This window comes from Triticum aestivum, chromosome 3A (genome assembly GCF_018294505.1).
Source record: "Triticum aestivum cultivar Chinese Spring chromosome 3A, IWGSC CS RefSeq v2.1, whole genome shotgun sequence".
NCBI lineage: Eukaryota > Viridiplantae > Streptophyta > Magnoliopsida > Poales > Poaceae > Triticum > Triticum aestivum.
In genome coordinates, this window is record NC_057800.1 from 621492197 (window position 1) to 621562770 (window position 70574).

The 70574-nt window shown below is 47.6% G+C and overlaps 5 protein-coding genes across 6 annotated transcripts; 3 read left to right on the top strand and 2 right to left on the bottom strand.

The window, feature by feature from the left end:
• Positions 1-19795: 19795 nt before the first annotated feature.
• On the top strand, positions 19796-26296 carry LOC123062655 (nucleobase-ascorbate transporter 12). Of its 2 annotated transcripts, XM_044486268.1 has the most exons (11): positions 19796-20321; positions 20414-20511; positions 20615-20785; positions 20914-21014; positions 21711-21846; positions 21937-21987; positions 22097-22169; positions 22254-22384; positions 22780-23014; positions 23150-23436; positions 25732-26296. In XM_044486268.1, the coding sequence occupies exons 1-11, from the start codon at positions 19832-19834 to the stop codon at positions 25951-25953; spliced, it is 1995 nt and encodes a 664-aa protein (XP_044342203.1). In that variant the 5' UTR covers positions 19796-19831; the 3' UTR covers positions 25954-26296. The 2 variants fall into 2 exon arrangements, with proteins under 2 accessions (XP_044342203.1, XP_044342202.1); XM_044486267.1 differs by having other exon boundaries at positions 19797-20321; positions 22097-22384.
• Positions 26297-29081: 2785 nt separating this feature from the next.
• Positions 29082-32398, bottom strand: LOC123062656 (uncharacterized). The gene is made up of 4 exons (XM_044486269.1): positions 31571-32398; positions 31018-31493; positions 30609-30894; positions 29082-30381 (listed from the first exon to the last, which is right to left on the bottom strand). Exons 1-4 carry the CDS (start codon positions 31688-31690, stop codon positions 29308-29310), a joined length of 1956 nt encoding a protein of 651 aa, XP_044342204.1. The 5' UTR covers positions 31691-32398; the 3' UTR covers positions 29082-29307.
• A 138-nt stretch (positions 32399-32536) lies between these two features.
• On the bottom strand, positions 32537-36215 carry LOC123062661 (protein BUD31 homolog 1). Its single transcript, XM_044486276.1, has 4 exons — positions 35935-36215; positions 35497-35634; positions 35207-35394; positions 32537-32997 (listed from the first exon to the last, which is right to left on the bottom strand). The coding sequence occupies exons 2-4, from the start codon at positions 35588-35590 to the stop codon at positions 32842-32844; spliced, it is 438 nt and encodes a 145-aa protein (XP_044342211.1). The 5' UTR covers positions 35591-35634; positions 35935-36215; the 3' UTR covers positions 32537-32841.
• Positions 36216-37872: 1657 nt separating this feature from the next.
• Positions 37873-39803, top strand: LOC123062659 (putative pentatricopeptide repeat-containing protein At1g64310). Its single transcript, XM_044486271.1, has one exon. It carries the CDS (start codon positions 37919-37921, stop codon positions 39587-39589), a length of 1671 nt encoding a protein of 556 aa, XP_044342206.1. The 5' UTR covers positions 37873-37918; the 3' UTR covers positions 39590-39803.
• Positions 39804-39995: 192 nt separating this feature from the next.
• Positions 39996-44662, top strand: LOC123062657 (lysM domain receptor-like kinase 3). Its single transcript, XM_044486270.1, has 10 exons — positions 39996-42072; positions 42438-42641; positions 42719-42858; positions 42940-43029; positions 43112-43217; positions 43335-43486; positions 43568-43665; positions 43752-43890; positions 43987-44085; positions 44165-44662. Exons 1-10 carry the CDS (start codon positions 41427-41429, stop codon positions 44327-44329), a joined length of 1839 nt encoding a protein of 612 aa, XP_044342205.1. The 5' UTR covers positions 39996-41426; the 3' UTR covers positions 44330-44662.
• Positions 44663-70574: the final 25912 nt, after the last annotated feature.

Sequence of the window (70574 nt, forward strand, 5' to 3'; positions counted from 1 at the left end):
ATGGAGGAGAACAGTTCTGTCAGTGAGCATATACTCAAAATGTCTGGGTATAATAATCACTTGATTCAATTGGGAGTTAATCTTCCAGATGATTGCGTCATTGACAGAATTCTCCAATCACTGCCACCAAGCTACAAGAGCTTCGTGATGAACTATAATATGCAAGGGATGAATAAGACTATTCCCGAGCTCTTCGCAATGCTGAAAGCTACGGAGGTAGAAATCAAGAAGGAGCATCAAGTGTTGATGGTCAACAAGACCACTAGTTTCAAGAAAAAGGGCAAAGGTAAGAAGAAGGGGAACTTCAAAAAGAACAGCAAGCAAGTTGCTACTCAAGAGAAGAAACCCAAACCTGGACCTAAGCCTGAAACTGAGTGCTTCTACTGCAAGCAGACTGGTCACTAGAAGCGGAACTGCCCCAAGTATTTGGCGGATAAGAAGGATGGCAAGGTGAACAAAGGTATATGTGATATACATGTTATTGATGTGTACCTTACTAATGCTCGCAGTAGCACCTGGGTATTTGATATTGGTTCTGTTGCTAATATTTGCAACTCGTAACAGGGACTACGGATTAAGCGAAGATTGGCTAAGGACGGGGTGACAATGCGCATGGGAAATGGTTCCAAAGTCGATGTGATCGCGGTCGGCACGCTACCTCTACATCTACCTTCGGGATTAGTATTAGACCTAAATAATTGTTATTTGGTGCCAGCGTTGAGCATGAACATTATATCTGGATCTTGTTTGATGCGAGACGGTTATTCATTTAAATCAGAGAATAATGGTTGTTCTATTTATATGAGTAATATATTTTATGGTCATGCACCCTTAAAGAGTGGTCTATTCTTATTAAATCTCGATAGTAGTGACACACATATTCATAATATTGAAGCCAAAAGATGCAGAGTTGATAATGATAGTGCAACTTATTTGTGGCACTGCCGTTTGGGTCATATCGGTGTAAAGCGCATGAAGAAACTCCATACTGATGGACTTTTGGAACCACTTGATTATGAATCGCTCGGTACTTGCGAACCGTGCCTTATGGGTAAGATGACAAAAACACCGTTCTCCAGTACTATGGAGAGAGCAACAGATTTGTTGGAAATCATAGATACATATGTATGTGGTCCGATGAATGTTGAGGCTCGTGGCGGATATCGTTATTTTCTCACATTCACAGATGACTTAAGCAGATATGGGTATATCTACTTAATGAAACATAAGTCTGAAACGTTTGAAAAGTTCAAAGAATTTCAGAGTGAAGTTGAAAATCATCGTAACAAGAAAATAAAATTCCTACGATCTGATCGTGGAGAAGAATATTTGAGTTACGAGTTTGGTGTACATTTGAAACAATGCAGAATAGTTTCGCAACTCACGCCACCCGGAACACCACAGCGTAATGGTGTGTCCAAACATCGTAATCGTACTTTACTTGATATGGTGCGATCTATGATGTCTCTTACTGATTTACCGCTATTGTTTTGGGGTTATGCTCTAGCGACGGCCGCATTCACGTTAAATAGGGCACCATCAAAATCCGTTGAGACAACGCCTTATGAACTGTGGTTTGGCAAGAAACCAAAGTTGTCGTTTCTAAAAGTTTGGGGTTGCGATGCTTATGTGAAAAAAAAACTTCAACCTGATAAGCTTGAACCCAAATCAGAGAAATGTGTCTTCATAGGATATCCAAAGGAAACTATTGGATACACCTTCTATCATAGATTCGAAGGCAAGACTTTTGTTGCTAAATTCGGAAACTTTCTAGAGAAGGAGTTTCTCTCAAAAGAAGTGAGTGGGAGGAAAGTAGAACTTGATGAGGTAACTGTACCTGCTCCCTTATTGGAAAGTAGTACATCACAGAAACCAGTTTCTGTGACACCTACACCAATTAGTGAGGAAGCTAATGATGATGATCATGAAACTTCAGACAAGATACTACTGAACCTCGTAGATCAACCAGACTAAGATCCGCACCAGAGTGGTACGGTAATCCCGTTCTGGAAGTCATGCTACTATATCATGATGAACCTACGAACTGTGGAGAAGTGATGGTGAGCCCAGATTCCGCAAAATGGCTTGAAGCCATGAAATCTAAGATGGGATCCATGTATGAGAACAAAGTATGGACTTTGGTTGACTTGCCCAATGATCGGCAAGCAATTGAGAATAAATGGATCTTCAAGAAGAAGACTGACGCTGACGGTAATGTTACTATCTACAAAGCTCGACTTGTCGCAAAAGGTTTTCGACAAGTTCAAGGGATTGACTACGATGAGACCTTCTCTCCCGTAGCGATGCTTAAGTCTGTCCGAATCATGTTAGCAATTGCCGCATTTTATGATTATGAAATTTGGCAGATGGATGTCAAAACTGCATTCCTGAATGGATTTTTGGAAGAAGAGTTGTATATGATGCAGCCGGAAGGTTTTGTCGATCCAAAGGGAGCTAACAAAGTGTGCAAGCTCCAGCGATCCATTTATGGACTGGTGCAAGCCTCTCGGAGTTGGAATAAGCGCTTTGATCCATTTAAGCAAAAGGTTTTCGACAAGTTCAAGGGATAGGAGTCTCGAAATGGTCGAGACACAAAGATTGATATATTGGACGGCTATATTCGGACAACGGAAGTATTCCGGGTGATTTCGGAGAAAATCGGAGAGCCGGAGGATTACCGGAACCCCCCCGGGAGAAGTAATGGGCCATATGGGCCTTAGTGGAGAGAGAGAAGGGCAGCCAGGGTGGGCCGCGCGCCTCCTTCCCCCTGGTCCGAATTGGACTAGGAGAGGGGGCGGCTCCCCCCTTTCCTTCTCCCTCCCCACTTCCTTCCCCCTCCTAGTAGGAGTCCTACTCCTACTAGGAGGAGGACTCCTCCTTGGTGCGCCATAGGGCCGACCGGCCTCCTCCCCTTGCTCCTTTATATACGGGGGCAGGGGGCACCCCTAGACACACAAGTTGATCCACGTGATCGTTTTCTTAGCCGTGTGCGGTGCCCCCTTCCACCATAATCCTCGATAATATTGTAGTGGTGCTTAGGCGAAGCCCTGCGACAGTTGAACATCAAGATTGTCACCACGCCGTCGTGCTGACGGAACTCTTCCCCGACACTTTGCTGGATCGGAGTTCGGGGATCGTCATCGAGCTGAACGTGTGCTAGAACTCGGAGGTGCCGTACGTTCGGTACTTGGATCGGTCGGATCGGGAAGACGTACAACTACTTCCTCTATGTTGTGTCAACACTTCCGTTGCCGGTCTACGAGGGTACGTAGACAACACTCTCCCCTCTCGTTGCTATGCATCACCATGATCTTGCGTGTGCATAGGATTTTTTTTGAAATTACTACGTTTCCCAACAGCTTCCGCTTAAAGGTTGCCGAGATACACGACGTGTACATGGTGGTAAGTGGCGAGAGCGTGTGTGAAGAAGTACACCCCTGCAGGGTTATCGTTATCTATTCGAATAACCGGATTCCTCGGATATGGAAACTTGGACCCCTTGCATAGTTCATAGACAAGTGAAAGTGGATACTCTAAAATGCGCAAGATAAGTGTGAGTGCTATGGATGGCGTTCTCGCAGGGAGACGGGAGCGGATCCATAGTGGTGTATTGGTATGGTGAATTTGTGGACTCGTGTGCGCCACCTCAAAAGAGTTACTTGCAGTCATAGTTCAGGATAGCCACCGAGTCAAAGCTGGCTTGCTGCAGTTAAACTCCACCACCCCTTTGATGATACCGATGCATATGTAGTTAGTTCTGATGTAAGTCTTGTTGGGTACATATGTACTCACGTTTGCTTAATTTATGTTTTGCAGAGAGACGTCAGTATCACTAGTAGTTCCGCTTGGACTTCGACGTTTAGCTTGTTACCTCAGCTACGATCTTGTACCCTTGGGAGGGTCTTGTAGATAGTCAGGCTTCTGAGCCTTCTTCATTTGTAGTTGTCTGTACTTAGACAAGTTAAGCTTCCGCATGTGCTTGTTGCTTGTATACTCTGTATGTTGGGTCATGAGACCATGATTGTAATACTTGGCCCCTCGGAGCCTAATGAATAAATACTCTGAGTCGTAGAGTCTTGTTGTGATGCCATGTTGTATTGCACATATTGAGCATATTGTGTGTATGATTGAAATGCTTGGTATGTGTGGGATCCGACAACCTAGTTGTTTGTCCTTAGTAGCCTCTCTTATGGGGAAATGTAGTCTTGTGCTTCCATGAGCCATAGTAGTCCGCTACAGCCCGGTTCACCAGAGTCCTGCTAGCCCAGCACTACTGCTCTGGAACACTTGACTGGCTGGCATGTGATTCACTTCGTTCCTGTGTCTGTCCCTTCGGGGAAATGTCACGCGGTGACATCCGGAGTCCTGCCTAGCCTGCTATAGCCCGGTTCACCGGAGTCCTGTTAGCCTAGTGCTACAGCCAGGATTCGCACGCTGCTGACCGACATGCTCAATGTTGATTCATGTATGCCTGTCCCCGTAAGTTAGTGCCACTTTGGGTTCACGACTAGTCATGTCGGCCCGGGTTCTCTGTCATATGGATGCTAGCGACACTATCATATACGTGAGCCAAAAGGTACAAACGGTCCCAGGCCATGGTAAGGCGACACCCGTGGGAATACCGTGTGTGAGGCCACAAAGTGATATGAGGTGTTACCGGCTAGATCAATGTGACTTGGAATCGGGGTCCTGACACTCTCCTCCTCATCTTTTTCATCCAATGAGCTCACGGTGTCATCAACTTCTTCTTCCATAGATTCCTGCAAAATATTAGTCTCTTCTTGGACAGCGGAGACTTTCTTAATAAGTGCATTAATTTCATAATTGTATTTATAATTCTCATAGCAATATTTGAGGATAGCTAAATTTTTAGATCTATAACAAGCATCATCAATATCATCAAAATCTTTAAACATAGATTCAATTTCATAAGCACCCATAAAAGCAACAAATTCTTCTATTTGTTCCACATCATAGTAATCATATATACCTCTAGCATAAGAAGCCAAGGTTTCATTATCATTAAATTTGCATGAAAAGGGGAGGTGTGGAGAATTCATCCTAGAGCAACAACTATAATCATATTCCGAGCATAGTTGTCTAGCATACCACTTCAATATATAAATTTGATCCCATAATAGTTTCCCTTTTTGTGTCAAGCGATAATCCCTAAAGTATTCATGTTGATCCAATGTTACTCCCATTACCAAATTGAATGAGGTTTTCTCAGGATTATCAAAGTGGTACATAATATTTTTCACATATTGAGCATCGAGGGTTTTAGGAGGTTCCCCATCTCCATGAGCAGAAGGTACACCTAATTTTTTTGTATTTCGTGTTCCATATCCATAAGTAAAGATAAAAAACAACTAAGAACAGCAAATGAAAATTACTTAGTGATAAAGCAAACAAGCACACACGAGAATATTCACCCCACGCTATTGCTCCCCGGCAACGGCGCCAGAAAAAGGTCTTGATAACCCACAAGTATAGGGGATCGCAACAGTTTTCGATAAGTAAGAGTGTCGAACCTAACGAGGAGCTAAAGGTAGAACAAATATTCCCTCAAGTTCTATCGACCATCGATACAACTCTACGCACGCTTTACGTTCGCTTTACCTAGAACAAGTATGAAACTATAAGTACTTTGTAGGTGTTGTTGGATAGGTTTGCAAGATAATAAAGATTACATAAATAAAAAGTAGGGGCTGTTTAGATAAAGAAACAATAAAGTAAATATAGCGAGTGTGGAAAAGTGGTGGTAGGAGTTGCGAAATTGTCCCTTAAGCAATTGACTACTTTACTAGACCGATAGCAAGTATTATGTGGGAGAGGCCACTGCTAGCATGTCATCCCTTACTTGGAATTCTATGCACTTATGATTGGAACTATTAGCAAGCATCCGCAACTACTAATGTTCATTAAGGTAAAACCCTACCATATCATTAAGATATATTGGTCCCCCTTCAATCCCGTATGCATTAATTTCTATGCTAGGTTGAAGCTTCTGTCACTCTTGCCCTCCAATACATAGTCCTATCAACATACAACTAACCCTATGGTGTGATCCACGCGCGCGCTCATATGATGGGCACCAAAGGACAGCAACATAACCACAAGCAAATTAAATCAATCATAGCAATTCATCAACCACCGATAGGACAACGAAAATCTACTCAGACATCATAGGATGGCAACACATCATTGGACAATAATATGAAGCATAAAGCACCATGTTCAAGTAGAGGGTATGGCGGGTTGCGGGAGAGTGGACCGTTGTAGATAGAGGGGGGAAGGTGATGGAGATGTTGGTGAAGATCGCGGTGATGACGATGATGGCCACGGCGGCGTTCCGGCGCCATCGGAGGAGAGGGGGAGAGGGGCCCCCTTCTTCCTCTTCTTCCTTGACCTCCTCCCTAGATGGGAGAAGGGTTTCCCCTCTGGTCCTTGGCCTCCATGGCATGGGAGGGGCGAGAGCCCCTCCGAGATTGGATCTATCTCTATGTTTCTCTCTGGTTCTGCGTTCTGTCCTGGCTCTGTTTCACCGTTTCGTATATATATGGAGATCCGTAACTCCGATTGGCCTGAAACCTTCGCCGTGATTTTTTTCCGAGTATTAGCTTTCTTGCGGCAAAAGAAGAGCGTCAACCGCCTTACAGTGGGCTCACGAGGGTAGGGGGCGCGCCCTAAGGAGGGGCGCCCCCCTGCCTCGTGACCACCTCGGGCACTGGTTCGCGTTGATTTTCCTTCCGAATTTTCCATATTTTCCAAAAATAAGCTCCGTCTGTTTTTATCCCGTTTGGACTCCGTTTGATATGGATATTCTGCGAAACCAAAAACATGCAACAAACAGGAACTGGCACTGGGCACTGGATCAATATGTTAGTCCCAAAAATAATATAAAAAGTTGCCAAAAAGTATATGAAAGTTGAATAATATTGGCATGGAACAATAAAAAATTATAGATATGACGGAGACGTATCACCCTCCCCCCTAGTCTGAGTAGGACAAGGAGAGGGGGCCGGCGCCCCCCCTTTCCTTACTCTCTCCCTCTTCTTTCCCCCTCCTCTCCTAGTCCAACAAGGAAAAGGGAGGGAGTCCTACTCCCGGTAGGAGTAGGACTCCTCCTTGGGCGCCCCCTCTAGGCCGACCGCACCTCCCCCCTTGCTCCTTTATATACGAGGGCAGGAGTGTTGGGGAACGTAGCAGAAATTCAAAAATTTTCCTACGTAACACCAAGATCTATCTATGGAGAGACCAGCAACGAGTAGAAAGGAGAGTGCATCTACATACCCTTGTAGATTGCTAAGCGGAAGCGTTCAAGTGAACGGGGTTGATGGAGTCGTACTCGTCGTGATTCAGATCATCGATGATCCTAGTGCCGAACGGACGGCACCTCCGCGTTCAACACACGTACAGCTCGACGATGTCTCCCACGCCTTGATCCAGCAAGGAGAGAGGGAGAGGTTGAGGAAGACTCCATCCAGCAGCAGCACAACGGCGTGGTGGTGATGGAGGAGCGTGGCAATCCTGCAGGGCTTCGCCAAGCACCTACGGGAGAGGAGGAGGTGTCACGGGAGGGAGGGAGGCGCCAAGGGCTCAGGTATGGATGCCCTCCCTCCCCTCCACTATATATAGGGGCAGGGGAGAGGGGGGAGGCGCAGCCTTGCCCCTTCCTCCAAGGAAGGGGTGCGGCTAAGAGGGGGGGAGGAGTCCATCCTCCCCAAGGCACCTCGGAGGTGCCTTCCCCCTTTAGGACTCTCCCCTTTTTCCTATATCTTGGCGCATGGGCCTCTAGGGGCTGGTGCCCTTGGCCCATGTAGGCCAAGGCGCACCCCCTACAGCCCATGTGGCCCCCCGGGGCAGGTGGCCCCACCCGGTGGGCCCCCGGGACCCTTCCGGTGGTCCCGGTACAATACCGATGACCCCGAAACTTGTCCCGATGGCCGAAACAGGACTTCCTATATATAAATCTTTACCTCCGGACCATTCCGGAACTCCTCGTGACGTCCGGGATCTCATCCGGGACTCTGAACAACATTCGGTAACCACATATAAACTTCCTTTATAACCCTAGCGTCATCGAACCTTAAGTGTGTAGACCCTACGGGTTCGGGAGACATGTAGTCATGACCGAGATGTTCTCCGGTCAATAACCAACAGCGGGATCTGGATACCCATGTTGGCTCCCACATGTTCCACGATGATCTCATCGGATGAACCACGATGTCAAGGACTCAATCAATCCCGTATACGATTCCCTTTGTCTAGCGGTATGGTACTTGCCCAAGATTCGATCGTCGGTATACCGATACCTTGTTCAATATCGTTACCGGCAAGTCTCTTTACTCGTTCCGTAACACATCATCCCGTGATCAACCCCTTGGTCACATTGTGCACATTATGATGATGTCCTACCGAGTGGGCCCAGAGATACCTCTCCGTTTACACGGAGTGACAAAATCCCAATCTCGATTCGTGCCAACCCAACAGACACTTTCAGAGATACCCGTAGTGTACCTTTATAGCCACCCAGTTATGTTGTGACGTTTGGCACACCCAAAGCACTCCTACGGTATCCGGGAGTTGCACAATCTCATGGTCTAAGGAAATGATACTTGACATTAGAAAAGCTTTAGCATACGAACTACATGATCTTGTGCTAGGCTTAGGATTGGGTCTTGTCCATCACATCATTCTCCTAATGATGTGATCCCGTTATCAACGACATCCAATGTCCATGGTCAGGAAACCGTAACCATCTATTCATTAACGAGCTAGTCAACTAGAGGCTTACTAGGGACATGGTGTTGTCTATGTATCCACACATGTATCTGAGTTTCCTATCAATACAATTCTAGCATGGATAATAAACGATTATCATGAACAAGGAAATATAATAATAATCAATTTATTATTGCCTCTAGGGCATATTTCCAACAGTCTCCCACTTGCACTAGAGTCAATAATCTAGTTCACATCGATATGTGATTAACACTCAAGGTCACATCCCCATGTGACTAACACCCAAAGAGTTTACTAGAGTCAATAATCTAGTTCACATTTACCATGTGATTAACACTCGATGAGTTCTGGGTTTGATCATGTTATGCTTGTGAGAGAGGTTATAGTCAACGGGTCTGAACCTTTCAGATCCGTGTGTGCTTTACAAATCTCTATGTCATCTCCTAGATGCAGCTACCACGTTCTATTTGGAGCTATTCCAAATAACTGTTCTACTTGGAGCTATTCTAAATTGTTGCTCCATTATACGTATCCGGTATCTCTACTCAGAGCTATCCGGATAGGTGTCAAGCTTGCATCGACGTAACCCTTTACGACGATCTCTTTTACCACCTCCATAATTGAGAAAATTCCTTAGTCCACTAGTTACTAAGGATAACTTTGACCGCTGTCCCGTGATCCATTCTTGGATCACTCTTGTACCCCTTGACTGACTCATGGTAAAGCACACTTCAGGTGCGGTACACAGCATAGCATACTGTAGAGCCTATGTCTTAAGCATAGGGGACGACCTCCGTTCCTTTCTCTCTATTCTGCCATGGTCGAGCTTTAAGTCTTAACTTCATACCTTACAACTCAGGCAAGAACTCCTTCTTTGATTGATCCATCTTGAACACCTTCAAGATCACGTCAAGGCATGCGCTCATTTGAAAGTACTATTAAGCGTTTTGATCTATCCTTATAGATCTTGATGCTCAATGTTCAAGTAGCTTAATCCAGGTTTTCCATTGAAAACACTTTCCAAATAACCCTATATGCTTTCCAGAAATTCTACGTCATTTCTGATCATTAATATGTCAACAACATATACTCATCAGAAATTCTATAGTGCTCCCACTCACTTCTTTGGAAATACGAGTTTCTCATAAACTTTGTATACACCCAAAATCTTTGATCATCATCAAAGCATACATTCCAACTCCGAGATGCTCACTCCAGTCCTTAGAAGGATTGCTGGAGCTTTGCATACTTATTAGCATATTTCAGGATAGACAAAACCTTCCAGTTGTATCACATACAACCTTTCCTCAAGAATCGTCGAGGAAACAATGTTTTGACATCCTATCTGCAAGATTTCATAAATAATGCAGTAATTGCTAATATAATTCCAACAGACTCTTAGCATCGCTACGAGTGAGAAAGTCTCATCGTAGTCAACTCCTTGAACTTGTCGAAAAACATCTTAACGACAAGTCGAGCTTTCTCAATGGTGACACTTACCATCATTGTCTGTCTTCCTTTCAAAATCCATATGTACCTAACAGCCTTACGACCATCAAGTAGTTCTTCCAAAGTCTACACTTTGTTTTCATACATGGATCCTCTCTCGGGTTTTATGGCCTTGAGCCATTTATCGGAATCCGGGCCCACCATCGCTTCTCCATAGCTCGTAGGTTCATTGTTGTCTAGCAACATGACTTCCAAGACAGGATTACGTACCACTCTGAAGTAGTACGCATCCTTGTCATCCCACGAGGTTTGGTAGTGACTTGATCCGAAACTTCATGATCACTATCATAAGCTTCCACTTCAATTGGTGTAGGTGCCACAGGAACAACTTCCTGTGCCCTGCTACACACTTGTTGAAGTGACAGTTCAATAACCTCATCAAGTCTCCACCATCCTCCCACTCAATTCTTTCGAGAGAAACTTTTCCTCGAGAAAGGACCCGATTCTAGAAACAATCCATATTGCTTTCGGATCTGAATTAGGAGGTATACCCAACTGTTTGATTTTTCTTATGAAGATACATTTTATCCGCTTTGGGTTCGAGCTTATCAACCTAAAACTTTTTCATATAAGCGTCGCAGCCCCAAACTTTTAAGAAACGACAACTTAGGTTTCTCTAAACCATAATTCATACGGTGTCATCTCATCGGAATTACGTGGTGCCCTATTTAAAGTGAATGTGGTTGTCTCTAATGCCTAACCCATGAACGATAGTGGTAACTTCGATAAGAGACATCATGGTATGCATCATATCCAATAGGGTGCAGTTATGATGTTCGGACACACCATCACACTATGGTGTTCCAGGCTGTATCAGTTGTGAAACAATTTCCACAATGTCTTAATTCTGTGCCAAACTCGTGATTCAGATATTCATCTCTATGATCATATCATAGATATTTTATCCTCTTATCACGACGATCTTTCAACTTCACCCTGAAATTACTTGAACCTTTCAATAATTCAGACTCATGATTCATCAAGCAAATGTACTCAACATCCACTCAAATTATCTGTGAAGTAAGAACATAACAATATCCACTACATGCCTCAACACTCATTGGACTGTACACATCAAAATGTATTACTTCCAACAAGTTGCTATCTTGTTCCATCTTACTGAAAACGAGGCTTTTCAGTCATCTTGCCCGTGTGGTATGATTTGCATGTCCCAAGTGATTCAAAATCAAGTGAGTCAAAACGGTCCATTTGCATGGAGTTTCTTCATGCATATACACCAATAGACATGGTTCGCATGTCTCAAACTTTTCAAAAACGAGTGAGCCCAAAGATCCATCAATATGGAGCTTCTTCATGCGTTTTATACCGATATGACTTACTTGGCAGTGCCACAAGTAGGTGGTACTATCATTACTATCTTTTGGCATGAACATGTGTATCACTACGATCGAGATTTAATAAACCATTCATTTTAGGTGTAAGACCATTGAAGGTATTATTCAAATAAACAGAGTAACCATTATTCTCCTTAAATGAATAACCGTATTGCGATAGACGTAATCCAATCATGTCTATGCTCAACGCAAACACCAAATAACAATTATTTAGGTTTAACACCAATCTCTTTGGTAGAGGGAGCGTGCGATGCTTGATCATATCAAGCTTGGAAAAACTTCCAACACATATCGTCAGCTCACCTTTAGCTAGTCTCCGTTTATTTCGTAGCCTTTTGTTTCGAGTTACTAACACTTAGCAACCGAACCGGTATCTAATACCCTGGTGCTACTAGGAGTACTAGCAAAGTACACATTAACACAATGTATATCCAATATACTTCTATCGACCTTGCCAGCCTTCTTATCTACCAAGTATCTAGGGTAATTCTGCTCTAGTGGTTGTTCCCCTTATTACAGAAGCACTTAGTCTCGGGTTTGGGTTTTACCTTGGGTTTCTTCACTAGAGCAGCAGCTAATTTGCCGTTTCATGAAGTATCCCTTCTTGCCCTTGCCCTTCTTGAAACTAGTGGTTCCACCAACCATCAACAATTGATGCTCCTTCTTGATTTCTACTTTCGCGGTGTCAAACATCGCGAATACCTCAAGGATCATCATATCTATCCCTGATATGTTATAGTTCATCACGAAGCTCTAACAGCTTGGTGGCAATGACTTTGGAGAACCATCACTGTCTTATCTGGAAGATCAACTCCCACTCGATTCAAACGATTGTTGTACTCAGACAATCTGAGCACAAGCACAACAATTGAGCTTTTCTCCTTAGTTTGCAGGTTAAGAAAGTCATCGGAGGTCTTATACCTCTTGACATGGGCACGAGCCTGAAATCCCAATTTCAGCCCTCAAAACATCTCATATGTTTCGCGACGTTTCAAAAACGTCTTTGGTGCCTCAACTCTAAACCGTTTAACTGAACTATCACGTAGTTATCAAAACGTGTATGTCAGATGTTCGCAACAACCACAGACAACGTTCGAGGTTCAGCACACTGAGCGGTGCATTAAGGACATGAGCCTTCTATGAAGCAATGAGGACAATCCTCAGTTTACGGACCTAGTCCGCATAATTGCTACTATCAACTTTCAACTAATTTTTCTCTAGGAACATATCTAAACAGTAGAACTATAGCGTGAGCTACGACATAATTTGCAAAATCCTTTTGACTATGTTCAGGATAATTAAGTTCATCTTATGAACTCCCACTCAGATAGACATCCCTCTAGTCATCTAAGTGATTACATGATCCGAGTCAAACTAGGCCGTGTCCGATCATCACGTGAGACGGACTAGTCATCATCGGTGAACATCTTCATGTTGATCGTATCTTCTATACGACTCATGCTCGACCTTTCGGTCTCCGTGTTCCGAGGCCATGTCTGTACATGCTAGGCTCGTCAAGTTAACCCTAAGTGTTTCGCGTGTGTTCCGAGGCCATGTCTGTACATTCTAGGCTCGTCAACACCCGTTGTATTTGAACGTCTGAATAAAACACCCGATCATCACGTGATGTTTTGAAACAGCGAACTGTCGCAACGGTGCACAGTTAGGGGAGAACACTTCTTGAAATTGTTGTAAGGGATCATCTTATTTACTATCGTCGTTCTAAGCAAATAAGATGTATAAACATGATAAACATCACATGCAATCAAATAGTGACATGATATGGCCATCATCACTTTGCTCCTTTTGATCTCCATCTTCGGGGCTCCATGATCATCATCTTCACCGGCATGACACCATGATCTCCATCATTATGATCTCCATCATCGTGTCTTCATGAAGTTGCCTCGCCAACTATTACTTCTACTACTATGGCTAACGGTTAGCAATAAAGTAAAGTAATTACATGACGTTTAAGTTGACACGCAGGTCACAAATAAATAAAGACAACTCCTATGGCTCCTGCCGGTTGTCATACTCATCGACATGCAAGTCGTGATTCCTATTACAAGAACATGATCAATCTCATACATCACATATATCATTCATCACATCCTTTTTGGCCATATCACATCACATAGCATACCCTGCAAAAACAAGTTAGACGTCCTCTAATTGTTGTTTGCATGTTTTACGTGGCTGCTATGGGTTTCTAGCAAGAACGTTTCTTACCTACGCATGAACCACAACGTGATATGCCAATTGCTATTTACCCTTCATAAGGACCCTTTTCATCGAATCCGATCCGACTAAAGTGGGAGAGACAGACACCCGCCAGCCACCTTATGCAACTAGTGCATGTTTGTCGGTGGAACCGGTCTCACGTAAGCGTACGTGTAAGGTTGGTCCGGGCCGCTTCATCCCACGATGCCGCCGAATCAAGATAAGACTAGTAACGGCAAGCATATTGAACAATATCGACGCCCACAACTACTTTGTGTTCTACTCGTGCAAAGAATCTACGCAATAGACCTAGCTCATGATGCCACTGTTGGGGAACGTAGCAGAAATTCAAAAATTTCCTACGTAACACCAAGATCTATCTATGGAGAGACCAGCAACGAGTAGAAAGGAGAGTGCATCTACATACCCTTGTAGATCGCTAAGCGGAAGCGTTCAAGTGAACGGGGTTGATGGAGTCGTACTCGTCGTGATTCAAATCACCGATGATCCTAGTGCCGAACGGACGGCACCTCCGCGTTCAACACACGTACAGCTCGACGATGTCTCCCACGCCTTGATCCAGCAAGGAGAGAGGGAGAGGTTGAGGAAGACTCCATCCAGCAGCAGCACAACGGCGTGGTGGTGATGGAGGAGCGTGGCAATCCTGCAGGGCTTCGCCAAGCACCTACGGGAGAGGAGGAGGTGTCACGGGAGGGAGGGAGGCGCCAAGGGCTCAGGTATGGATGCCCTCCCTCCCCTCCACTATATATAGGGGCAGGGGAGAGGGGGGAGGCGCAGCCTTGCCCCTTCCTCCAAGGAAGGGGTGCGGCTAAGAGGGGGGGAGGAGTCCATCCTCCCCAAGGCACCTCGGAGGTGCCTTCCCCCTTTAGGACTCTCCCCTTTTTCCTATATCTTGGCGCATGGGCCTCTAGGGGCTGGTGCCCTTGGCCCATGTAGGCCAAGGCGCACCCCCTACAGACCATGTGGCCCCCCGGGGCAGGTGGCCCCACCCGGTGGGCCCCCGGGACCCTTCCGGTGGTCCCGGTACAATACCGATGACCCCGAAACTTGTCCCGATGGCCGAAACAGGACTTCCTATATATAAATCTTTACCTCCGGACCATTCCGGAACTCCTCGTGACGTCCGGGATCTCATCCGGGACTCTGAACAACATTCGGTAACCACATATAAACTTCCTTTATAACCCTAGCGTCATCGAACCTTAAGTGTGTAGACCCTACGGGTTCGGGAGACATGTAGTCATGACCGAGATGTTCTCCGGTCAATAACCAACAGCGGGATCTGGATACCCATGTTGGCTCCCACATGTTCCACGATGATCTCATCGGATGAACCACGATGTCAAGGACTCAATCAATCCCGTATACGATTCCCTTTGTCTAGCGGTATGGTACTTTCCCAAGATTCGATCGTCGGTATACCGATACCTTGTTCAATATCGTTACCGGCAAGTCTCTTTACTCGTTCCGTAACACATCATCCCGTGATCAACCCCTTGGTCACATTGTGCACATTATGATGATGTCCTACCGAGTGGGCCCAGAGATACCTCTCCGTTTACACGGAGTGACAAAATCCCAATCTCGATTCGTGCCAACCCAACAGACACTTTCAGAGATACCCGTAGTGTACATTTATAGCCACCCAGTTACGTTGTGACGTTTGGCACACCCAAAGCACTCCTACGGTATCTGGGAGTTGCACAATCTCATGGTCTAAGGAAATGATACTTGACATTAGAAAAGCTTTAGCATACGAACTACATGATCTTGTGCTAGGCTTAGGATTGGGTCTTGTCCATCACATCATTCTCCTAATGATGTGATCCCGTTATCAACGACATCCAATGTCCATGGTCAGGAAACCGTAACCATCTATTGATTAACGAGCTAGTCAACTAGAGGCTTACTAGGGACATGGTGTTGTCTATGTATCCACACATGTATCTGAGTTTCCTATCAATACAATTCTAGCATGGATAATAAACGATTATCATGAACAAGGAAATATAATAATAATCAATTTATTATTGCCTCTAGGGCATATTTCCAACAAGGAGGGCACCCTAGACACAACAATTGATCATTTGATCTTTTAGCTGTGTGCGGTGCCCCCCTCCAACAATGTCCACCTCGATAATACTGTAGCGGTGCTTAGGCGAAGCCCTGCGTCGGTAGAACATTATCATCGTCACCACGCCGTCGTGCTGACGAAACTCTTCCTCAACACTCGGCTGGATCGGAGTTCGAGGGACGTCATTGGGCTGAACGTGTGCTGAACTCGGAGGTGGCGTGCGTTCGGTACTTGATCGGTCGGATCGTGAAGACGTACAACTACATCAACCGCGTTGTGCTAACACTTCCGCTTTCGGTCTATGAGGGTACGTTGACAACACTCTCCCCTCTCGTTGCTATGCATCACCATGATCTTGAATGTGCGTAGGAATTTTTTTGAAATTACTACGTTCCCCAACACGGAGAAGCGTCTCAAACATGTCGACATCATTCTCGAACCCATAGGGTCCGCACGCTTAACGTTCGTTGACGATATAGTATTATATGAGTTATGTATGCTGGTGACCGAATATTGTTCGGAGTCCCAGATGAGATCACGGACATGATGAGGAGCTCCAAAATGGTCCGGAGATAAAGATTGATATATAGGATGATATGGTTGTGCCAAGAGGTAAGGCCCACGGGGCTTTAGGCCGATGCAAAAGGAAGTTTTGCGAAGGTCAGAGACCCTGGCGTCTGGCCCTGGGCCACATGCTGAGGACCATGGCATCTGGGCCACACGCTGAGGACCGTGGCATCTGGTACTGGAATCCGAGAAGGACTCTTCCTTGCGTTCCAAACCGACTTTGGGGAGGCCCTCTCCCCAAGTAACGACCCTAGGGATCAACATATAAATAGAGGAGCAGGGCTAGCCCCTGAAACACAAGTTTTTGAGCCTCCTCTAGTTGGTCCTAGTTGACTAATTAGAGCTAGACCTAGCTAGCTCTAATCCTCATAATTAGAAGCCCAGTGTGGTTCTAATCTCCTCCCTCAAGTTCATCTTTCGCTCTAAATCCGTTGTGCTTGGCGAAGCCCTGCGGAAATAGTTTCACCACCACCGTCACCACGCCGTCGTGCTGCCAGAACTCATCTACTACTTCGTCCCTCTTGCTGGATCAACAAGGCGAGGACGTCATTGAGTTGAACGTGTGCTGAACGCAGAGGTGATGTACGTTCGGTGCTTGATTGGAGCAGATTGTGAAAGTGTACGACTACATCAACCGCATTGATAGACGCTTCCGCTTAGTGATCTGCAAGGGTATTTAGATACTCTTCCCCTCTCGTAGCTATGCATCTCCATGGATAGATCTTGTGTGTGCATAGAATTTTTTTATTTTCCATGCAACATTTTCCAACAAGACCAGTATTATAATGCATTATACCACTTTAATTGCTACTCTTTTTTGAACGAGGGAGAGGTCTAGTAGGACCTAAATCTGTGTTAATATTGAAACAATGGTACACGACGGTTTACAAAAGGACTCTGAGTTAAACCTAAATAACAAACATGCCCCAAATTTTACATAGTGGACCTAACAACTAGTGGAAAACACAATCAGGTCCCTAGCATCTTACTCACGGATGTAATCTCGTCCGCTCGTTGTCGCCGGGGACGACACGACGAAGTCTCCATGAAACCTAGTCGCACGCTCCATAGTGAAGATGTAGTGCCTCCCTTTTAGTTTCTTGGTCGGGACTCCGGGAACATGAAGAATGGCTATCCTTTGACCATCAGATTCGATGGTGTGATGAAGCCGTCTGGCAGCCAATCGTCATGGTTAGCATCATAGCCACTCCAAAGCAGCCACTATATTTTAGAGGAATTACCATATGTTCATTATTAAACACACAAATTACAATGAATACATATGTGGTCACTTCATGAGACGAACAGAGGGCCCGGTGTCTTGGAGATTCATATGTCCAATCTAACCACCCCCCCATCATTGATTACCACTGCCACCATGGCACCACGGGAGAAAGACGTGAGCAACCTTCACACCAAGATCTAGAAGAACTCCATTGCAGACCACACTGCTTTGTAAACCAATTAAACGGCCTGCCGGAGGTGATGGAATCGAGTCTTTGTGGCACGTCGGTCGAGGATCATCCTCAAGTCTACCAGATCCTGATGGCGTCGTCTTCATCCAAAGTGATCGAAGAAGAAGAACGTCACCGCCAACCGCCATCCGCACATCACACTCCAAGATACACGCATACTCAACACTACCCGAAGTTGTCGCTCAAGAAGACGCCAATCACTAGCCACCACAACCTAACATCGTCAAAACCAAAGTCCGACGAGATACAGAGGCTACCTGCTTCCCGGCGTTGCTGATTGAAGCATCAACAGGGTGGAGAAGAAGCGGAGCCAATTTATTCGCGTCGTTGATTCCACTACCAATGCAACACCTCCCAGAAAAAAATTAAGCTTATCCTATCTAGTTGCTAGGGTCCCCAGCCCGTCGGCCCGCCAGAGTGGCAGCCGAAGGGGCCTAGGACCCGCAGCCACGCTAGCGAAGAAAGGAGGCAGAAAAGGTTTACCTCCGGATCTCCCCTGCTACATCAGCCAAAAAATGTTTCAATGCTCCAAACCATATCCCAAGCTAAATTCATTTCATTTCATTTCAGCCCCGTTCGCTTCATAGGATTTGTGGAGGAATTTTAAAGGAGTACCGTTCATAGAGGTTTTCTTCCCTTTGTAGCGTTCGGAATACAGAAAAAGTGTACAGTAAAGTAGAGGAAATATGCTCTTACAGTGCCGATTCCAAAGGAATCCAAACATCCACCTCGAGCTCATATTTCTCGCCGAAGACCGAGGTGAGGCACTCTGTCCATCATCGTCGGCTGATTTAAAAAGTGAATGTGTGACATGATAATGTGAGAGATAGAGATAAAGCTGCGTTGCTTCATTTAAAAAAAAAGGCCGAATACTACTGTTTGCACAATGCTGTGCTGCCCCATGGTTTTTACGATGCTCTAAGGGCTCTTTTGATTCAAAGGATTTTTATAGGATTTTTGAAGGATTGAAATCCTTAGAATTTTTTTTTTGCTATATTGGTCCTTTGATCCACATGATTAGATCTAATACGAATTTTTCCTATGAAATCTTTTGTACTACATTTGGTAGGAAATCTAACATCCACTCCAACCTCTTTTCACAATTTCTTTGTGTTTTCTGTGACATCAACACACTCATTGTCAATCCTATAGAATTCAAGTGGACATGCCACTTCAGCCCTATACTTTTTCTATCCTCGCGTTTTCAAAATCCCATGAATCACAGAGGCCCTAAGAATTTCCCTGTGTTTTTTGTTCCGCCGTCTTGCACATGCGTTCCTTTTTGTTTTTGGTTCCTACGTTTTCTCTTGCTCTTGTGTTTCGTGTTCCTTTGAACCGAACGGGGCCTTCATTTTAATTCACGAGAACCCTGCTTCTGCCCCGTACCACGGCGTAACTTCTTCCACGGCCTCACGTAAGGCGCAGCGCTGCTAGTGACAGAAGGAACAAACGACGCCCGAGTACGATCACCCGATCACACACACAGTCACAGTCACGGTCACGCGACGCCCCGCTCGACCGGGACCGGGACCGGGACCAGACCGGGCGGGCGGGCTGGGCTGACCGAAACCGTCGCCGCGTCACGCCCCCGTCTCCCGAAATTTCAAACGCGGGCCAGCCACGCGGCCCCCGCCGCGACGCCATAACGTGCACTGACGCCGCGGGCCCCGCGGCCAGTCACTCACCCCACCGCAAAATCCCCGCCTCCGTCCGTCCCCGCACCGCACGCACGCACGGGCTAGTACGCGTCCCCAGCCAGCTCACTGCCTCCGCCACCCCCACCCCTCGCCTAAAACCCTCGCACCGCCCCTCCCCTCCCCCCAGCGCCGCCGCTCGCCGGCGGTGAGGCCCGGGCCCCCGCCATGGCCTCCTCGTCCGGCGCGCTGCCGCCGACCCGCCGCCCGCGCCCCGGCCCCTGGCCCCCGGCGCCGCCGCCGCAGCCGCAGGCGCAGCCCCTCTCCTGGGCCAAGCGCACCGGCTTCCAGCCCCGCGTCTCCGGCGAGTCCAGCGCCACCGCCTCCGCCCCGAGCTCCGGGCAGGCCCCGCTCCCCCGCCCGCCCGGCGCCCCCGCCGATCTGGAGTCCGGCCCGCCGGCCCGGCCCAGCCCCGCCCTGCCGCCCCCTCCCGCCGCCGCGGCGACCAATGCCAAGCAGCAGCAGCCGCCGCCGCCGCCACAGCAGCGACAGCAACCGCCCGCAGCGCCTCCCGCGAGGACGCGCAGGAGGGATTCGGATGGAGGGAGGCCGAACGGGCAGCCGGCCGCGGCGCCGCTGCCGCAGCTGCAGGAGGAAGAGGATGTGCCGGAGCGGCCGGCGCACGTGAAGTACGAGCTTCGTGACTCTCCTGGAATATGTAAGTGCCCGAAGGAGGAAAGCCGAAACATCCACGGTTCCGATGAGAGTTATACAGCTTGCTAATGTGTGGATTTTTGAGCTGTGCTGCAGTTCCAGTAGTGATATACGGATTCCAGCATTACATCTCCATGCTCGGGTCGATCATCCTGGTCCCGCTCGTGATGGTTCCTGCAATGGGTGGCTCAGCCGTGAGTTCATCATTGAATTTTTACTAGTATTTCATTTTCATATAGCATGGTTGTTCAGTTGGTGTGTTGCTTAATAGGTGCTGTTTGGATGCATATCTTTTAGGATGACACGGCAGCGGTGGTATCGACGGTGTTGCTAGTTTCGGGATTAACCACATTGTTGCACACATTGTTCGGAACGAGGTTGCCACTTGTGCAGGGGCCATCCTTTGTGTACCTTGCCCCCGCTCTTGCAATTATCAACTCCCCTGAATTCTTTGGGCTCAATGACAATGTATGCATTTCTTTCTGTTTATGTTATAGTGACACAACGCGGTCTCTATAACATGCTCGTGGCACATCTTGTAATGCAGGGCCTGTGAAATAAGTTGTCTAAGATTAACTCAAATTATATCACTGCAGAACTTTAAACACATTATGAAGCACCTGCAGGGAGCTATCATAATAGGAGGTGTATTTCAAGTGCTGCTGGGATATACAGGCCTCATGTCACTATTTCTAAGGTTTCGTCCCCTTGCTTCTAATAAGATACATTTCATTTTCATCTTAGCTGTCTGCTGCCGCTCTGACATGTCCATATGCTAATAGGATTTCGCCATGGACCTGATTGACCTAGGTAGTGAATAAATCGAGATTTGAACGATGCATGATCATAGGTAGCGAAATTTACTCTGGTAGTTTTGTGTTGCCGGCTTACCGCAAAGTAATTTATATTTCCAATATGAAGACGCAACTTTCACATAGCTCTACTGCGTAAAGAGTAATTTTAGCATTGTGTGATATCAACATAAATAAACATTTTAATGATCATTTCCCACTTTTGAGTACCATATTTATGGATTTGTATCTGAGTTAACTTTGTTTACAACTGCTGAAGCATGAGTATAGGATCGGCCTTTCCTTACCAACTTAGGCTTTTGGGCTAACTGGTTGGTGCATGCAAGTATGCAACTCAATACGGTATCAGAGCCAAGTTGTCACAACTTCAAAAGCAGTATTTCAATTTTTTTAGAAAATATCTGTAACCCACTATAGTCCACGTCATAGGCTTGAGGGGGAGCCTAGATATATCCCAGTATCATAAACATCTTTCTGTATGATGAATTCATTTGCTGGTGAAATAGATTGGCTTGGCATTGTGACCATGACCAAGCTAATATCGTTCTTTTGTTCTACAATTCAATATCTGTTTATTTCAGGTTGATAAATCCAGTTGTCGTCTCACCAACGGTTGCAGCTGTTGGACTTTCGTTTTTCAGTTATGGGTTCACTAAAGTAGGGTCATGTATAGAGATGGGCCTCTTGCAATTAATGATGGTCATTATCTTTGCACTAGTGAGTACACTAGAAATCTTGTTAAATGTTGTAATGACTTCTGCACTACTAATAGTTTATGCTGATATTTTTGTATTTCCCTTGGTGCAGTACTTTCGGAAAATAAAGTTATTTGGCTACCGGGTTTTTTTAATTTATGCGGTAAGATGGGCTAAAAGTATTGACCTGTTGTCTTCATTTATGCTGCATTACGGTTACTGTGATTGCATGAGATACTAACCTTTGAACTACTGATGTGCTGCCCCCTTAGGTTCCTCTTGGTCTAGGAATCACATGGGCTGTTGCTTTCGCTTTGACAGCAAGTGGAGTTTACAGCTACAAAGGTTGTGATGCAAATATTCCTGCTTCAAACAATATATCAGCCTTTTGCCGGAAGCATGTATTGAGGATGAAATCTTGCCGTGTAGACACTTCACATGCCTTGAGAGTTTCTCCTTGGTTCAGATTTCCGTATCCGTTGCAATGGGGCACTCCAGTTTTCAATTGGAAAATGGGCCTTGTGATGTGTCTTGTATCAGTTATTGCATCAGTTGATTCTGTAAGTTGGGATTTGTTTCAAATCTTCATCATATTGGCTTTACTTTATTTTATATGTTCTTCAAATAAGCTTGCAATGTACTCCCTCTGTAAACAAATATAAGACGTTTTAGATCACAATTTTAGTGATCTAAAACGTCTTATGTTTGTCTACTGAGGGAGTATTACATTGTGTCTGTAGACATAGTTAACTTATTTGAAATGATCTACACTATAAAGAGTCTTTGTTAACCATCAACTCGAAATAAGCTTCCTTCCCAGACACATGTCTTACTATTGTTCTGATTACCTGAAATTGGATCTTTATGTAGATAGTATACTGATGGAACCATTGAACGCTCATCATAATCAAAAATCCTATCTTCTAACAATTCTGCTGTGTTCACTTGACTTAAGGTTGGTTCCTACCATGCGTCATCTTTGTTTGTGGCCACAAGACCACCAACAGTTGGAATTGTTAGCAGGGGTATAGGCGTTGAGGGTATCTCCACAGTCTTGGCTGGCCTGTGGGGAACAGGAGTTGGATCAGCAACAATAACAGAAAATGTACACACGATCGCTGTGACTAAAATGGGTAGCCGCAAGGCAGTTGGATTTGGTGCTATTGTACTTATACTTCTCTCTGTTGTTGGTAAGTAACTACGTGCATTTGTCTTGAGTCTTGACATAAAATGCTCTTACACAATATTGTAAGAGCAAACATCATTTAGTCAGGTGATAGCATGCATGGTTCTTGCTGACAACTATTTCTCTATCTCATTTGTAGGAAAAGTTGGTGGTTTCATTGCTTCCATCCCTGATGTTATGGTTGCTGCTCTCCTTTGTTTCATGTGGGCCATGCTCTGTGCTCTTGGCTTGTCCAATCTTCGTTATGGTGCCACAGGAAGCTCGAGAAACAGTATTGTAGTTGGGCTAGCATTGTTTTTATCCCTATCAGTTCCTTCATACTTCCAACAGTACGGATTACTTCCGAACACAAACTCATCAGTTCCAACCTACTTTCAGCCATATAATGTTGCATCACATGGGCCTGTAGACACTGGATTTGTTGGGGTATGTACTGAACTTTCCATCTTTTGCATCAGTATGTTTTACTCTCTACTGTTTAAATGACAATTGCATGGTTATATCTTCATACTATAGTTTAAATGATGATTGCATGATTGTGTTTTGTTGATAAAAATGCACAAATTCTATTGTCAATTAGAACTCTTCATACCGTTTGACTAGTAGAAAAGAAGATATTTGGTTTGGACCAAGCATATGCTAGGGTACTGGGATTGTCCTATGGATCACTTGATATATTTGGAATTGCTACTAAAGAACTACTACCATTTTGACAAACAATCTTATGTACAACTTTTTTTTGATAATTTGCTACTCAAAGTCACGCTTCAACTGAAAACTGATCCAGCCTATGTTGTCTCAACATAGCCATAGCCGGTCCCAAGCCTAGGTAGGAGGGTTGTGATAGACTTGGTGAGCCAACGTCATAACTCAACCACTCTTATGGATGTGAAACCTAGAAGAACATCCTTGGGGCGTAACTGTAAAGCCCCGGCCAAACCCACTCGTTCCTTGTCGTTGTGCCTGGCTACCACCTAGGATCTAGACTGGCCCCACTGACCAACACTAGTCTTTCCTGCGCACTTTGTCCTAAGTCCTAACTCGTGCGCACCCAGAATCAACTTCCCAGTCGGTCACCCATCCTTTCGGATGGGCTCCTAGAAAAGAAGGTGCACTTTGTTGATATGAGTGGTCTATCATTCCTATTAAGCCAGGATGCCACATACACCCCCACTCAAAGGAACCAACGTCCTCATTAGCGCAGCAGGAGCACATGTATCATGGCGTGTGCCATGATGGGCCACACGCGCCATGCGCCACATGCCCACAAACCTGACCCGCACACGCTCCTGTAACCATGCTCTGATACCAATTGTAACGCCCCGGCCAAACTCACTGATTCACTGACCGGTTCCTGGTCGTTGCTCCTGGCTACCACCTAGGATTTAGACTAGCCCCACCGACCAATACTAGTCTTTTCTGCGCACTTTGTCCTCACTCGTGCTCACCCGAGATTAACTTCCCAGTCGGTCACCCATTCTCAAATTGCTCCAAGCCAAGCACTCGTAACTTTGAGGTTCCTTTCGGATGAGCTCCAGGAAAAGGTGCACCTTCTTGATATGAGTAGTCTATCATTCCTATTAAGCTGGGATGGTCATAATAACCCTCTTAGTGGCGCCATATTGGAACCCAGGTGGGTCTTAAATGGGCAAGGGCTGGGCCGTCACCCCCTTGTCGCGCCGTATCTTGATCTAGATACAGTGATAAGTGAGCAAGGATCGGTCATCGCATCCTTAGTGGCACGCTACATTGATGCTCGGGTGTAGTGAAAAATGAGCAAGGCTCTAGTAGGACGCATGGGTAGCTGGAAAGTAGGGTCCCTAATGGGTAAGTTACGGGAGTTAGTTAATACAATGGAGGAGAGACGTTGATATCCTATGCATCCAAGAAACCAAATGGAAAGGGACAAAATGCTATAGGACGGCAATTTGACCTCCGATGTTGTATGGTGTTGAACGTTGGCCAACTAAAAGGCAACATGTCCAATAGTTAGGTGTAGCGGAGATGCGCATGTTGAGATGGATATGTGGTCACACAAGAAAGAATCAAGTCCGGAATGATGAGATACGTGTTAGAGTTGGGGTAGCACCAATTGAAGAGAAGCTTGTCCAACATCGTTTGAGATGGTTTGGGCATATAACACATGCCCCTAGAAGCGCCAGTGCATAGCGGACAGTTAAATGTGCTGATAATGTCAAGAGAGGTCGGGGTAGACCAAACTGACATGTGAGGAGTCTGTAAAGAGAGACCCAAAGAACTGGAATATCACCAAGAACTAGCCATGGACAGGGGTGCATGGACGCTAGCTACCCAGAACTGTGACTTGGTTTCGAGATCTTACGGGTTTTAACTTTGGCCTACCCCAACTTGTTTGGGACGTATGGCTTTTTTATTGCTGTTGTTGTTGAGTGTGTTTTTACTTTGTAGTGAATTTAAATACTTGTAAGGTAAATGTTCACTATTGTGGATTGTCGAGTGACATCTAGTGAAGTGTAGTTTGTGACCTGTATGCTTGGGTTGAGGCCCAAAATGCTAATTTAGTTGTGCTTTCGTGCGAAAAAGGCATTTGGTGGACGGGCTCCAGGTAGCACTTTATTCATTTTTCTCAAAAGCTTTATTTCCAGAGCGCAAAAAAATCTGAAAAGTGTGCATAAGCATATTACATGTATTAGTATTTACGTAGGAAGTTTAATCGTGATTCTCTATTTACCCGCATCTCAGGTAAACTACGTCCTCAATACGGTACTGTCACTCAATATGGTGATTGCATTTCTGGTTGCTGTCATACTCGACAATACAGTCCCTGGTGGGCGCCAAGAGCGGGGCTTGTATGTATGGTCAGAAGCAGAGGAGGCGACAAGAGAACCATCCTTCTTGAAAGACTATGAACTTCCTTTCAAGATAGGGCGGGCGTTCAGGTGGGTCAAATGCATGGGCCTATAGCATGCGTGTGACTCTCCGGAGTTTGAATGGGTCTACTTGCGACATCACACGCGAAAGAAATGGAGCCCGTCATGTTCCATGACGGACCGTTTCCCGAGCAGAGGTACTGAGTGTATATTCCGATTAATTGCTCCTTAGGTTAGTTCTCCTGTCCTGACGCTTGACGCATGGGACGAATTTTCCTAGTATTATTATCTTGACTAGTGTGTATTATAATTGAGGGATTTTGCTCTTTCTATATTAGTAGCTTTAGGGGGTAATCATATGTATATGTGGATGCGGTAAGTGGTCTGAACTAAGCATGGATACAGGAATCAAATATCTGACTTCCAACTTGGTCAAATCGGAGGTCTCTTTGCATACAATATTCTGTGCTGAATTTGGAGTGTAGGTGTATGGTCTTACTGGCATTTGAATCAACTCTTTAAGTCTCTTTTCCAATCTCTCAGCTAGGGATGCAAAGTTGTGACCCCCACGGCACCCTCTGTTGAACTAAAATTTCAAAAGTTATGCGACTTTGGAAAATTCAGTTCATTTATTTGAACTAAAGAGGTTCAGAGAACACCCTAAAGTTCCAGCGAAGGCAGACTGGAGGGGCAGCTGCAGCGCACAGCTCGAGCGTAGCACTTGCAGCGACACGCCATGATGGCTGTTGCAACTGGAGGCAACACACGTGAGATGCATCCACCACGGCGTTGCGCGGGGCAAAAGGTGCGGCGAGATTGCTCCAGAAGCAAAGGTCACGCACTTGGCTGTCCTGTCATCATGAGTGTTGTGGATGCCTTTAGGCCAACTCCACCGCGTGACCCTATCCTGTCCGCCCCCGTCCGTTTGGGGTAAAACAGACGAATAGTGCAGCCCAGCGCACGGCCTCAAACGGACAAATGTCCGGATTCCGTCTGTTTTCAACCCATCCTCGGCCCAAACTTGCGCTCGGTTTGGGGTGAAACGGACGCGCGCGGACGGCTTGGACGCACGCCCTTGTCCCCCCTGGCCCGCCTGTCGGGGACACGAGCAGTCCCTCCGCTCCCAACGCTTCCACCCTCTCTCTCGCCCCGCCCCGCCGCCGCTATTCTCCGGCCGCCTCCTCACCGCGCAGCCTCCCGCCCGTGCTGTGACCGTAGTTTTGGCCGTCGATCGGAGGTTTGGCCTTCGACGTCTTTGCTGGCCGCAGAGGGGACAGGACCGCCGGCGACGCAGCACGGCGTCCTCAGCAGCTCCCGACGAGAGCTCCATAGCTGCCAGTAGCCGGCCGGCAACCACCCCTGCCGCGTCGAGGTGATCATCGCGGCCTCTTCGCCACCACGCCCGCAAGGTGTTCGGCATTTTGCCCACAAAGGTATGGACAGTGGAGACGAGTTTTTCTTCCATCACTTTCTTTGTTCATCGGACGATTCGTCGTCGGATGATGAAGATATTGTGGTGGCTGCACTGGTCGTTCACGACCACATTCAACGGCAGCTTCCTCGGTACAGGGGGTCACTCCCTGGCCGTGCTCCCAACCTGAACCGCAACAGGGAGAGAGGGCACGCCCTGCTCTATGCCGATTACTTTGCCAACACCCCGCTCTTCAAGCCGGATAAATTCCGTCGCCGTTTTCGAATGGCAAGGCATGTGTTCAATCGTATCCGAGAGGGAGTGGTTGCTCATGACCCATACTTCGAGTGCAAGACGGATGCCCTTGGCAAGCTTGGATTCTCCTCTTACCAGAAATGCACCGCGGCCATCCGCATGCTTGCACATGGAATTCCAGGCGATCTGGTGGATGAGTATGTGCGTATGAGTGAGACAACATGTCTGATGTCAATGTACAAGTTTTGCCAGGCTGTGATCGAGGTGTTTGGCCCAGAGTACTTGAGGTAGCCAACTGTCGCTGATACAGAGAGATTGTTGGCGACCAACGCAGCTAGAGGCTTTCCAGGCATGCTTGGCAGCATAGATTGTATGCACTGGGAGTGGAAGAACTGTCCATTTGCTTGGCAGGGCCAGTACAAAGGGCATGTCAAGGCGTGCACTGTCATATTAGAAGCGGTGGCATCACATGATCTTTGGATATGGCATTCTTTCTTCGGCATGGCATGTTCTCACAATGATATCAACGTGCTGCAGCGTTCTCCAGTCTTCGCGAGGCTTGCAGAAGGCCACTCCCCACCTGTCAACTTTGAGATCAACGGCCACCATTACAACAAGGGATACTATCTAGCAGATGGTATATATCCTTAGTGATCAACTTTTGTGAAGACAATCTCGAAACCCCAAGGTGAGAAGAGAAAGAGATTTGCCCAAATGCAAGAGAGTGTTAGAAAGGATGTGGAACGTGCTTTTGGTGTGCTTCAATCCCGGTGGGGTATCGTTCGAAACCCTGCACTGTCATGGGATGAAAGGAAGCTTTGGGAGGTGATGACTGCTTGTGTGATCATGCACAACATGATCGTCGAGGACGAGCGTGATGAGAGTATCTTCGACCAAGGATTTGACTATCAAGGTGAAAATATTGAGCCCCTGCACCAAGACCCGGCCACATTTGAACAGTTTGCTCAATTCCATCGTGAGATGCGTGATTGGCACTCTCATTTGAATCTTTAAAGTGACTTGGTTGAGCACGTGTGGGATCACATTGGCAACCAATAGATGTATTGGTCCATTTTATGTTTAGTCATGACAATTTTGATTTGGTTGTAAAAATATTTTATTAAATACAATTTCAATTGGGTTGTAAAACTATTTTAATTTTTAGACAAATATTTGAGTTGTAAACTAGTTTTGATGAAAATTTGGGCATTTTTGGCCCTGACGGACAGGATAGGGCAAAAGAATGCGTCCGCACGGTGGACGCACGGCCACCACATCACAGGACACGACCAGACACGACCCCAAATTGCTACCCAAACAGACAGAATCTGGACAAAACGAACGTCCGTTTGGGATCGCGCGGTGGAGTTGGCCTTACAAACGCCGAGAGAGGATGGGCAAGGGCCGGAGATGGAGCGGGCACGCCAGGACGAGTGCATCGCCCGGCTGCCAGCCGCACAGAAGACCGGCCAGACGACAGCACTCAACCGGAACTGTTTGAGTTTCAGTCACCTGCAGGCTGCCTGCAGGGTCTCACTAACGCATGCAACCGGCCAAAAGCGACGCAACTTTTCCTGTCTTGCCTTGGGCGAGGTTAGCACGGATGTCAAGCAAGCAATGGCATCTTTACATCCACTGCCGGTGATTCCGGTGAACAAACTGGCTGTGCTTGCTTGACAACGCTGCTGCAGAGCATAGCATGCACGCCACTGTCTGTCATCGGACCACAAGAAAAAGCCGACCAACACACGCTATAGACAAACAATCAACGGCAAACACACGCTACAGCATCAACTTGTTAGAAATGGTGTAATCATGCAGCCGCGGCTGCATGAACGGGTCCGCGTCTCCAAGAGGACCTCCTCCCTTCCTCAGGTCTTCCGGCAGTCCTGGGATCCCGGAGACGAAGCCTGAGCCCGGTGGAACATTGCACCTACCAGAAGTAGGAGGATCATACAACTGCTTCGCTGAAGCTGAAACCCCAGCACCATCATCATCTCTGTATGTGTCGTGTCGAGCAGCCACAACCTCAATCGACCTGAGCTCTGCATCGTGCCCGTTACTAATTGCTGGCAGCGTCTCGTCCTTTGGGAATGAGTCTGTCGGCAGCCGGAACAGGCCCGGACTGCCGACGGGGACCTTCACCTCGTCCTCTCCGTCGCCATCGTCGTCGCCCGGGGCCGGGAGAGCCAGGATCTCCTGCTGAGGTGGGCTCGGGTTCTCCGAGAGTGCAGTATCGGCGCCATCGGTCGAGCAGTTTGCGCTTCCATGGTCATGGTAACCATGGTAGTCCTCCGGCGCTGGGAGGGCCAGTATTTCCTGCCGAGACGGGCTCGACCCAACGTGTCCATCCCTGTAGGAACTGCTGCCGTCGTCGTCGTCGTTGTAGAGGTCGGTACGGTACTCATCACCCGGCGCCGGGAGCGCCAGCGTCACCTGGCTGGGCGGGAGCGGCCTGTCCAGCTTCTGCCTCAGGGAGATCCTGGCGCGCTGCAGGGCCTGGAGAACGCTCTCCACATCGATGTTGCCCTGCTGATCGTCGGCGTGGTCGTGGAAGCGTGACGAGCTCCAGTCCGAGACCTTGCTGACCGACGGGCTCGACTCCGATGGCGCCTTGACGGCGCCGAGCCCGGACGATGACGCGGAGGTCGTGTATCGGCTCGAGCAGCCGTCTGAGTTCGCGTCTCCTTGCTGGTCTTGGCTTCGTCTTGTGGCCGTGCTATAGCTGGAGCTTCCTTGTGCTGATATGGCAGGGGTCGGCGCCATTTCTTCTGATGAATTCTTGGGTGGTCTGGAAACGACGAGTTTTTCACCACCTGATTTCGTCTGTAAATGGCAATCTGCCTCGACATCACCCTGCAGTTTGGAAAGCAAAAAGTATGGGCCAAATCGGTGTAAGAACTGTCGCCTACGGCAACATTCATCATGTCAAATCTCCAATGCTCGACGAAAAAACATCAAGGCCACATCCATATCATTCATGATGCTAATAGCTCTGCGATATTTTGACAGAATAAATGAATTTGTTGCAAATCTCATTCTCAATTTCCATGCACGATCGGTAGTAGCAGTAGTAGTGGTACCTTGTTGGGTGAGCTCCGGGTGTCGTTGAATTTCTTCTCCCAGTCGGTCTGAGCCTTCTCCTCGGCCTCGTACTGCCCGATCAGCTCGGCCTGCTTCTCCAGCACCCTCTCCATCTCCCCGTCACCATCGTCGCGCCTCATCACGTACTGACCACCACCGTCCCCCGAGCTCCGCCGGTCGTCTCCGCCCACCTCGCCGTCAAACTCGGTCCGGCCATCATCATCGGCGCAACGCGGTCCGTCTCGCTGTTCCTTCCGACTCTCCGCGACCACGGCAGCAACGCTACTGCCATCGTTGAGCATAACAGAAGTGCACGGTGTCAAAATTTTTGACAAGAATGGCATTGTAGAGTTCAATCTTTAATTGCTCATCTACGAACGAGACGAGAAGGAGAGTCAATGGCGGGACCTGAGCTCCTTGCGCTTGTTCTTCCGGCAGGACTGGCCCATCCGGTACTTGGGCGAGGGGTCCGACTGCGAGGCCAGGAAGTAGACGTAGCTCCGGCGGTGCCGCTGCTTGAGCTGCCTGGCCCTCCGCGGGCTGGCGCACCGCCCTTTCCACGACAGCCCGCCGGGCTGCAGCGCCGTCCCGGAAGTCGCGTCCTCCTCCTCCTTCCTTTCGCCCTTCGCTGGCGGCTGCTCCTGCTCCTGCTCCGGTCCCTCCTCGCCGTGGGAGCGGGGCGCAGGATCGCCGCCGGTGACCGTGGCGTCGCATGGCTCGTCCCGCTCCTCCTCCTCGGCGTCGTCGGAGCCCGAGTCGAGCACGTCCGAGAGGCTGCCGCAGAAGCCCCGGGACTCCAGGACTGCCAGCACCTCCGCGGCCTCCCGCTCCGCTTGCCGCCGCTGCGCCGTCACCGCCCGCACCTGCTCCTCCAGCTCCGCGACCTGAACGAAACGCACGAATCAATGGCACTGCCACAGCGACACTGATATTGACAAGAATGCGCGCGCAGCATGCGTACCCTGGCGGCGAGCTGGTCGGCGCGCTCCTTGGATGCGCGGGAGACGGAGCGCTCGGAGAGCAGGCGCGCCCGGAGGAAGTCGATGGTCATGGGCGCCGCCGCCGCCGCAGGGTCCGCCATCCGCACGCTCAAAGCCTCAGCATGCACACGCCAAAGCTGCAGCACCAGCACAGCCCGCTGTCGCCGGCCCGGTGGTCGCCTGCCGCACTGGACGAGAGCTACCCGAGCCGCACGTACGACGTGCTACTGAAGTGGACTTCCGAACTCACTCCCGGGGAGCGGGGCGTGGGGCAAGAATACAATACAATTGACAACAACTCCACGCTCCTCGACGCTGTACGGTCTACACCAACACGGCACCCACCGGCCACCGTCACGCCACGGTTTGGTCCTCTCGTGCCGGTGCTCGTGCTCGTGCTCGTACGTATTAAAAAAGTGGCATGTCGCCCCCACGCGCGCGCGCACCGACAGCGCGTAGCGGTCGTTCCACGAGGGCCATGGGATCGAGCCCCAAGCTAGCGCAACGGTATCGCTGGCTGTTCCGTCAATTCACAGTGGCGAATGGCGATGCCTCACCTGTCGCCCCTGCCGTGCTGTGGACAAACGATTTTCTGGCTGGACGGAGGTCCTCCCTCCCTCCTTGCATTGGGGTCCGTAGTTTATCATGTCGTGCGCGGTACAGCGGAACTGCTGTGCTGTCCAACTGGCTGGGCTGCAAAATCCAAAATGTCGCTGGGATCACGCACGATTGTCATGCCCCGCCTGGAATCTTTTTGTGCCTGGATTGGATCCAGCGCCTCACCAACCAGCCTCCCTCATATATACGGCCGCACGGAAAACCTCCAACGACTTGCTATGACCTCATTTAAATCAAGCTCACCGTCTCCAACAACAAGAAGAAAATCAAGGTCAGCTCCGCGTACCACACCAAACAAAGAGGCCATGGCGAAATTGCAGTGCACCGAGTAAATAATAATATCAAGCACGCACGTTTCTATTAAGCCATTATAAATGCACACCCGCACTTCTTCTCTCATACAGTACTAGATCTGTGCGCAACTTCAGGCCTTCCTAGGATGATAATGATGAAGCAATGGATAAAAACTGGATGACCGATTGTGTACAGACTACAGCCGCAACAGATATCTGCCAAGTGCTTACATTACAGGACGAATTGTTCTTTACTAGAGAACACGATTAAGAAACATCTAGAATGCTCACTTTAGAACCATGGATTCGACGACACATGCTGAGTACGCATAACTAGTCAGTTAGTCGCCGCTGGCACATCCCTTGCAGCCACAGTGGACGCATTCGATTACCTGCTCCTCCCTCAGGTGCTTGGGGACCCGGCACACGCATGTAGTCGCAAAGTTGTGGTCTCGGGTCTGGATGCAGCGGAGGCAGCAGAGGCGCTCGTAACCCGGCTGCACGCACACAAAAAGGAAGCAACGAGTAAGAATACCTAACGGATCACAGCAACTAAACACACAACAGAGCAATAAGTGATTGTTAGGAACAGAAGGAAAACTATGAAGAATGAAGTACGAAGGGAGTTTTGTATTCAGAGGTTCTGAAACATTTCTAGCTACATGTCAAGTGCTACAATTAGAAAAGGTCTGTCGTGGCAGGAAGAGCATGGCTACAATTAGAAAAAGTCTGTTGTTATATTTAAATGCCATGATCACCTAATCAGTACATGGCTATGAAAGATTGATAATGACGGTGTCTGTTAGGAGCTGGTTAGGACTAGGCAACTGCACTTTCGCACAATGTAGTACTAGGCCTACACGGGGTCACATTTTCTGCCTGGTTTTAATGAAGGTGAAAGACCTCTTTCTTCAGTTCTGTATGGAACTATGGAAGAAGTGGGTGTTTGTACCAGGACAACTTCTGGGAGGGTTTGTGGGTGTCTGATGTTGTCAGTCTTTTTTAAAAGCCAGACAGGTTGTTTGGACTTACAAAAGATTTTGGCTAGTTAAGGTCCCTCTCAAAGTTAGAAGACTTTTGTAGTTAGCATTTAGGAATAGCATTTTAAACAAGGATAATTTGCTAAGAGGTTGGTGGCAGTGCAATAGAACATCCCTTCATCCTTTGTGCAGTAGCCTTGTTATGTATGGGAAGTAGCGGAATTCACTTTTGGTATTAAGACTATACCTGCATTGTTTAGTGAAGTACGTGAATGGATTAATAGATGCTCTGTAAAGCATATACAGTTCATGGCGGCAGCGGTTTCATGTGTGGTTTGCTTTGCTCCATATGGAAAACCAGGGACAGCAGACTGTTTAAATATTTCTTCTTCAGGACCCTGCTAATGTATGTTTCAGATTTCGCATTGGTTATCCTAACGGGCTGGCGAAGCCACCAAGCACAACTGCTGTTGCAAGTGACATCTGAAGTTTTCAGTCAACACCAGGGTAGAGGCCTCTGGTGCATAGGAATGAAGATTGCTGATAACAAAGATAAGAACAGGAAACTGGAGTTTTGTTGCCCGTCTCTGTTTCTGTATTTGTCCTTGTTATGGTCAGAGTGCTAGAGTGTGGCTTGGCAAAGTTATCATAAGTACCCTGGAGTCTGGGATGCTGGTAATGTAAGATTCCGGAGGATATTGGTAGGAAGGGTGGATGCACAAGCATGCCATGTATGGATGAGATCAATCTGGTGCATTATCAGTTTTATGAAATGGAATGGGAGCACCGAGCTACATTATAAAGTATGACCATAAGATATATAAGTTCCCAGCATTTGTTCTTTAACTTTAAATCAGTATTGCATTAAAACAGGGAATGAATAGAACATATAGCATGGGAAGCATGAATCAGGAACTCAATTTTATTGCACTACTACGGGTCTACAGCATGGTTAGACGAAATAAATAACATGTGGACCATGCCACCATCAAACTCCCTCCGTCCCATAATGTAAGACGTTTTACATTATGGGACGGAGGGAATACGAGATTATAAATAATAATACTCCCTCCCATCCAAATTACTTGTCGCAGCTTTAGTACAACTTTAAGATTGTTATCCACAGTTCATCTAGGTAAAGACTGACAAACGCTATAGAAGCAAATTCATGCTATGAATGAATTTCACATGTCACAGTTTTAGCCAGAAAAAACATCTTATATATGCAATGAGCACGGCCTACTTTACTAAGCAATTATAATTCTTTACTTCAGATGTCCAGAACACATACATTAAACTAAAGAATTGTTGAGCCTATTTGCTTATTTATAAAGGTGGCCGTATGCATCGTTCTGATGCAGAGGCCGGAGAGTCCCCCCTTTTTGAAAAAAAAATAATTAAACTAAAGAATACCATGGGTGATAAAAGCATACCCATGACGAACTCAGCTGCTAGTTTGACATCACAATTACAAAATATAAAGACAGGGTAATTTATTCAAGGTACATTTTGAGAAATACTATTGAGGCAGTTACTGTCAAGTGCGAATGAAAAAGATTAAGAGAGTGAAAACTTGATGGTGTGCTTGTTCATACATTTGAACTAACTTTGTACACTCATTAGTTAGTTAAAGAGTATCTAAGGTGAGAAGAAGTGAAGAATGCCACTCTAAGGTAATAAAAAAAATGTGTGCACGTGGAAATGATATGAAGCTTAGGAGACTAACCTTTTTCCACTTTGCAATCAGATTACGGTCTGCATAACCCTGGTCCAGGCAGAACTCATACAGCTCCTTTGATATTTCCTTCCTTTTATAGAAAAGATCATATATGTAACGGCTTCTTTGATGAGAAATGCGGAAAATTGGCCAGAGTGCTTCACACTTCCTCTTCCCGTCATGTGTATCGTTTTCAGCTGTGCGTGCAGATTGTATTAGTACTCACCCTATAGTACGAAATACCAACGGACATCTGAAAAGGTCGCATCAATAGATAGTATGCTTAATAACATGCATACCTTCTCTCATTTTGGCATCCAGCTCACGGATTGTGGGCTCGATAAGCACCCATCCTTCGGGGTATTCCACACGGCTTGTCTTTATCTTAGGCATACTGTCACAAGAGGTGTCCTAGGGCTGGCTTGGAATGCACAAACCTGAGAAGACACAGATAAAAAGGGTAAGATTCAAATAGCATATGCTTAAGCCACTAAACTCATCCAGATATGTGTGCATTTTTTAAAATAAAAGCAGGAAATGACAAACTGAATAAGGGTCCATTCTGATTCTAGCGCTAACACCTAAGTATTTCAAGCGATACTAGTAGCAAAAACAAATTCATCTCTCTCAAGAACAGGGGCGGATCTAGATGCTGCGCGGGGCGTGCACCGGCACGCCCAAAATTTGTCCACATTAGTTGGGGTTAAACTAAATCGTGGATGATGGAATGTTCATACCTCAGAAACGATGACCGAAATCGCCGGACGGGGTTGGGACGGCAGGGCGACGCGGTGGGGTTGAACGGGAACGGCGGTGGCGGCGACTCGCGTGAAAGGCGGAGGGGTCCGGGCGGCGACGGGTTGGGAGCCGCGGAGGAGAGGTTAGGGCACGGCGGCGGCACTGGAGCCGCGTTGGGTCGGATCGGATTAGGGTAGGGCGAGGGGGCGGGATGTCGGGAGGGTGAGGGCAAAAGACGGTGCCGCACCGGCATGTACAGCGAGGATGAATTTTGACTCTGGACATAATCAGATTTGATCGAAAAGAAAAGAAAAACTAAATTTACCAACCTCTATTTTGAGTTATACCCTTTTCCTTCTGTTTTCTGAAGAACATTCTTTCTTTCTTATTAGACTAGATTCTAGACTAAAGTAGTGACCTAAAACGTCGTATATTATTATAGAGAAAGAATTATATCAAGTTAGCATGTGGTTCATTTGTTCATATTAGCTGGAAAAATCCAAAAAATGGAAAATAAATAAAAGGCGGGGCACTTGGTTTTCAGCGTAAACGGGCGAGAAAAAATAAAGTATGGAGAGAGAGAGAGGAGGAGAATATATGCTGGGTTGAACGAAGGAGAAGCTGATGACAAAATATTACACTCTTTTTAATTAGTATAGATAAAATAAATAAGATTTATATATTTGATAAACACTTCTTTGATAACAACTTATTGACGTATCAAAGAAAACAAAAATTAGTTGATAGACACGTAGAAAGTGGGCAGTTGGTTTTCATGAAACCCCGTGCAAAGAACAAGTGTGAATAAAAGAAAAACATAAAGAGAAAGGGATGAGAATATAGATAAGTTTGGACGAAGGAGTAGCGGACAACAAAACCTTACTCAAAACAATTTGTTCTACACAAAAGTAAGGTTATTCAAGGAAAAGGAAAAGACAAAACAGTCTTGGCTGATTTTGCATGGCACAAGTGCTTTTTCGCTAGAAGAAAGTGCAACAAATTAGCTCATGAGATTGCGGCTACTGACAGGCGGACATGTGACATCTTCATTACTGACGTGCTTGAAAGTCTCAATGCCCTGATGTCGTTGGAGTGTAAACATCCCATTGAGTAAATTTACTCATGTTTTTTTAAAGACAAAATGGAGGGTGACAACAACATTTTTTGATATGGCTCCAGAAGCTCATAACCCTCGACATGTAAAGAGAAAGAGAGAGATGAGAAGGAGGGGGGTGATGGTTCATTTTGATTCATTCGGTGCTCTTCTCTAGGCAAATCCCTAGTATAAAATTGGCTTTGTGTATTATCTTTGCTGAATTATATCCCCTCTCCTATTAATGGAAGTCACCGAGCTCCTGTTAATTTTTTGAAAGAAAAAATATCTGTTTTGAAAGGAGTAATTGTTGGTTCATTTTGATACGATTGGTTCTTTCATGAAAGACTCAATTAGTTGATAAAATAAATATCAATGAGAATTAAAAAAACAAAAAAAACAGAATGATTCTTCATTACTACAAAAGTTGCACTTGAAGCTCTCTCGTCAGATCCAATTATATGAAACAAGTGAAAGAAATTTTGTTTCGGACACAAATTCAATGATACGTTCTTTGTCCGGAATTATTTGTCGCTCAAATAGATGTATCTACGTAAGTAGATTTCTAGGACACATCACTCATACAATCATACTCTTGATTTTATTTATTTTTGATTAAAAACAATGCGGTGATAGGTAAATACTCCCTCTGTTTCTTAAATATTTGTTTTTCTAGAGATTTTAACAAGTGACTACATACAGAATAAAATGAGTGAACCTATATTTTAGAATATGTTTATCCATATGTGATAGTTCATTTGAAATCTCTGAAAAAGACAGATATTTTGAAACGGATGAAGTACTTTACTAATAAGTATCCAACGGTTGAACTGCTTCAGGAGAAGCAGGGCCTTCGCCCGGCCGGAAGAGGCCAGTCATTAGTCCATGGTATGCGCCGGAATCTCGCGCTCCTCGCCGCCGCCGCCGGTGGTGGCGGCGCGCTCCCTCTCCCGTGGACGAAGCAGTCTCACGCGCGCCTTATCGTCGCCTCCCCTCGCATCCCCGATGACCTCCGTCTCCGCCTTCTTCGATCCTACGCTGCGCACGGCGAGTTCGCGTCGGCGCACCGCCTGCTCGACGAAGCACCCCGCCCGGCCTCGCCGCTCCTCTACAACGCTGTCATACGCGCCCACTCCCGCCGCCTAGACCTCCCCACCGCTCTCGCGTTCTTCGCCAGCATGCGACGCTCCGCCACCTCGCCCGACGCCCACACCTTCGCCTGCGTCCTCCGCGCATGCGCCGACTGTGATCGGCCAGCCGCCGCCAAGGTCCTCCATGGCATCGCGTCATCTTCCGGCTGGTCCTCCCATCCAATCGTCGGCAGCGCGCTCGTCAGCGCGTATTCAAAGTTCTTGCTCGTGGACAGTGCTCGCCATGTGTTTGATGGTTTGCGTGAGCCGGACCTGGTTCTCTGGAACTCAATGATGTCCGGGTATGGGTATAGGGAAATGTGGCTTGAGGGGCTTCAACTGTTTTCTGCGATGCGCAGGGCTGGGGAGGAACCAGACGGCTACTCGATGGTCAGCTTGCTCTCATCCTTCTGGGATCCAGAAGCGCTTGCTTTTGGTCAAGCAGTTCATGGAGTGTGTATCAAGGGCGGTTATGATTCTGGCCACCATGTGAGAAGCACACTTGTTTCCATGTACTTCAGGTGCGGCTGCGTGGAATCGGGTCAAACCTTGTTTGGTAGTTTGCTGGATGTGGACTTGGTTACATGTTCTTCACTAATTACAGGGCAATTGCAGACTGGCAAGTATGATGAGTCATTTGATTTGTTCAGAGAAATGTGCTACTCTGGCAGGAGGCCTGACGGCATCTTGATTGCTAGTCTTCTTTCGGCATGTGCTTCTACAGCCACTATCAGCTACAGCAAGGAGATCCACTGTTATGCAGTCAGGGTTGGCGCTGATAAAGACATCAAAGTCTCATCTTCGCTGATGGATGCTTATGCAAAATGTGGTTTTGCCGAGCTGGGATATTTGGTATTCCGCCAAATTCGTAAAAAGAACTCAGTCATGTACAATATGGTCATATCAAACCTTGGTTCTCATGGATTTGCGATGAAGGCCATTGAAGTCCATGATGAGATGGTCCGTGATAAGCTCAGGCCTGATGGTGCTACCTTCTCAGCTTTACTTGCTGCTTGTTGTCATGCAGGACTCTTAGACGAAGGATGGAAGTTGTTTAGGAGAATGAGGGATGAGTTCCACATAGTAGTTGAAATGCAGCATTATGTCTACATGGTGAGGCTTCTTGCAACGTATAACCAGCTGAAGGAGGCCTATGATCTTATACAGACAATGCCAATGCCACCAGATTGTGGCGTGTGGGGTGCATTACTTTGGGGGTGTTGTCTCCACCGTGATTCCAGCCTTGGTAGGGCAGTTGCTGAAAAGCTCTGTGAGTTGTATCCAGACAAGGCTTCTTACAAGATTATGCTTTCAAACTTGTATGCATCAGAGGAGATGTGGTGGGATGCTGAGGAGGTCAGGACCGAGATGTTGAAAGAAGATATGCACAAGAACACAGGGATAAGTTGGGTTGGGGATACAAGGAAATGATGGTTGGATTTGCATCATTGAGAAATATGCCGAACGTCAAGTACAATTGAACTCTGTATTGTTCTGGTTTTAGAGAAATGAAATATCTGAAATTGCTTGAAACTTCCTATTTTTTACCTTACCATTTGACAAAAAAATATTTTCTTGCTTTTTATTATTTGTGTAGAATTATTTCTGCTGTTTCTGAGTACAAAAATAAATTTTAGTATATATCCATGGAACTTTGTGTTGCTAATTTCTTAGTTGTTGATGTCGTGGAGTAATATAAGGTCGGAATGTAATATCTGAAGCACTCTTTCTAGTGGAGTCCTGCATTTTTCTTACTTGGTTCACTTGCCTGTATCTCCCTGTTAGCTATATATAGGTGTCATGTTAGCAATTCTGTAGTATTATATAAAGATCACTGCTTTGCAAAAAGTATTGTATGGTGCTTAATCTTGTATCACTTCTGTTTATTTCTTCTATAAAACCCTGTGAAAGACATATTAACCCTTTATTCCAGTCTAGCAATTTGCTACACAGATTTATTGAGTATTTCTAGATTGGCAACAAATTATTGTGACACATCATTTTAGTAGTTAAGTAGGCTGCCCTCACACAGAATAGATAATCTCTTACAATATTTTTTGAAAGAAAGTAGATCTCACATGTCGAAATGATATAATCAGCACAACTTTATCATTTTATGGCTCTGGCGATATTTAACGTATATATATCTTCACTTCTTAGTGCTTGATGATGAAGTTGAGGCTTAGTCAAGTAGTCAACTATAGTTGTGCTGGTGCAATGAAATCTTTTAAAGAAAGCCAAAGAGAGAGAAAATGGATTTTTTTTAATTGGTCAACATATCCTAAAGGCTGCAGCAAGCGGTGGTAGAAGCAAGGTTGGAATTTACCTTAGGTGTCAGAACTGTACTATTGTTTTGGTAGAAGATACTTGTTACTCTCATGTGCTAGCTTTATAAGAGTAGTACTCTTAGCTAGGTCGGTTTGATCAAGTCCTATATAAGGACGTGCACCTCCTGGATATTGATTGCCAAGGAAAAGATAGGGCATCTGTTGCCCAGAACAAGAACTCCCTTATGTTGTGTGTGTGTGTGTGTGTGTGTCCAGCAAGGAGGAGGAGATGTTCAGGCCAACACATTATCTATTAGAATTAGATCAGGTCTTACAATTAGTAGTTTCCTTTTTTCTGCAGTTGTAGAGTTGTCGTAGTTTTCTTTGGTGAGGGAATACCTTCTTGACAGCTTTATAATATATTAGTATCTTTCTTTATAGTATATTTTTAATACTTTTACTCCCTGTAGCTTCAGTGACAATTCTGCTAGAAACTTTTATTGTTTATTTGTGTCTGACAGTGTCAAATTAATATATCAATAGCCAAAATGCTGTCTCAGAGCGAGCAGTCCATGTCATGCTGTCCTTTTCGGTGCTATATATTTTCAAATTTGGATACTTGCAATCCAGCTCCGACCCAGCAAAATAGGCCAAATGTTGGAAGCCAAAAGCAAGCTTGACTTCTGAGTCCATGAGGGGTTTCCAGCTAGCTGGACTACTTTTTAAATGTGAGAAGCACCCTGGCCTGAATCTCTCATACCCTGATGAAATTTTCCTATATCCCAAACCATGTGGAGCTTCAGGGAAGCGGAGTAAACTAGGAACAACCGAACAAGCTTGCTTCATCACGGCCGGCCTTGCCTGGCAATTGGCATCTTGGCCTTCTTGGAAGTACCGCACCGTACAAATATACCTGGAGCGCCAGAAGCCAAATTCTGGAGTGCCAGATAAATTACCCTCTGCTACCGAATCCCAGTTGCCTCTCCAGTTGCTAGTTCCCCATGGCCAGACATTCCTTCTTCTTCTTCCTCCTCGCCTTGTTTCTGCAGCACCTCCACATTAGTGTAGGTTTATCTGGAAGGAGTTTAGCAGCAGCAACAGAGCAATGGCAGCCCATGCAGTGCGACACTGCATCGCTCAACCCATCGTGCAGCTCGTACCTTTATGTGACTCCTCAAGGGCGCAGCCTGTCCGAGATAGCCTCCCTCTTCAATGGCAGCGCATCTCTCACCCAGCCCATCAAGCGGCGCTCTGGTTCAGAGGACTTGCTGCTCCGTGTGCCGTGCGTATGTGATGCAATCAATGACACCATGAGCGGTCTCTTCCATGATACTGAATACAAGGTGAGTCCAGACGACACAGCTGACAGCATCAACGGTAACTTCAGTGGGCTTGCGTGGAACATTATTCCTACATCAAACAAGACAATCACGGTTCACCTTCTGTGCGGTTGTTCCTCCACGGCATCGGAGGGGGTGGTTTCTTACACAGTCCAGCCTAAAGATACACTGAGCAACATCGCAACCTTGTTCAGATCAGGCTCGAGGGAGATCCTAAGCTTGAATGCGGGGGTCACGGATCCTGATTTTCTTAAGGAAGGTTGGGTCTTGTTCATCCCGATGGGAGTTGCCGAAACTTCTAAAAGAAGTGAGTCATTCCTACTTTTCAACTATGTATGTTGCATCATAGGAAATTTGTAAACTACTAAACCGACTGCAAATTCTAAAGTTTGTTGATACCATTGGCATGGTACTAATTTGCTAAAATGGAATAAGCAGTATATTTTTCTGGAATACGGTTTATGTTTTTCCATCTAATATTGTTTCTCTCTTCCTCTTTTTCTTTTTCTTTTTTCACATATTAGGATTTCTGATAATCACAGAATGGTGTTTTTATTGTTTGGAATCTCCAAATGGTGTTGTGTTCCTTATGTTCTTTTAGCCTTTTGGTAACTGATAAACTGACTGCTCAACTTTTTCGTGTTTCCTCCTGCTTGATTCGAACACTTTCAGAGTTTGGCGGTTTACCGATCATAATCACAGTATCAATATCAGCTGCAATTATGCTCCTTTTCGCCCTCACCATTGTACTTCGCCTGAGAAGGAGATCTCTGGTGCCCAATGTTGAAGTACCAAAGAAAGAGATGGAGAGAGTTCCCAGCAACACAAGCATAGCTATCCTAGAGAGCCGTTACTTTCCATCCAAGAGGATTGATGGTCTCGTTATGCTCCCTATGCTACATGTAAATATTTTGGATACACACATCGTATAACTCTCGGTCAATTGGTTGCAGATATTGATCCATTCCAAACGGAGAGGCCTGTGATTTTCAGCCTGAAAGCGGTTGGAGAGGCCACAGCTAACTTTGATGAGAAGAGGAAGATTGGTGAGGGTGGATATGGCATGGTCTACCTAGGTTTCATAGGAACACATGTAAGAAGTTTATGTAGTATCTTCTCAGGTAACTATAATCTTGAAGCAACATCAAATCCTTATATTTGACCTTGGTCGCAGGAGATTGCAGTTAAGATGATGAAAGACAGCAAATCAAAGGAGTTCTTTGCTGAGCTGAAAGTGCTGTGCAAAGTACATCACATAAATGTGGTACGTACTTAGATTGTAGAATCTACCAGGAAATGAACATCCATGCTACGATGTTGTCATAAACTTGCGCAATTCTGTATAGGTTGAGTTGATTGGCTATGCTTCTGGAGAGGATCACCTGTACCTTGTTTATGAGTATGTTCAGAATGGATCACTGAGTGAGCATCTCCATGATCCTTTGCTGAAAGGTACGTGAAAGAAAGATAATTATGCATGCTGATGTTTGCTTGCTTCTGTCAACGAAACTAGATTTATCGTTTACCGAAATTTCTGAAAGTTTGAATGAGGTACTTCTTGATTCTTAGGTCATCAACCTCTCTCATGGACTGCAAGAACACAGATAGCAACGGATGCTGCACGCGGTATCGAGTACATCCATGACCATACAAAGGCCTGCTATGTGCACCGTGACATCAAAACCAGCAATATTCTGCTAGATGAGGGACTAAGAGCTAAAGTGAGCCACTCAAAGCCACAAAGTTTTTAAGTGTTGTCCGCTCAGGTATTGATTGCAATCTGATTATTTTCTGGATAACAGGTTGCGGATTTTGGGCTGGTAAAGCTAGTTGAGCGCAGTGATGAACAAGATTGCCTGGCAACTCGTTTGGTTGGAACGCCAGGCTACCTTCCACCAGAGTTAGTTTTTAACTTGGATATGATTTACATTTTTTCAGCTGATGAAGCTTCAAATGTAATAGTAATGCCAAGCATCACCCCTGCAGGTCAGTTCGCGAGCTTCACATGACCACGAAGTCCGACGTCTATGCATTTGGAGTAGTTCTTGCAGAACTGATCACTGGTCTCCGTGCACTTGTACGGGACAATAAGGAAGCTAATAAGACAAAGTCACTTATCTCAACTGTAAGAGCAATGAGAAACACGCTGTTTCGATTTTTATAGTTTGCCGATCTGTTTTTGAGAATGTTTGCATCATGATTCTTGTCATGTTCTGAACAGATGAGGAAAGCTTTCAAAGCAGAAGATGTGGAGAGCTCACTGGAGGGAATCATAGATCCCTCCTTGAAGGACAACTACCCCATAGAAGAAGTGTGTAAGGTTAGTAGTAAAACTGTTCATCACCACTGACACCCTGAAACATCTCAGTTAGCCTAACCTGCATTTCTACCGCGTATAGCTGGCAAACATTTCGATGTGGTGCTTGAGTGAGGATCCATTGGACAGGCCTGAGATGAGGGAGATTATGCCAATGCTGTCTCGAATTCATTTGACCTCCATAGAGTGGGAGGCATCACTCGGAGGCGACTGCGAGGTCTTTAGTGGTGTTTTCAATGGTAGATGATCAAAACGGCATGTATGCTATCATGTAGATACGAGAAGTGAAGTGTGCTCCTGTTGATTTTCATTGGAGGAGAATAGTTCTTGGTTTGAAGTTTCTGATATATTTTTACTTGCGATCATGTGGCTCTCTTTGCAAGATTTGACTGAGTGAAGTCTGTTATATCCATCTTGCTCGCAGAATTGTATGTACACTAGAAGGATTGGGCCTTCGGCTTACTCCAGTGCTTGTAGTCACCGCTAGGTGGTCCACGAACCTGATTGTAATTTTTATTACCTTTAGTGGTCATTGTACTGTCATGATCGAAGATAAATAGATTGAAAGTTTTTAAAAGAAAAGAGGATGGACGCGCTTCGCTGCGTATTTGGTGTTGTTGGGATTTCATAAAAAAGAATGGTTTGGTTATGGGGGAGATGATGAAGTTTTTTTATAAAGCGGTATTTTGATGGTCTCTTTTTAGGGTATAATTATGTGTTGTCTATAAATTATCCCACATATATGCAAGGAAGTTTCTTGCAGTGGTGATCACAATTATAATACAGCGCTGCTACACAGACGATAATTTTGTGCCCGACGCCTGCACGATACTACGTGGCAGCATCAACGCTGCTACACGGACGATAATTTTGTGCCCGACACCTGCACGATACTACGTGGCAGCACCAACAGCGTGTAGGCAATTGTTTTTTATTCAAAAGCTGAAGCTAGCGCAGTTGGGAAGGAAATATCGGCTGCAGATCGTGTATATGGTGTCGTCCGTGAAGCAATTTCGTTTATAATATTGGTGCTACCGTGTCGCATGTCGGCATTTTTTTTAATACAGTACAGACTCAAGCGCTCATATACACACGCATACACTCACTCCTATGAACACACACGCATACCCTACCCCTATGAGCATCTCCGAAAGACTGAGCCGACATATCATCTTGAAATTTACGAAGTCATCGTAGGCACCTCGTCGTCGACGGGAACGTCTCCTCCCACTGAATGTGCATCGCCGAAAATCCAGAAATAAATGCGAGCATCAGGATTTGAACCCTGGTGGGCTGAGGATTTGTCAGGTGATGAGAGGGTGCGAGACTAATGTTTTTTTATGTTGGTTATTGTGGATTGATATGAAAAATTATTGACATGTCGAAATCGTGAACTGAATTCAAAATTGAACACCTCACCTAAAGAGAGCTCCTTAAGAAATTGTTAATCAAGTCAAAAATTAAGAACTCAATCCAAAATCATATTGGTTCTATAGTGTTGTATGTTGGCATTTATTTTTTGTCAGATGGGAGACTGATATATTTTTATAAGCTGGTTGCTACCGGTTGATTGAACCAAATTTAAAAATGAACAACTCACTTGAAGGAGAGAGCTCCTTAAAAAATCATTGACCAAGTCAAAATTAAGAACCCATTCCAAAACCAATGTCCTCAATTGAATGAGAGGCATTCACCGGTAGAGAGCTTCGTGATATAGTAGATACATGCGACTTCTTCAGGTTCATCTGCAACAATATCTTAAACAGAGTGGAAGATCAAATGTTGTGAATGCTCCCGTTAAACCATTTAAAAGTGTCAGTACATGAACTAGTATTGAAAATACTACTAATATTAATGCATTTTAGATTTAATCTTATTATATTAAGTGTCAGTACTACTAATTTTAATATAATAAGATTAAACCTGAAATGTTTCGACTTTTCTAATATTGGGCTGATTGCCGCTTAATTAGGAGGCGACACCTGTAGATAGGGGGTGGTCGTGGGGTAACTTTTTGGTGTGGGTCTTAGGGCAACTCCAACATGGATCATCAAATTAGTCGCAAATGTCCGGACCGTCTGAGTCTTAGGGTAACTCCAGCATGGATAATCAAATCACCCACAAATGTCCGGACTAGATGGTTCAGACACTTTTGGCAATCCAACAGACAGTCATCAAATTTTTTCGGACCGGTTCGAACGTCCGAAATCCCTACCCCAAACAGGCACCAAATTGAGGGGAGATTTGCGGGCGCTCGGACGTACCCCCTGCATGACTCTGACAACGCGGGCCCATCCCAAAACCCCACCCGGCACCCGCGTTTTCCCTGGTCCGTCCATCCTCTTGTATTCTGTATACACACTCCCGGACTCTGACGTCGTCGATGTACTACCCGGACGCCGCACAATCCTTGTCGAACCTCTGTCGCTCCACCCAGGCGCCCGCTTGGCTTTGCCTACACCGTTGATCCATCGAGAACCTCCCTCAGCCGAGGCATCCTCCGCTCCTACCGACGCCGCATGTGGTGGATACCATGCCTAACAAGTGTTCAGCCAAATGTCATTGCCAACTTTTTTTACGTTCTCGTTGTTTACTTTGAAGCAAAACATGATGGATTCAGACAAGGATTACTTTTACATTGAGTTCATGAATTCGTCTTCGTTAGACGAGGATGAAGATGATGGTGAAGATGTGGAGCGTGCAGAGGAGGATGGTCTCAACTACAAGGGTTCAAAAAAGGGACATTGTGTGTTGAATCGAGAGAAGGCATGTGGCCATATGATGTTGTACAATGACTATTTTGCCCCGACCCGCTATTTGAACCCTATTTTGCCACCGATTTCAGATGTGGCGAATGTGTTCGAACACGTCTACCAACGTGTCAGGGCCTATAATGACTTTTTTCAAGCTAAAGAGGGGTGTCGTTGGAAACATTGGGTTCTCTGGTTATTATAAGTGCACGACTGCTATGAGGATGCTTGCCTATGGCATGGCCGCAGATTCATGGGATGAGTAACTCTGGATGGCTAAAAGCACATGCCTCGAAGCTACGGTTAGATTTTCTACTACAATGGTCAAAGTGTTTGGACCGGAGTACTATAGAGAACCAAATGTTGCAGACACAACAAAGCTCATAGCACTTGGAGAATCAATTTCCAGAGATGCTCGCATCCTTGGATTGCATGCACTCAAAATGGAAGAAGTGCCCATATGCTCAACAAGGGCAGTACCAGGGCCATTGCAAAAAATCCCACCATCATTTTTGAAGCAGTTGCATCGCAAGACCTGTATATTTGACATTCTTTCTTTGGCATGCCTGGGTCTCACAATGACATCAACGTGTTGCAGTGATCTTCATTGTTTGCAAGGTTGTGTGTGGACGAAGCTCCTACGTGCAACTATGCCATCAATGGTCATGATTACAACATGGGGTACTATTTTTGTGTAGCCTCTCTGGACCTAGACAAAGCCACACAAAAATATCCATCATTTGGGGTTATAACTATATTTTCATGGAATTAAATCCATTTAAATTAATATTTGGGGTTGAACTGTAAGTGTATGGTAAATTGTTCTAGAAATTAAAACAATTGTGGGAGCCTCCCAATATTAGTGGAAGGTAATATCTAGGGTTTCAAGAGATTTCATCATGATAAAGTCCCTCAATTTTAAATATATCAAAAATATACTCATATTACTAAATTGCATTTTAATTAGGTTTTTCATTTAAATAATATATTGAGGGTTTAATTTGACCTAATTTCAAGTTTAAGGCATGATGTCATGATGAAAAAGAAAATAACAATCAAATCTAAATCTGTCATTACTCGGGGTTGTTACAATAGATCCCACTCAAATGAAATCTTGCCGGTAAGGTAAAAGGGAAAGGATTGGGCTACAAATCCACCGCAAAAAGAAAAACAAATATTCTCATTTCATGTTTCTCTCCTCAAGGAGGTTGTCGGTGTCAAAACCGGCGGATCTCGGGTAGGGGTACCGAATTGTGCGTCTAAGGTCGATGGTAACAGGAGACAGGGGACACAATGTTTTACCCAGGTTCGGGCCCTCTCTATGGAGGTAATACCCTACGTCCTGCTTGATTGATCTTGATGAATATGAGTATTACAAGAGTTGATCTACCACGAGATCGTAATGACTAAACCCTGGAGGTCTAGCTTGTATGGCTATGATAATGTATCTCCTCCGGACTAAGTCCTCCGGTTTATATAGACACCGGGAGGATCTAGGGTTACAAAAGGTCGGTTACAAAGAAAGGAATCTACATATTTAGTCGCCAAGCTTGCCTTCCACGCCAAGGAGAGTCCCATCTGGACACGGGTGAAGTCTTCGGTCTTTGTATCTTCACAGCCCATCAGTCCGACCCATGGCTAACAGGCCGGACGCCCGAGGACCCCTTAGTCCAGGACTCCCTAAGTAGCCCCTGAACCTGGCTTCAATGACAAGGTATCCGGCGCGTAGGCCTGTCTTCGGCATTGCAAGGCGGGTTCCTCCTTCCGAACTCCAAAATAGTCTTCGGACGTATCGACGTGTCCGGACCTGTAACACACACCACACACAACCGCAGAGAGAATATAATTTTACACGAGTCCAATCTGCTGACAACTTTTTGTAACATGACATCACATCTGTCTGGTCATAATTTCGAACCATTTTTCGTCTGTCGCTCCATGTTTCGAGACACGGTTGCCATTGGCACGTCTTGTCAAAGCAGAGATCGTGTCCCCTTATTACGGGATTCTCATTAACACGGGCGTGGGTAACCCAACCATGCCGTTTACACAGCCCTTGGGAATAGGCGAGTTTTAAGGTGAGTAGGAAGGCGTTTGACATTCGCGGCCTTTATAAGGGGATAAGGATTCGTCCTCACTCACCCCTTCCTTCTCCTTTCTCTGCCCATCCATTCTTGAGCTCCAGCGCCCAAGCTCTAGCTTCCCTTGCCGGAGAAAGCACTCCAACCATGTCCGGATCCGGAGCTGGTGGCAAGTGGATGGCCTCCTCTGTTAAGAAGAAAGACATCAAGGAGCTCTGAGAGGCCGGATACCTGGCCAAGGAGATCGTTCACCGTATCCCGGCTGAGGGACAGATCGTCCCTACCCAGAGCCCCATGAGAGGGTTGTGTTTATCACACATTTCGTCCGCGGGCTGGGATTCCCTCTCCACCCGTTTGTCCGCAGACTGATGTTTTACTACGGGCTGGACTTTCATGATCTATCCCCCAACTTTATCCTCAACATCTCGGCATTTATAGTCATTTGCGAGGCCTTTCTCCGTATCCCACCTCACTTTCGCCTATGGCTGAAGACCTTTAATGTAAAGCCGAAGGTGGTGAGAGGCCAACAAGCAGAGTGCGGAGGTGCCATGGTGGGCAAGATGCCCAATGTCACATGGCCCGAAGGCTCCTTTGTGAAGACGGTGAAGGGGTGGCAGTCGGGGTGGTTCTACATCACCGAGCCGCGTGACACCAACTAGGTGGCGGCCCCCGGATTTCGATCCGGAGCTCCGCTGCTGCTCATCTCCTGGCAAGAGAAGGGCCTAACCTGGGGCTCTTCGAACAAGCTAACTGGGATCCGTACATGCATCCAGAACATGATAACCAAGAGAATCAAACTTGTCAACGTGATCCAGGTTATGCTCATTCGCCGGATCCTTCCGTGCTAATGCTGGACTTGCTATTTGTGGGAGTTCGATCTGACCAAGCACCAGACGCTGCTAGAGCTCTTCGGCACGACGCACGAAGATATCTGGAAAGTGCTTTTCAAGGCCGGCGAGACACCACCGCCTACGACCGAGGATCGCGGGCTCAGCTTAAAACGTCAGGCTAATTCGTAAGTTCTTTCATGTTTTCAAGGTATAGCCCTTACTGACATATTCTGAGAAGGAGTCTAAGCCTCCCTATCAATTCTTTTAGGCCTGGATCGATATAGAGGGGCAGATTAACTGTCCGGCTTCGCTGCCCAAAGACCAAGAGACCCTGGTTCTGACGAAGATGTTGTTTCCGGTGCCTTATGATGTGCTGGAGAAGAAGGCCAAGAAAACGGCCAAGGGGGCCCGGAGTGGCCTTCGCCGAAAAGGCGCTTCGGACGTGACGTCCGAAGACGGGACTCGCTCTTTGGCCGCCGAAGATAACGACGACGAGGAGGAAGAAAGCGACTCCCCTCCTAGGGAGGAGGAAGAAAAGGGGGGCCTCCCCAAATTTGGAGGCGAAGGCGCCCAAGAGGGGGAAGGGCTCCCTTGCGGATGACTCCGCGTGGGATGTCGATAGCAGTCCGGAGCGGATGCCCCGGACCAAGCCTCGGGCCGCCTCGTAAGTACCAAAAACCTTATGGACATCCAAATGCCTGGCCTTTCCATTTTGTAATATTAATATGTTTAAATTATGCCATCACAGTCCAGCCCGCGATAGCTCCCTACGATCCTCGACAGAGGGTTCGCTAGATTCAAAGGAGATGGCCAGCGTGTCACCGCCGCCCGCTTACTCCCCCAAGGCCAAGGACGACATGGAGATGTTATACCAAAGGACTTTCCCGGGATGGGGAGAGGCTCATGAGGCGCCAAAAGGCGTTGCCTCCATCACTGGACACCAGCGGGAGCCGATCCCTAGGGAGACTGGTGGTGAGGAGGGCCGTGTTCAGTCCGGCCCTCAGCCGGCCTCGATTTCGGAGACCAATGCGGCTCTCGAATCCGGCACGCAATCTCCTACGAAAGAAGGGGTATGCGTATTCCACCGGTGACCCCTGTCCAACCTGGTGAGGGAGTCCTGGATTAGGGGGTCTTCGGACTGTCGGACTATATACTTTGGCCGGACTGTTGGACTATGAAGATACAAGATTGAAGACTTCGTCCCGTGTCCAGGTGGTACTCTCCTTTGCGTGGAAGGCAAGCTTGGCAATTCGGATATGTAGATCTCCTCCCTTGTAACTGACTCTATGTAATCTTAGCCCCCTCCGGTGTCTATATAAACCGGAGGGTTTAGTCCGTAGGACAACAACAATCATAATCATAGGCTAGCTTCTAGGGTTTAGCCTCTATGATCTCGTGGTAGATCAACTCTTGTAATACTCATATCATCAAGATCAATCAAGCAAGAAGTAGGGTATTACCTCCATCGAGAGGGCCCGAACCTGGGTAAACATTGTGTCCCCCGCCTCCTGTTACCATCCGCCTTAGACGCACAGTTCGGGACCCCCTACCCGAGATCCGCCGGTTTTGACACCGACATTGGTGCTTTCATTGAGAGTTCCACTGTGTCATCATCATAAGGCTTGATGGCTCCTTCGATCATCGGCAACGATGCGATCCAGGGTGAGGTTTTTCTCCCCGAACAGATCTTCGTATTCGGCGGCTTCGCACTGCGGGCCAACTCGCTTGTCCATCTGCAGCAGATCGAGAGCTGCACCCCTGGCCGTCAGGTCAGGTTTGGAAACTTAAACTATACTGCCGACATCCGCGGAGACTTGATCTTCGACGGATTCGAGCCCGTGTCAGGTGCGCCGCATAGCCACGACGAGCATGACTTAGCTCTGTCGCCGGACAGTGTTCGGGAGATCACACCTATGGCAACTCCGGCCCTTGATCCGGAACAGGTCGTGCCGTCCGAGGACGGGTGGATGGACCCCGCCACGGAGGCCGCACACTCAATGGTGATAGAGCCGAATACTGACTTCACCTCCTACGAGACATGTGTTGCCGGATCCTTGGATTCGTCCCCGGCCACGGGCTCTGAACCGCATGCGTCCATGCCTATCGAATCTGATTGGGCGGTGATCATGGAGTTTTCCTCCGCGGATATCTTTCAGCACTCGCCCTTGGGCGATGTGCTAAATTCATTAAGGTCTCTCTCCTTGTCGGGAGGCCCTTGGCCGAACTGTGTCCGGCTTGAGTGGGAAGCGGACGACGAAGAAATTCGTCCCCCACCCACCACCCACTTAATAGCCACTGTCGACGACTTAACCGACATGCTTGATTTCGGCTCCGAAGACATCGATGGTATGGACGACGATGTAGGAGAAGAACAGGAACCACCGCCCACAGGGCGCTGGACTGTCACCTCATCATATGATATATACATGGTGGACACCCCCAAAGAAAGCAATGGCAATAAGGCAACAGAGGATAACCCCCCCCCCGAGAAGCAATCTAAGCACCGGCGTCAACGGCGCCGCTCTAAGCCCCGCCATAGCAAAAACGGCGATACCGGCACAAGAGACAATAACGCTATGGATAGCGCCGAAGACAAAGACAGTCCCCTCTAGCCAGGCCTCGAGCGGGAGGATGGGCAAGCCAGCCCTAAGGAACAGGCAGCAGACGGAGAATCAGAGGATGACATTACATGCCTCTCTCCGAAGGCAAGGTGATCCTCGGCGACAAAGAATTTATCGTGCCTGAGGATCCCGCCGAACAAGAGCGCTTCAAGCGCTGGCTTATAGCCACAGCAAAAAGCCTAAAGAAAAAGCAACAACAGCTTCAAGCTGACCAAGATCTACTAGCGGATAGATGGACTGAGGTCCTGGCGGCCGAGGAATATGAACTCGAGCGCCCAACCAAAAGTTACCCAAAACACAGGTTGCTACCCCAACTCGAGGAGGAAGCATTAAAGCCTACGCTCCTAGCATATGATGCGGCTGACCGACCACCTCGTGGCCGAGATAAAGCGGCATATCAGGCCGAAGTCCAGCCCGCACCCCATCACCGGTTAAACAAAAATACCAAGGCCTGGGGTAACACGCAGGACCTGCGAGACATATTGGAAAACAAGGCATGGCATGCAAGATCGATCTACGGATCACAGGGGCGCGCCCCAACGCGTTACGACGACCGTCACGCCGGATATACTAAAAGCAAATCCGGCCGGGCCGAATACAGCAGACAAGACTCGTATGAACTGCGTCGTGATATAGCCCGGCACAGAGGCGCCGCACACCCCCCATGCTTCACTGAGGAAGTAATGGACCACGAATTCCCAGAAGGTTTTAAACCCGTGAACATTGAATCATATGATGGTACAACAGACCCCACGGTGTGGATCGAAGATTTCCTCCTCCACATCCACATGGCCCGTGGCGACGATCTACATGCCATCAAGTACCTCCCATTCAAACTCAGAGGGCCTGCTCGGCATTGGCTCAATAGCCTGCCGGCAAACTCCATTGGCAGTTGGGAGAATTTGTAAGACGCATTCCTTGACAACTTCCAGGGCACTTATGTGCGACCACCGAATGCCGATGACTTGAGTCACATAACCCAACATCCAGGGGAATCAGCCAGGAAATTCTGGACTCGGTTCCTAACTAAAAAGAACCAAATTTTCGACTGTCCGGATGCCGAGGCCTTAGCGGCATTTAAGCATAATATCTGCGACGAGTGGCTCGCCCGACACCTCGGCCAAGAAAAGCTGAAATCCATGGCAGCCCTCACGACACTCATGACCCGCTTTTGTGCGGCGAGGATAGCTGGCTGGCTCGTAGCAACAACACATCAAGAAACCCTGGCAATTCAGACACCAAAGATAGCAACGGTAGGCCACGTCGCAACAGACACAAGCGCTGCAACAACGGCGACAACGCCGAAGACACGACAGTTAATGCCGGATTCAGTGGCTCTAAATCCGGTCAGCGGAAAAAGCCGTTCAAAAGAAGCAATCCAGGACCGTCCAGCTTGGACCGCATACTCAATTGTTCATGTCAAATTCACGGCACCCCCGATAAATCAGCCAACCACACCAACAGAGAATGCTGGGTGTTCAAATAGGCCGGCAAGTTGAATGCCGAAAACAAGGAAAAGGGGCTGCATAGAAACGACGAGGAGGAGCCCCGGCCGCTGAACACAGGAGGACAGAAGAAATCCCCCCCCCCCCCAAGTGAAAACGGTAAACATGATATACACAACACATATTCCCAAGCGAGAACGGAAGCGTGCACTGAGGGACGTCTATGCGATGGAGCCAGTCGCCCCAGAGTTCAACCCATGGTCTTCTTGTCCGATCACCTTCGATCGCAGGGACCACCCCACCAGTATCCCTCATGGCGGTTCTGCCGCATTGGTCCTTGACCCCATCATTGACGGATTTCACCTCACTCGAGTCCTTATGCACGGTGGCAGCAGCCTGAACCTGCTCTATCAGGATAAAGTGCGCAAAATGGGTATAGACCCCTCGAGGATCAAACCCACCAGAACCTGCTCAATCACACTGGAAGTGGTCTTCGGATCTCCAGACAACTTCCGAAGCGAGGAGTTAATCTTCGATATCGTCCCCTTCCGCAGTGGCTATCACACACTGCTCGGACGAACCGCATTTGCCATATTCAATGCGGTACCGCATTATGCATACCTCAAGCTCAAAATGCCAGGACCTCGCGGGGTTATAACAGTTAATGGAAACACAGAGCGCTCGCTCTGCACGGAGGAGCACACTGCGGCCCTCGCAGCAGAAGCGCAAAGCAGCCTTATGAGGCAAACCGCCAATTCGGCGAAAAAGACCCCGGACACCTTCAAGCGAGTCCGGAGTACCCTGCAAGAGGATCGCCAGGCACGTTTAGAGCTTGCCTAGCAATTAGGCCTCCATCCTAGTCCCAGTCAAGCGTCAAAATTTGCACCGTGCGTACATAATTACACACTCAAGATACCATGGGAATAGGCGGAGGCACAGCCATGGCACGGCCCATAATGCGGCTCAACCACTTCAGGACATGTATACCTTTAACATTTTCTTCCTTTCAGGCCCCTATTCTCTGAAGTCCCTCTCCGATCGTCTGATTATCGGACCCGTCACAAGAAGGAAACACCAAGGAAGCAAGAAGCTTTGACGTACAAGGGAATCCCCAGGTGGTCTCTGATAACGATCGCTATACCTGTTTTACATACCCACACGCAGCTTGCCCTTGGATAGGACATGTCAAATAGTCCTATTTTTTGCTTATTGCACTACTTGTATACATACGCTTTGACGTATCATTTAAATAACAATGTACAACGTTAGCTTATTATTGCATTTCTACATCTTTTTTCCCTGTCTGCTTATTTACGACAAATTGCACCCGTACATTCTGGTACGTCCAGTGCGCCAGGGGCTTCAGTGTACCCCATAACACGGCAAGAAAAGTCCGAACACTTTTGACAATGCGGCACCCTGAACTTATAGCATTATATGCATCATCTCCGAATCATGTCTTGGGTCAATAGTTGGGTTTGCCCGGCTCCCATGTTTTGGTACCTTACGTTCTGCTATATCGGCTAAGGTAGCACTGGGAGAACTACTGCGATTGTGTCCCGGTTCTTCCGGACGAGCACCTCAGTAGAGAAAGCCGAAAACTGACTGCCATGATGCGGCGAGAGCTGGTCGCTATTCGAGAGGTCTCAAATCCTTAAAGATTTTTTCCGCTTCGGGCGAGGAGTCGGCCTTGTCCGATTTAGGCATACATAGCGCCCCAAGTTCGGCCTTCCGAATACTAGGGGCTTCACCGAAATTTAAAATTGTAGACTTCTGTGGCTAAGTGAGAGTGATAAAGCTTTATAGTCCGATTGCGTGGTTCGTTGTGCTGAACACCTCCTTCAAAGGACCCAAAACTGGGATAAAGAGTGGTTAGGTTTATCTCGAACAACTCAGTACTAGTTACATGGGGGCAGAAGCCGATGACTGGCCAACTCTCAAATTTTATAAACAGCCGCACAGAAGGTAATATTTTAAATTAACAAGCGTTACATAGCGCACATGAACTCGTTCCACATTACAGGATCACATGAGTACATTCATTCAAATATTACATCCTTAGCACATTCCTCTGCCACAAGGCGAGCACCCTTCAGGACACTGTCATAATACTTTTCGGGGTGGCGATGCTCCTTGCCCTCCGGCGGCCCCTCCTTCACCAGCTTTTCGGCGTCCATCTTCGCCCAATGCACTTTCGCCCGAGCAAAAGCCCTGCGCGCACCCTCAATGCAGATGGACCGCTTTATGACTTCAAACCGTGGGCAGGCGTTCACAAGCTGCCTTACCAGGCCGAAATAGCTGCCAGGCACGGGCTCGCCAGGCCACATCCGGACTATGAGGTCCTTCATGGCCAGTTCGGCCGCCTTGTGAAGCTCGACCAGTTGCTTCAACTGGTCGCTCAAGGGCATCGGATGTTCGGTCCCAGTATACTGAGACCAGAACAACTTCTCCATCGAGCTCCCTTCCTCGGCCCGGTAGAACTCCGTGGCATCCGACACACTGCTGGGTAGATCTGCGAACGCTCTTGGAGAACTCTGAATTCGGGTAAGTAAAAGGAAAGTTTCCTTCACATGCTTGCTTTGTATAATGAATGCCTTACCCGCCGCTATCTTCTTGACCGCCTCAATTTCCTGGAGGGCCTTTTGGGCTTCGGCTTTTGTGCGTTCTCGAGGGCCTTCGCAAGCTCGGACCCTTGCATCTTAGAGTCACGCTCCAAGGACTCGTACTTTTTGACAAACTCCTGGAGCTCTTGCCGAACCTCGTCGACTCGGGCCTCTTGCTTCTTGCGCTCGGCGCGCTCCTTGGCCGCTTTGCCTTCGGCCTCGGACAGCGCCTTCTTCAGGGCTGCCACTTCGGTCGTGGCCCCTAGCAAAATTCATGACGATCCTGTGATCTAACAACCACTTTCCTTTTTCTTTATCAATAAACAGACAAGGTATTACTTACATTTGTTCTCTTCGAGATGCCTCTTGGTAAGGCCGAGCTCTTCCTCGGACCGCTCAAGGTCCCGCTTCAGTGCGGAGACCTCCGCCGTGCGAGTGGCAGCGGCCAGCAGTGAAGCCTGCTTATTCACATAGACATATCCTGATTAGACTCCTGGGATTATTATTTGATCCTCTGTTCGGCCTTTCTTTGCGAACACCAAACAGAGCATCAGGGGCTACTGTCTATGCTGTAACATTTTCTCATAATTTGATTACTTACCTCAAAGCCTGTTAGGAGGCTGGCACAGGCTTCAGTCAGTCTGCTTTTGGCGGACCGAACCTTCTCGACCACCACACTCATGATAGTGCGGTGCTCTTCGTCAATGGAAGCGCCGCGAAGCGCTTCCAGCAAATTGTCCGATGCCTCTGGATGGACATAGGCCATCAGCACAGATGGCTTGCCCCCCTTGGCAAGGGGTCGCCTTATAGAATCTGGAACCACTGGAGGTTCCGACACAGTATTTGGTTGGGGGCTAGACTTGCTGCCCCCGGCATTAGAGCCCATGGGAGTCTTGCCCCTCGTGCGCCCAGCGTCCGGAATATCGCCTCGGGGCGCCTCCGGAACTGTCTCCCCTTGGTTCAATACCCTTTGAGACAACACCTCAACGTCATCCGTAGGGCGGGGGGAGGAGGCGGTCGGGAGTGAATCGTTGTTCATCTCCGACGGGCCCAAAGACTCCTCCGAAGAGGATACGTCGATATGGGCTTTGGATGGGCTGCATGATCATGTTCGACATGATAAGAAGTAATAAAATAAAACATACTAAGAACTATTATTGTATCCGGATACTTACGACTTCGCCAGGGGCTTGTCCCTGGGTAACCACTCCTCGTCACTAAAAGCGGCCGCCGTGGAGCAATCCGGAAGGAGAGTCCTTCCCTTCTTGGATCCTTCGGCCTCCCCTGATGGGGTGGCCTTCCTTTTCTTGTCTCCCCCGGCTGGGGGGAGAACTTTCCTCTTCCTCCTCGTTTTCGTGGGAGAAGGGCACCTCGGTGTTATCGGACGATGAGTCCGATACGACCTTGCGTCAGAGACCTTTCCTAGTCCCCGTGGCCTTCTTCTTGGCCTTCTTCTCTGGCGCCTCATAGGGTGACGGAACCAGCATCTCCGTTAAGAGAGCCCTTGCTCGATCTTCGGGCAGTGGGGCCGAACAATCGATCCGCTCCGCTATCGCGACCCATTCTTATTAAATGGCGTGGAGGCTTAGATCCCCCACATGATTATACTGGGGAAAGAAACATCTCACGAGATATAAGGAGCTCACCGGATTGGCAGGGCGCTTTGCGCTGAGTCTGTGATCCTTGGTAAGGGGAGGAGGTACCTTGGCGGACTTGAACAACACCTTCCAGATGTCCTGGTGCATCGTGTCGAAGAGCTCTCACAGCATCTGGTGCTTAGCCGGGTCGAACTCCCACATATTGAATGCCTGTATTTGACACGGGAGGATCCGGCGGAAGAGCATGACCTGGACCATGTTGACAAGCTTGATTTTCTTGCTTATCATGTTTTTAACACGGTTCTGGAGTCCGGTCAGCTCCACCGATGAACCACAGGATAGGCCCTTCTCTTTCCAGGAGGTGAGCCGCATGGGGATGCCGGATCAAAATTCGAGGGCCGCCACCCAGTTGGTGTCACGCGGCTCGATGATGTAGAACCACCCCGATTGCCACCCCTTCATGGTCTCCACATAGGAGCCTTCGAGCCAGGTGACGTTGGGCATTTTGCCCACCATGGCACCTCCCCACTCCGCTTGCTGGCCGACCACCACCTTCGGTTTAACGTTGAAGGTCTTCAGCCATAGGCCGAAGTGGGGCTTGATGCGGAGGAAGGCCTCGCACATGAAGATAAACGCCGAGATGTTGCGGATGAAATTGGGGGCTAGATCGTGGAAGTCCAGCCCGTAGTAGAACATGAGCCCGCGGACAAATGGGTGGAGGGGAAATCCCAGCCCGCAGACGAAATGGGTAAGGAATACAACCCTTTCGTGGGTTCGGGGGTAGGGACAATCTGCCCCGCGTCTGGGAGCCGGTGCGCGATATCTGCGGCCAGGTATCCGGGCTCCCGGAGCTTCGTAATGTTCTCCTACGTAACAGAGGAGACCATCCACTTGCCTCCCGCTCCGGACATGTTTGGAGTGGCTTTGCGGAGAAAATGCGAACTTGGGCGCTGGAGCTCGAGTGCGCAAGAATGGATGGGCAGGGAAGAAGAAGGCGTGGGTGAAAAGGAGGAGTCCTTGTCCCTTTATAAGGGCAGAAGAAACTATGCGCCTCCCCATCTGCCTGGTAAACTTGCTTATTCCCCAAGCGCCATGATTTATGGCGCGGTTGGGTTGCCCACACCCGTATTGATCAGAATCCCGTGATAAGGGGACACGATCTCTGCTTCGACAAGACGTGCCAAGAAAACCGCCTCATAATATGTGCAGTAGCTGGTTGAGAAAAACGGTTTGAATAATGACCGTGCCATGGCGTGATGTCACGTTATGAAAAGTTGTCAGTAGATTAGATTTGTGGAAATATTATACTCTCTACGGTGGTATGTGGAATTTGTTTTGCACAGCCGGACACTATCCTTGTGTATGAAATCTTCTATGGAGTATTCGGTGGAGGAACCCGCCTTGCAATGCCGAAGACAATCCGCGCGCCAGACTCATTGTCATTGAAGCCTGGTTCAGGGGCTACTGAGGGAGTCCTAGATTAGGGGGTCCTCGGACTGCGGACTATATACTTTGGCCGGACTGTTGGACTATGAAGATACAAGATTGAAGACTTCGTCCCGTGTCCGGTTGGGACTCTCCTTTGCATGGAAGGCAAGCTTGGCAATTCGGATATGTAGATCTCCTCCCCTGTAACCGACTCTGTGTAACCCTAGCCCCCTCCGGTGTCTATATAAACCGGAGGGTTTAGTCCGTAGGACAACAACAATCATAATCATAGGCTAGCTTCTAGGGTTTAGCCTCTACGATCTCGTGGTAGATAAACTCTTGTAATACTCATATCATTAAGATCAATCAAGCAGGAAGTAGGGTATTACCTCCATCGAGAGGGCCCGAACCTGGGTAAACATTGTGTCCCCCGCCTCTTGTTACCATCCGCCTTAGACGCACAGTTCGGGACCCCCTACCCGAGATCCGCCGGTTTTGACACCGACACCCGGGGCACCGGATAATCTGCTGGAAGCGCTGCGAGGTGCTTCCATTGTGGATGAGCACCGTGTCCTTATGGGCACGGTAATCGATAAGGGGCACGGTAATCGATAAGGTTCAGTCCACCAAAAGCGGACTGACCGAAGCCTGCGCTAGCCTTTTAACAGGCTTTGAGGTAAGTAATGTAATTGTAGAAAGGATATCACAGTGTAGACAGTAGCCCCTGATGCTCTGTTCGATGTTCAGAAATAAAAAGCCAAACATAGGATCAAAATAATTTTCGCATGAGTCTAACATAAGATGTCTATGTGAACAAGCAGGCGTCGCTGCTGGCTGCTGCCGCTCATACTGCGGAGGTCTCCGGCCTGAAGCAGAGCCTGGAGCGGGCCGAAGAAGAGCTCGGCCCCATGAAGAAGCAGCTGGAGGACAACCAAGTAATGCAGTGGCCTGCGCGTGAATTGAGGAAGTATGAATGTTTCGTGCTGACTAAAGTGTCATGAGTTTTATTAGGGGCCACGACCGAGGTGGCGGCCCTCAAGAAGGCGTTAGCCAAGGCCAAGGATAAAGCATCCAAGGAGCACACCACGTGCGAGAAACACGAGGCCCGTGCCGGTGTCAAAACCGGCGGATCTCGGGTAGGGGGTCCCGAACTGTGCGTCTAAGGCGGATGGTAACATGAGGTGGGGGACACAGTGTTTACCCAGGTTCGGGCCCTCTCGATGGAGGTAATACCCTACTTCCTGCTTGATTGATCTTGATGATATGAGTATTACAAGAGTTGATCTACCATGAGATTGTAGAGGCTAAACCCTAGAAGCTAGCCTATGATTATGATTGTTGTTGTCCTATGAACTAAACCCTCCGGTTTATATAGACACCGGAGGGGGCTAGGGTTACACATAGTCGGTACAAGGGAGGAGATCTACATATCCGAATTGCCAAGCTTGCCTTCCACACAAAGGAGAGCCCCACCCGGACACGGGACGAAGTCTTCACTCTTGTATCTTCATAGTCCAACAGTCCGGCCAAAGGATATAGTCTGGCTGTCCGGGGACCCCCTAATCCAGGACTCCCTCAGTAGCCCCCGAACCAGGCTTCAATGACGATGAGTCCGGCGCGCAGATTGTCTTCGGCATTGCAAGGCGGGTTCTTCTCCAAATTCCGAATACCAGTCGAGTAGTGTTCGGCTTCCCATGAATGTTGCACTCCTTGGCTTCTGCGCCTAATAATGGCTATCCTCCACGTGTTGAGCGAACGCGAGAACTCGGAGCATTTTTACACTTGCCACCCTAACCATGTGAGTACATCGTCTATTTAAAGAGACGGGGATCCTCAGATCCAGATCACACCAACCTCCCACAACGAGTATCCATTGGAGCGCGCCCGGAAAAGTCCATCCCATCATGGCCGGCCATCGCAGCTCCTCCTCTTGCTCCCGTAGCCCTAAGCCAAGCAATTGGAAGAAGTGTTCCGTCCCCCATAGCCAATTAGTAGAGTTACAGACCCAGGGGTTTCTCCCTGCAGCGTATATGGTCCCCGTTCGAGCCGGACTTGCCACTTACAATGGCGGGGAGAAAGCGGAGAGCTTTCCCAACCCATCCATGGGGGAACGGGTATGCCTTGTCCCTCACTTATTAAGGGGGCTTGGATTTCCAATACATCCGTTCCTCCGCTGGCTCCTGGAGTTCTACGGCCTCCAGCTGCATAACTTTACTCCCGCCTCCATATTACACATCGCTGGCTACGTCGCCCTTTGCGAGCTGTTCTTGGGCTGTGAAGCTCATTTCGAGCTATGGAAGAGGCTATTCTGCCTCATACCCCGTACATAGGAGGGGTCAATATATCAAGTGGGCGGAGCTGAGATATGGCGCATCACCGGGACCAGATACCTGTCTGGTACTCTGAAGAAGACATCCGAAGACTGGCCTTTGGAGTGGTTTTATATGGAGGACGTCCCCCTTCCGAACCCTATTCGGATGGGCCTTCCTGAGTTCAATAACGCCTGTAAGGGCATATTTATCCCTAAGGTGTTTTGGTGATTGATGACAATGCTTTTGCGGACTAATCGTGTACCTTGAGTTTCCCAAATGTTTCATCGCTAGGCACAAGACGGTTTGGTGCCCCTTGAAGACTATTGAAGATGGCGTTTTTTCTATGTTTCTTTTTGGTGGATTTGAGTCATAGGAAAGCCGTACTATTAAGAGGGGGTCCGCGTCGGAAAGGTTTGGGTGGAATCATCACGTACATGTTTTCTTCCTTGTCACCTCCTTTCCCTTGCACTTTGGAGCATCCTCCGTTTATCCTCTTTACCTTGTCCTGGCTGCTGTTGATGGGCTTGCGGTAGTACTGCTCCTTCTTGAGCAGTAGTACCGCAGGCACCCGTGGTAGTACCGTACTTCGGCGCGGTAGCACCGCAGGTGCCCACGATAGTACCACTCCTCTGGAGCCATAGTACCATGGCCCCCAGGCCAAGTACTACTCCTTCGCGGTAGTAGGGGTGGATGTAATTTTTTACATCCGTGCCACCGCGGCAGTACTGCATCCCTTGTGCGGTAGTACCGTGCGCGGCCTGGCTCAGCTGCCAGGCGGTAGTACCGCTCCTCTGCGGTAGTACTGTATCGGATTTTTGCTTCATCCATTTTCCAGCGGAAGTAGGCACGAATGTATTTTTATCCGCGCTCTTCCCAGGCTAGGGGTTTCTTGCCTTGCGGTAGTACCGCAAGGGGGAGCGGTAGTACCGCGCCTGCGGCAGTACCGTCCTCAGCCCTTGTGCTTCAGGTCTGCCCTAGCTGCTGTTGCTGCTGTGGTAGTACCGCGGTTCCTCACGGTAGTACCGCATGGCCTTGCGGTAGTACCGCTTGTCAGGAGCGGAAGTACCGCATGGCCTTGCGGTAGTACCGCTTGTCTGGGGCAGTAGTACCGCTGGTCGCGGGCTGGTAGGTGGATAACGGTTGGATTTTTGTCCTAAGCTATAAAAGGGGTGTCTTCTTCCTCTAGTCGACTCTCTCTTCCAACCCTAAGCTCCATTGTTTCTCCAAGCTCCTTTTTTGCCCGGTCTCACTCCCTAGCCAATCGAACTTGTTGATTTGCTCGGGAGTGGTTGAGAAGGCCCCGATCTACACTTCCACCAAGAGAAATTTGATTCCCCCCACTAATCCCTTGCGAATCTTGTTACTCTTGGGTGTTTGAGCACCCTAGATGGCTGAGGTCACCGCGGAGCCATAGTCCATTGTGGTGAAGCTTCATGGTGTCGTTGGGAGCCTCCAATTGAGTTGTGGAGTTTGCCCCAACCTTGTTTGTAAAGGTTCGATCGCCGCCTCCAAGGGCACCAATAGTGGAATCATGGCATCTCACATAGTGTGAGGGCGTGAGGAGAATACGGTGGCCCTAGTGGATTCTTGGGGAGCATTGTGCCTCCACACTACTCCAACGGAGACGTACTTCCCCTCAAAGGGAAGGAACTTCGGTAACACATCCTCCTCTCCACCGGCTCCACTCTTGGTTATCTCATGCCTTTACTTGTGCAAGATTATTTGTGATATATCTCTTGCTTGCTTGTGTACTTATCTTTGTTGCATCATATAGGTTGCTCACTTAGTTGCATTTCTAGACAACCTACTTTGATGAGAAGTTTAAATTGTTAAAGAAAAGCTAAAAATTGTTAGTTGCCTATTCACCCCCCTCTAGTCAACTATATCGATCCTTTCAATTGGTATCAGAGCCTCGTCTCTTTATTAAGGACTTTACCGTCCGAAGAGTATGGTTGACGTCGTAGAAGGTGAGGAGGAGCACTCCGGTGCAAATCCGGTATCTTCTACGGGAGATGGGGGAACCGCGGTCTCTCGTGAGGAGTTCAATGTGGCGTTGGACACATTGAAAACCTCCATGACGACCGAGGTCAAAAGCATGTTTAAAGATTTCTTAGAAGAGCTTAAACTTTCCACCGCACCGTTGAAAGTGGGTGATCCCGCCAACAAGGTGACGGATGCTACCTCCGACAAGGGGGAAGCTACTAGCGAGAAAGCCCTTCCTACTAGTGGTAAGAGTGGCACCGGCATCTTTGCCCATGTGGAACCTCCACTTGTCTATGGTGGACCTCTCCCTTCCACTCATTTGAATCATGCCGGGCCGGCCCCTAAGATTGAGAAGAATGTTGAATTTGACTCTTGGGTCTATCGTTTTAAGCGTCATTTAAATCATGTGAACACTAACCTTTGGAGAATCATTGAAGAAGGTTTCTATCCGCATGACCGAAGCAACTTCACTCCTAGAGAAGCCGTGGATAATCAATTCAATGAGAATGCTCTCTTCATCATTCAAGAAGCTATCCCACCCGAAGACCTTCCTCATCTCCGGCCTTACTCCTTGGCCAAAGATGCTTGGCGCCAAGTGGTTTCCCTCTACCGGGGAAGCGCAAGCATTCAACGCTCCAACTATGAAGTGGTGCAAGATGAAGCCGATGAGTTTGCAATGAAAGAAGATGAAGAACCTCGTGAGCTCTATCGGAGGGTAACCAAACTCGCGGTCTCGCTCCGAGATCATGGAAGCAAGGACACGGATGACAATTGGATCAAGCGCAAATTCCTCAAGGCAATGATGCCCTACCACAAAGCCATGTCCTCCGTCATTCGTCAAAGGCCGGACTTCCACACCTTGTCCTCAAGTGATGTGTTGGATGAGTTCGTTGCTATGAGCATCTTGGACAAGACCGCCGACAATGCGGTACTTCGCTCTCAAAGAGTAAAGAAACCCAACCTTGCTCTAAAGGCCAAGGTTAGTATGGAGGAAGAGGACGAAGAGGAAGAAGAGGAGAGCAACCTCGAAGATACGAAGTATGCCTATCATGAACACATGGCCCTTGCTTCAAGGCAATTTTGGAGCAAGAAGAACTCAAGGCCCAACTTCAACAAGAACAATTCAAGTGGCACAAAGGGCAAGCAACGAGTGAGGACTTGTTTCAATTGTGGCAATGTAAGCCACTTTGTTGCGGAGTGCCCTTATGAGAAGAGGGAAGACAATGGTGGCAAGCTCATCCGAAAGGACAAGGCCAAGTCGTTCCCCAACAAGAGCAATTTCACCAAGAAGACTCCTCCCAAGGCATTGGTGGTACAAGAAGAGTACAATGAGGATGATGACGATGATGAAGATGGTGAGTCGGTTGCCATGGCCTCCGTTGCCATTGCGACGACTCCACGGGTGTCTCTCTTCGACTCACCCAATGAGAGCATCACCGCCAAGTGCCTCATGGCTAAAGCCACCAACAAGGTAACCCCCAACATCAAAACTACCATCATTAATCATCCTTCTTCGACGGATAGCATTGATGAACATGAGGGAAATAATGTGGAGGTGAATGAGTTTGAGGCCTTTATGGGTAAACTCAAGGGTAAATCCAAGAAGCACTTTGTTGCTCTCTTGGAACAACTTGGTGAAGCCAATGACATGATCGAGGCTCACGAAGATACCATCTCTAAGATGGAGGGGCATAGTCGTGACTATGCCGATGAGATTTCGGATCTTTCCAATGCTCTTGAGGAAGAGCGTGGTCTTCGTTTGGCTCTTGAGGAGTCTCACAACGATGATCATGCTAAATTAAAGAAAGATCTTGATCATGCGCTTGTTGTTTCTCGTGTGCTAAACTCCGAGAAGGCAAAGCTTGGGGTTGATCTTGCTAGACTCAAAGAGGAGTTTGACATTCTCGACAAGGCTCACAAAGTCTTGAAGGGTGTTCATGCTACCCTCAAGGAGTCTCATGATCAACTCCAAGTGAAGCTAACCAAGGAGAAAGCCACTTTTCCTCGTATGGTGTTAATGGATAATGCAAATGCTACTAACCCTTGTTGTGAGCATGTGCATCTTATTGAGGAGAATGTTAAGTTGAAGGAGCAACTTGAGAAAGGCCTTGTGTCATGCATACAAGGTGAGAAGAACCTAAACGACCTTTTGAGAAATCAAAAGGGAGTTGTGGCCAAGGAGGGGATTGGGTTCGCACCCAACCCCAAGAACAAGAAGAAGGATAACAAGACCAAACGACCTCCTCCTCTCAAGCAAACGTTTGTGAAGGAGGGAGAGAGTGCTTCCAAGGAGAAGAAGAACAATGCGAAGGGTGGCGGTGTCAAAAAGGGCAATGCCACCCCTCCCAACAAAGCCGGCGACTTTAATCCTTCTTATGTGTTATGTCGTGCTAGTGATGGGCATGTCTATGCCAAATTTGTTGGTTCTCCTCATGAGTACATTGAATGGTCTATTTGGGTTCCCAAGACCCTTGTTACTAACATCAAAGGACCCATTACAAAATGGGTACCTAAAACCAAGCATTGATCTCTTGTAGGTGTTTGCTTCCGGTGGGGGATCATGGTTGCTCGATAGTGGAGCTACAAATCATATGACCGGAAGCAAGGACTTGGTGGTGGACGTGCACAAGATTCCATCTATGCCCACCAATGTCGAGTGGGGTGATGCCTCATCTTCTAAGGTATTGGGACTTGGCAAGGTTGTCATCTCTCATGATCTCACGATCGAGAAGGTCATGCTTGTTGAGTCCCTTGCATACAATTTACTTTCCGTTCGTCAACTTGCAATCATGGGCTTTGCCACTTTCTTTGATATTGATACCGTGGCCCTCTTGTGGAGCAAGACTCTTAAAGTAGCCTTTGTTGGGCATGTCGAGAACGGTCTATATGTGATTAACTTTTCGGAGCGACCCACTAAGACCGCGACGTGCCTAATGGCTAAAGTTGATGTGGGATGGCTTTGGCATCGCCGTTTAGCCCATGTCAATATGAGATCTTTGCAAAGTCTTCTCAAGGGGGACCATGTCCGTGGACTAACGAATGTTAGTTTTGCTAAAGATCGTGCTTGCAGTGCTTGTATCGAAGGAAAGCTTCATGAGAAGGCTCACCCTCCCACGACTATCATTTACTCAAAGAGGCCTTTGGAGCTCCTTCACTTGGATCTCTTTGGGCCTCCATCCTTTGATAGTCTTGGGGGTAGGAAGTATTGCTTGGTGATTGTGGATGACTACTCAAGATATACTTGGGTGTATTTCTTCAAGAGGAAGAGCGAGACCCAACAAACCGTCATTGACTTTGCAAATGAAGCACAACGTCAACACAATGCAAAGATCTTGACAATAAGAAGTGACAACGGCACCGAGTTCAAGAACTACACCTTGGATGAGTTTCTTAGTGATGAGGGGATCAAGCATCAATATTCCGCACCTTACACCCCTCAACAAAACGGTGTTGCGGAGAGGAAGAACCGGACGTTGATGGATGCGGCAAGGACCATGATGGCGGAGTTCAAGTCTCCATACAACTTTTGGGCCGAAGCCATCAACACCGCGTGTCATGCATCCAATCGGCTCTACCTCCGCAAGGGCTTGAACAAGACTCCATATGAGATACTCACCGGTAACAAGCCCAACCTTAAGTACTTTCGGGTGTTCGGGTGTAAGTGTTTCATTCTCAAGAAAGGTGTTCGGTTGTCTAAATTTGAGGCTAGAGCTTATGAGGGCATATTTGTTGGTTATGCTACAAACTCTCATGCTTACCGTGTCCTCAATAAATCCACGGGACTTATTGAGGAGACGTGTAACGTGGAGTTTGATGAGAATAACGGCTCCCAAGTGGAGCAAAGTGGCACTTGTGATGTAGGTGATGAAATTCCTCCTCAAGCCATAAGAAGAATGGGTGTTGGTTTTATCCTACCCATTGAGGAACCCCTTGTGGCCGAAGGAGAAGGACAATGCTCCACTCAAGTGGAGCCATCACCAACCCAAGGCCCACACGCTTCCGAAGAACAAAGTGAAGGCCCTCATCCTCGTGAACAAGACCAAGGGCAAGATCATGCTCAAGACGGTGTTGACACACCAAGTGATGCCCAAGGTCAAGTTCTCTCCTCCGAGCAAGTTCAAGATCAAGAACAAGCTCAAGACGTCGCTCAAGATGATCAAGTGACCGCTCCTCAACTCACCACCGAGGAGGAATTGGAGCGTCGTGCCGCCAAGATTGCTTCCAAGCTCTCCACCAAGGGTCATCTCATGAAGAATGTACTTGGAAGCATTCAAAAGGGGGTAAGCACTCGTAGACAATTGGCAAACTATTGTGAACATCACGCGTTTGTCTCTTGTGTTGAACCCCAAAAGGTATATGAAGCACTCGAAGATCCGGATTGGCTTAATGCCATGCATGAAGAACTCAACAACTTCGAGTACAACAAGGTGTGGAGATTGGTGCCAAGGCCAACGGGGAACCACAATGTCATTGGAACCAAGTGGATATTTAAGAACAAGCAAGATGCTCATGGGACCATCATTCGCAACAAGGCAAGATTGGTGGCACAAGGCTACTCCCAAGTCGAGGGTATCGACTACGGTGAAACCTTTGCTCCCGTTGCTCGCCTTGAATCCATTCGTTTGTTGATTGCTTATGCTTCTCATCACAACTTTAAGTTGCAACAAATGGATGTGAAGAGTGCTTTTCTTAATGGTCCTATTAATGAGTTGGTCTATGTCAAGCAACCCCCCGGGTTCGAGGATCCCTACTTTCCCGATCATGTGTATCAACTCGATAAGGCACTCTATGGGCTTAAACAAGCCCCACGTGCGTGGTATGACCACCTTACCGAGTTGTTACAAGATCGTGGGTTTGAAGTTGGGCTAATCGACCCCACTCTTTTTACTAAGAAGGTCAAAGGGGAGTTGTTTGTATGCCAACTATATGTTGATGACATTATCTTTGGTTCCCCTAACAAAGCTTTCAATGAGGAATTCGCCGCTCTCATGACCTCAAAGTTCAAGATGTCTTCCATGGGAGAGTTGAAGTTCTTTCTAGGGTTCGAAGTGAAGCAAAGAAGAGAAGGAACCTTCATCAACCAAGCCAAATACACTCAAGACATGCTCAAGAGATTCAAGCTAAGTGATGTCAAGCCGGCTTCCACTCCAATGCCCACCAAGTGCCAACTTGACATAGATCCCAATGGTAAAGCGGTGGATCAAAAGGTATATCGCTCCATGATTGGATCCTTGCTTTACCTTTGTGCATCTAGACCGGATATCATGTTGAGTGTGGGAATTTGTGCACGGTTTCAAGCCGCACCTAAGGAAAGTCACTATGTGGCGGTCAAGCGAATCTTTCGATATTTGGCTCATACCCCAAACTTTGGCTTATGGTACCCAAGAGGAGCAAACTTCAAGCTTGTAGGGTATTCGGACTCCGATTGGGCGGGAGACAAAGTGGATAGGAAGTCCACTTCCGGAGGGTGCCAATTCCTTGGTTGCTCTTTGGTGAGTTGGTCTTCCAAAAAGCAAAGTTGTGTGTCTCTCTCGTCCACCGAAGCGGAGTATGTAGCGGCCGGTAGTTGTTGTGCACAACTCTTATGGATGAGGCAAACTTTAAAGGATTACGGTGTCATTTGTGACAAAGTGCCTCTTTGGTGTGACAATGAAAGTGCCATCAAGATTTCTCTCAACCCGGTGCAACACTTCAAGACGAAGCATATTGAGATTCGGTATCACTTCATCCGGGATCACATTAGGCGAGGGGAGATCGAGCTCAACTACGTCAACACTCATGATAACCTTGCAGATATTTTCACGAAGCCGTTGGATGAAGCAAGATTTCGCGAGTTAAGGCATTAGCTAAATATCATTGATTCGAGCAATGTTGCTTGAACCCTTGCACACCCCACCATACTCAACTTGTTGTCTTGTTTAGATGTAGGCATGGACATAGGGGGAGTGTTGTTCTCTCAATGAACTCTCCCTCCCTCCATTATGCATAAATTGATCAAATCTTTCACATTAGCCATTTTTATGGTACTTGTGCTTGAAAGACGAGTTTTGGTCATGGGCCCAAGGATAATTCTTCGCGGTTCCATACCAATTGACTCAAACATAGGTGGCTCCGGCCACCGCCCTCTCTTTGGAGAGGTTGTGTCTCGTGGTCGTCTCTTGTTGTCGTTTTGCCCCTTCTTCCCGTCGTGTTTGAGCTTGTTGTGAGGTGTCTCGTTCGTTTGAAGTTTCCTTGCGAAGACCTCTCTTTTCTTGTGTTTGGAAATGGCTTCTTCTTGAGCTCAAGGTACTACCGCGGCCTGCCACAGTACTACCGTGCGTGGAGAGTACGTACTACCGGCCCAGCGTGGTACTACCGCCTGGGAGAGCGGTACTACTGCTTTGGTGCGGTTCTTACGCCCAAGCGGTACTACCGCGATGATACGCGGTACTACCGTGTTGTCGGAGGTGCGTGGGGACAAGGACGGGAACAGGGGGTTCTAACTCCCCCATACCCATTCGTCAGTTTTCTGCACTTCATCTCTCTCTCTCTCTCTCTCTCTCGCTCAGGAACGGGGCCGGAGTCCCTCGCCGGATCTCCGTCTCCGGCTGCTCTCCTTGGATTCCAACCGGTGGGATCGTTCCCCACCACTTCCTCTTGCCATGGACCAAGGTTTTTCCCCAAATCCCTCTCTTTCTAGTTGGTTCTCTTGTCTCTAGGTTTTTGGGGAGATGCTTGTGTTCTTGAGATTTTAGGCCAAGTCAATGCAAGAAAAGGGTGTAGGAGAGTAGTGTTGCGTAGAAATTACTTGATTTATTGTCTCATGGTAGATTTGATCAACCGTAGTTCCGCCGTGGTTTCG

Bases quoted from the DNA above. Each gene is read 5' to 3' on its own strand.
- LOC123062655 (XM_044486267.1), top strand. From the start codon at position 19,832: ATGGCCTCCTCGTCCGGCGCGCTGCCGCCGACCCGCCGCCCGCGCCCC. The intron at 20,786-20,913 runs GTATGCATTTCT...ATATCACTGCAG, and splicing joins TCTTTGGGCTCAATGACAAT to AACTTTAAACACATTATGAA. The intron at 23,437-25,731 runs GTATGTACTGAA...CCCGCATCTCAG, and splicing joins TAGACACTGGATTTGTTGGG to GTAAACTACGTCCTCAATAC.
- LOC123062661 (XM_044486276.1), bottom strand. From the start codon at position 35,590: ATGCCTAAGATAAAGACAAGCCGTGTGGAATACCCCGAAGGATGGGTG. The intron at 35,395-35,496 runs GTATGCATGTTA...CTGCACGCACAG, and splicing joins GGATGCCAAAATGAGAGAAG to CTGAAAACGATACACATGAC. The intron at 32,998-35,206 runs GTTAGTCTCCTA...GTGTGCGTGCAG, and splicing joins TGATTGCAAAGTGGAAAAAG to CCGGGTTACGAGCGCCTCTG.
- LOC123062656 (XM_044486269.1), bottom strand. From the start codon at position 31,690: ATGGCGGACCCTGCGGCGGCGGCGGCGCCCATGACCATCGACTTCCTC. The intron at 31,494-31,570 runs GTACGCATGCTG...CGTTTCGTTCAG, and splicing joins CCGACCAGCTCGCCGCCAGG to GTCGCGGAGCTGGAGGAGCA. The intron at 30,382-30,608 runs GTACCACTACTA...TCCAAACTGCAG, and splicing joins CCCGGAGCTCACCCAACAAG to GGTGATGTCGAGGCAGATTG.
- LOC123062657 (XM_044486270.1), top strand. From the start codon at position 41,427: ATGGCCAGACATTCCTTCTTCTTCTTCCTCCTCGCCTTGTTTCTGCAG. The intron at 43,487-43,567 runs GTGAGCCACTCA...TCTGGATAACAG, and splicing joins ATGAGGGACTAAGAGCTAAA to GTTGCGGATTTTGGGCTGGT. The intron at 44,086-44,164 runs GTTAGTAGTAAA...TACCGCGTATAG, and splicing joins CCATAGAAGAAGTGTGTAAG to CTGGCAAACATTTCGATGTG.
- LOC123062659 (XM_044486271.1), top strand. From the start codon at position 37,919: ATGCGCCGGAATCTCGCGCTCCTCGCCGCCGCCGCCGGTGGTGGCGGC.